The sequence below is a fragment of the Thrips palmi genome, unplaced genomic scaffold, assembly GCF_012932325.1.
Source record: "Thrips palmi isolate BJ-2018 unplaced genomic scaffold, TpBJ-2018v1 HiC_scaffold_17, whole genome shotgun sequence".
NCBI classification, from domain to species: domain Eukaryota; kingdom Metazoa; phylum Arthropoda; class Insecta; order Thysanoptera; family Thripidae; genus Thrips; species Thrips palmi.
The window spans coordinates 13,775,204-13,829,521 of NW_023144626.1; the positions used below are offsets into that span (position 1 = coordinate 13,775,204).

Consider the following 54,318-nt stretch of genomic DNA (forward strand, 5'->3'; position numbering starts at 1 on the left):
AAATTAAACCCCAAAAATTAAGCGCGTGGACCCCAGGCCGAGATGGGGTCTACGTCCACGCGTCGTCCAGGGGGCCCTCCAACTAATCCATACTGCGCTTAGAATGGCCCCAAAAGATAAATCAGTCATAATCTAACACGAAGGGCAACACACCCTTGCAAAAAGGAAAATATATGGAAAATATGTGTCAATATATGACTCCATACACTACACGATCAAATGTGTGCTTAGTGCACAGCTATGGGAGCGTAAGGGAGTATGGGGCGATTTGTAACAGATTTCGGAATTCTCAATACAAAATTAAGAACATTCTGCATATCGGTGTCAAACTTGTGCCGTTGAGCATTTGGCCCTTCATCTAGAGTGTGCAGCTCCATTGGATCTCTGGAGTCCGTAATCTTTGAAATCTAAGACGTTTTCCAAACCCTTGCATGCTGTTACGAATCGCCCCAGCATGGGGTGATTTGTAACAGCCATCGGGCTTTTCATAACATCCTACACATTAAATGAAACATCGTCGGGAATGTTATCTCCTCCACCAGTTGTTCTTCGGGTGTCCTGCAGACGTCTAAAAATCTACATTACAAGCTGCCGTTGACCCCCTCAGCATTAACTGATAGGCTATGTCAATCCTAACCTCACTTTTTAAATTTTTAGAGGAAAGCATAGAAAAACTCGTTTTAAAAATGCATTTCGAGCTGTGTAAATGTATTGGAATAAAACAGCAGATGATTCGAGAAATAATTCAAGCATTTAACAGAAAAAACTATTTAAAATTCTTGTTTTTATACGGGTCTGTTACGAATTCCCCCAAATGCCTGTTCGCAAGAAATCCGTCCCTAACTATCACTGGACAAAGTAAAAGCAACTTATGCCACGTGTTTACATTAAAAAGGGGGTCACGCTTAAAGGGCCCCAACGGTACTTCGATGGTGATTCATACCCGGGGAGCCTCAGAGAGAAATTTCCCTAGAACTCAAAATAAAAGATTCGCCTGTTTGCCGAAATTTCGGTGTACCCTATATTTCAGACGCCCTCCAAAACTATACGTGAGCACCGATCACATCCGCTTCGATTGTTCAAGGACCCTGTACTTGAAGCCAAAGAGGGGCCATACTCAGATTTTCCTCTGGTCCCTCCACTTAAATTAATAAACGCATTTGTTACGAATCGCCCCTGTTACAAATCGCCCCATACTCCCTTAAGCCTATGTTTTCGGCAAACTTTGAATATTGTAAAATTCTTTTCAAAACTTTCGTTTTGAGCCGTATTATCTGTCCGACCTGGAATTGAAGATGTAGTGCCTCTATGGATCGAAAAACGGCAAAACAATTTCAATAAATCAAAAAATCGACTTTAAAATTGAATTAAGTCGAAAAAAAAACATGCTGTGCCGTTTTTTTGTCTTTTAATCTTTGGAGGCACATATCTTTCTTTTCCCACCGTAAACAGGCCGGCCCGGAGAGGTCTCATTTTGTACATAATACTCTAAACTGTGTCGATAAGAGTTGGGCCCCCCAAATTCATATTTAAAGGGAAAATATTAACTCGAACTAGTCCGAAAAAAAGCCGTGTTCCGTAACTTCGTTAAGGTTTAAGCTGCCCCCTTTACCTCACATGTCGTGAAACTTCATTTTTTATCGTTTTATCTGACAAAAACTAGTTTAAGCACAGAAAATTCTTTTTTCGCATTTTTCGGCCTTTTATTGTACTGGGCTGTGCGAGGGTGGGTTAATATGAATTATGTACCATTGTAATGTGTGATCTCTCTTGATGCCCTTCAGTTGCATATTTATATAATGTATACCACAATAAGGGGCACATCCAAACCACCTCTCAGAACGCTGCTTTGGCATGAAAACATGGGTTAGCCCGGGGGGGGGGGGGGGCTTGTGGGTAGGGGCCGTCCGAAGAATTTCCCGCTCGGGCCGTTTGGGACCCAGTCCGCCCCTGCATGAGCCTCTCAATACGATATACTTAGGTGACATTATTCCGACAAAAATTTTGTGAGAACCGGCCAAACCGGCAAATTTGGCGTCTGCTGGTCTGCTTGCTTCCGGTTCAGGATCTACGAAAGTACCCTATTGAGATAGAAAGCTGAATTTTGTTGTGTGGCGAGCCAAGGATATGCCCAACGACCCAGGAAAATCTCAGCAGAATCGGCCGAGCCGTTAAGGAGGAGTAGTGCGGACACACAGACAGACATGAAAAACTTTTCAACCCCACTGGAGTAACAGGCTTCGCTATCGCTCAGCCAATCAAGCATTTCTCCCAATATGGGTGTGTCAAAGCGGGGATTGAGTTTAGGTAGACTCATATTATATCTTTATCATTTGCACAAGTCATCTATCTAGGAAGCCGTGAAAAGCTAAAATCGTGAGAGTTGACGAAGAAGATTTAAGTGATTTACCGGAAGACTAGTACTCCAACTTAAAATCCTCGAACACAGCCTTAAGTTTGTAATGACACAAAAGAACTTTGGCGCAGTCTTACGCTAGCTATCTGTAAAATTCGTGGTTTTTGGCCCTCTCCATTTGCACAGTACTTCTAGAATCACCAACAAGGAATATTATTACTCCACGACTGCAGTACATTGTAACGGTCTGCTGCGTCCTAATAGATAACTTTCGATACACCTGTTTTTCTTGAGGCACGAAGTTGCCGTAAAGTCCTGCCTCCTGATGGGATTTTGTAAGCCCAGCTCGAGAAGCGTAAACACACGCGTAATATTAGGTACACAAACCCCCTGTATTAGGCGTAATATACTTAAACGTAGTGCGCTGCGCGTTATGTTAACATACAAATGTATGTGTATTTTAATGTCATGCCAATAAATAATTATATACAGTATAAGAAATATGTGCCATTGTAATGCGTAATCTCTGTTTATGCCCTTAAAATACACATTTTCATAGGAATTACAAAAAGCAGCCAGGCTTATAGTTTAATTGACCCTCCCAGAACGGAACTTTGTGGAGAAAACGGGGGGAGGGGGGGGGAGCCCGAGGAGGTAGGGGCCGTTCAATGAATCTCCCGCACAGGCCGTTTGGGTCCCAGTCCGCCCCTGAACGTAATACCTTTTTGGGTCAAAAGTGATGTAACGTTAGCAATGCAATACGGAAATGCACGTGCGATATCTCGCAAGGTGATATCACAGGAAAAACGCAGTATATAGAGTACCCTGTACCATGTGGGTCAAAAGAACCCTACTGCTCCGCCCGGCTAGCTCGGCTTTTCTGGTCACAGCGTCTAAACCGTTCAATTTACAGGGGTAAAGTAAGCGAGCCCATTGTTCCTTGCACAGAGACGTACTATCGGCTCGCTTACTATACCCCTCTTCATTCAATGGTTTAGACGATGTGACCAGAAAACCCCGGCCAGAGCCGGCCGGAGCGGTCGAGTAGTCCAAAAAAAATAAATGAAGTTGCTCGGATCGTCCAACGCCGCCCGGATTTCGATTCGACATCGAAAAAAATGAAAATATGTTTGTTCCTTTTTCGAAAAAAAAAGATTTTTTGGACCTCCTCAAAGCCCTCAAAGTTTTAACAGTGCTATTAATAGGAAAAAAATCGTAACTTGGTCATTTTTTGACCGATTTTCAAAAACGAAACGGGGATTTGTTCGTTTTTGAATGCTTATTACGAAAAAAAATATGCCCAACCCTCATTTTGGTTTGCCTAACTTTCAGGGGCAAAAAATGACTAAATTTCCCGGCCCCAAAATTTGGGAAGAGTTTCAGTTTGTAGGCCGCTACAGCCACTCCAAGTCCTTCCTGTCAGCATGGCGGGGTGCCCCACCACTAGGCAAGCCCCATGAACAGAAATGAGATGCCGAGTGCAATTTGCCTACCTCACAGGGGCATCAAATTGTGGATTTTTTCGAAAATCTGTCAATAGTGGTGTCTCTTGGGGCCTCTGGGCACTCAGATGGGCACCCTTTCACCCGGTTCGGTACCCGCACTACGCGATGAGAACAAACAATGGGAATTTACTGTTGAGCACCCTCATGCCTTCCTCTCAGGACCAGAAAAACGTGAAAATTTAGAAAATTCGTTTATTTTGATGGCTTTCCTTGTGGCCTTGCGTGGTTGCGGTTCCTCGCGTCAGCAACGTCCATCCCTATTGTTTGTTCATATCACGTAGTGCGGGTACCGAACTGGGTGAAAGGGTGCCCATCTGAGTGCCCAGAGGCCCCAAGAGACACAACTATTGATATATTTTCGAAAAAATCCACAATTTGATGCCCCTGTGAGGTAGGCAAATTGCACTCGGCATCTCATTTCTGTTCATGGGGCTTGTCTAGTGGTGGGGGCACCCCGCCATGCTGACAGGAAGGACTTGGAGTGGCTGTAGCGGCCTACAAACTGAAACTCTTGCCAATTTGGGCCGAAATTTAGTCATTTTTTGCCCCTGAAAGCTAGGCAAACCAAAATGAGGGTTGGGCATATTTTTTTTCGTAATAAGCATTCAAAAACGAACAAATCCCCGTTTCGGTTTTGAAAATCGGTCAAAAAATGACCAAGTTATGATATTTTCCTATTAATAGCACTGTTAAAAACTTTGAGGGCTTTGAGGAGGTCCTAAAAATCATTTTTTCGAAAAAGGAACAAACATGTATTTCATTTTTTTCGATGTCGAAACGAAATCCGGGCGGCGTTGGACGATCCGAGCAACTTGATTTTTTTTTGGACCACCCTTGGTCGTGTTCTTTTGGCTCACATAGTACACGATCTTTTGAATTGATAAATCCCCCCCTCCCCGGCCTCGGCCCAGCCCCTTGTAGGACATACGTAATATTGATTAGACTAAATGGATACCGTCGAGTCCCCTAAAGTAGGACGATTTTTACGGAAAATCGTCTGTTATTCACAGAATAACGATGACACCGAAAATCGCCGGGGATTTAAGAATCTTCATGTCAAAAAACGTCTTTTACCGAAAACAAATTTTTTTTCAGCCCATGGGGCTCCAGTAGGAGCAGCAATAACCGTGTCCCAATTTAGGAGCCAAAGTCTCCTAAAGTGGGACAAAGTCCCCTAAAGTGGGACACGTTCATTCGTTTTCGCCCAAAAACTGCAGTAGCAAAAAATTTCTTAAAATGTATTGTGTCCTAAATTAAATTTGAAGCAAGATTGGTTCTGAAGTCTTTTTCGATATCTCGACTGGTTAAGCTGATATGAGCCTCTTCAATCAATTAGATTTCCTTAGATATATTTAAATTAGAAACAGCCGTAGCGCCTAAACCAATTGAAATACGGCGAAAACCAATAAAACAAAATGGTCTTAAAATTTAATTTCTGACCAAAACCATTTATGAAATTTTTTGCTCAGGTCATACATATTTTATAAGTTTTGAAATGCACGGCAAGAAATACATGTTGAAATTTTGAAAAATTTAAAAAACCCTTTACCCGGGAACTTTTTTTCTAAAAATTTTTTTTTTAAAATATGATTTTTCGCAAGATTTTTCTTATGGTCGATAACGATATCTTTGTAGGTTAACCCTTTCAGGCACGAACCCTGCAAAATTAAACCCCAAAAATTAAGCGCGTGGACCCCAGGCCGAGATGGGGTCTACGTCCACGCGTCGTCCAGGGGGCCCTCCAACTAATCCATACTGCGCTTAGAATGGCCCCAAAAGATAAATCAGTCATAATCTAACACGAAGGGCAACACACCCTTGCAAAAAGGAAAATATATGGAAAATATGTGTCAATATATGACTCCATACACTACACGATCAAATGTGTGCTTAGTGCACAGCTATGGGAGCGTAAGGGAGTATGGGGCGATTTGTAACAGATTTCGGAATTCTCAATACAAAATTAAGAACATTCTGCATATCGGTGTCAAACTTGTGCCGTTGAGCATTTGGCCCTTCATCTAGAGTGTGCAGCTCCATTGGATCTCTGGAGTCCGTAATCTTTGAAATCTAAGACGTTTTCCAAACCCTTGCATGCTGTTACGAATCGCCCCAGCATGGGGTGATTTGTAACAGCCATCGGGCTTTTCATAACATCCTACACATTAAATGAAACATCGTCGGGAATGTTATCTCCTCCACCAGTTGTTCTTCGGGTGTCCTGCAGACGTCTAAAAATCTACATTACAAGCTGCCGTTGACCCCCTCAGCATTAACTGATAGGCTATGTCAATCCTAACCTCACTTTTTAAATTTTTAGAGGAAAGCATAGAAAAACTCGTTTTAAAAATGCATTTCGAGCTGTGTAAATGTATTGGAATAAAACAGCAGATGATTCGAGAAATAATTCAAGCATTTAACAGAAAAAACTATTTAAAATTCTTGTTTTTATACGGGTCTGTTACGAATTCCCCCAAATGCCTGTTCGCAAGAAATCCGTCCCTAACTATCACTGGACAAAGTAAAAGCAACTTATGCCACGTGTTTACATTAAAAAGGGGGTCACGCTTAAAGGGCCCCAACGGTACTTCGATGGTGATTCATACCCGGGGAGCCTCAGAGAGAAACTTCCTAGAACTCAAAATAAAAGATTCGCCTGTTTGCCGAAATTTCGGTGTACCCTATATTTCAGACGCCCTCCAAAACTATACGTGAGCACCGATCACATCCGCTTCGATTGTTCAAGGACCCTGTACTTGAAGCCAAAGAGGGGCCATACTCAGATTTTCCTCTGGTCCCTCCACTTAAATTAATAAACGCATTTGTTACGAATCGCCCCTGTTACAAATCGCCCCATACTCCCTTAAGCCTATGTTTTCGGCAAACTTTGAATATTGTAAAATTCTTTTCAAAACTTTCGTTTTGAGCCGTATTATCTGTCCGACCTGGAATTGAAGATGTAGTGCCTCTATGGATCGAAAAACGGCAAAACAATTTCAATAAATCAAAAAATCGACTTTAAAATTGAATTAAGTCAAAAAAAAAACATGCTGTGCCTTTTTTTTGTCTTTTAATCTTTGGAGGCACATATCTTTCTTTTCCCACCGTAAACAGGCCGGCCCGGAGAGGTCTCATTTTGTACATAATACTCTAAACTGTGTCGATAAGAGTTGGGCCGCCCAAATTCATATTTGAAGGAAATTAACTCGAACTAGTCCGAAAAAAAGCCGTGTTCCGTAACTTCGTTAAGGTTTAAGCTGCCCCCTTTACCTCACATGTCGTGAAACTTCATTTTTTATCGTTTTATCTGACAAAAACTAGTTTAAGCACAGAAAATTCTTTTTTCGCATTTTTCGGCCTTTTATTGTACTGGGCTGTGCGAGGGTGGGTTAATATGAATTATGTACCATTGTAATGTGTGATCTCTCTTGATGCCCTTCAGTTGCATATTTATATAATGTATACCACAATAAGGGGCACATCCAAACCACCTCTCAGAACGCTGCTTTGGCATGAAAACATGGGTTAGCCCGGGGGGGGGGGGGGGCTTGTGGGTAGGGGCCGTCCGAAGAATTTCCCGCTCGGGCCGTTTGGGACCCAGTCCGCCCCTGCATGAGCCTCTCAATACGATATACTTAGGTGACATTATTCCGACAAAAATTTTGTGAGAACCGGCCAAACCGGCAAATTTGGCGTCTGCTGGTCTGCTTGCTTCCGGTTCAGGATCTACGAAAGTACCCTATTGAGATAGAAAGCTGAATTTTGTTGTGTGGCGAGCCAAGGATATGCCCAACGACCCAGGAAAATCTCAGCAGAATCGGCCGAGCCGTTAAGGAGGAGTAGTGCGGACACACAGACAGACATGAAAAACTTTTCAACCCCACTGGAGTAACAGGCTTCGCTATCGCTCAGCCAATCAAGCATTTCTCCCAATATGGGTGTGTCAAAGCGGGGATTGAGTTTAGGTAGACTCATATTATATCTTTATCATTTGCACAAGTCATCTATCTAGGAAGCCGTGAAAAGCTAAAATCGTGAGAGTTGACGAAGAAGATTTAAGTGATTTACCGGAAGACTAGTACTCCAACTTAAAATCCTCGAACACAGCCTTAAGTTTGTAATGACACAAAAGAACTTTGGCGCAGTCTTACGCTAGCTATCTGTAAAATTCGTGGTTTTTGGCCCCTCCATTTGCACAGTACTTCTAGAATCACCAACAAGGAATATTATTACTCCACGACTGCAGTACATTGTAACGGTCTGCTGCGTCCTAATAGATAACTTTCGATACACCTGTTTTTCTTGAGGCACGAAGTTGCCGTAAAGTCCTGCCTCCTGATGGGATTTTGTAAGCCCAGCTCGAGAAGCGTAAACACACGCGTAATATTAGGTACACAAACCCCCTGTATTAGGCGTAATATACTTAAACGTAGTGCGCTGCGCGTTATGTTAACATACAAATGTATGTGTATTTTAATGTCATGCCAATAAATAATTATATACAGTATAAGAAATATGTGCCATTGTAATGCGTAATCTCTGTTTATGCCCTTAAAATACACATTTTCATAGGAATTACAAAAAGCAGCCAGGCTTATAGTTTAATTGACCCTCCCAGAACGGAACTTTGTGGAGAAAACGGGGGGGGGGGGGGAGCCCGAGGAGGTAGGGGCCGTTCAATGAATCTCCCGCACAGGCCTTTTGGGGTCCCAGTCCGCCCCTGAACGTAATCCCTTTTTGGGTCAAAAGTGATGTAACGTTAGCAATGCAATACGGAAATGCACGTGCGATATCTCGCAAGGTGATATCACAGGAAAAACGCAGTATATAGAGTACCCTGTACCATGTGGGTCAAAAGAACCCTACTGCTCCGCCCGGCTAGCTCGGCTTTTCTGGTCACAGCGTCTAAACCGTTCAATTTACAGGGGTAAAGTAAGCGAGCCCATTGTTCCTTGCACAGAGACGTACTATCGGCTCGCTTACTATACCCCTCTTCATTCAATGGTTTAGACGATGTGACCAAAAAACCCCCGGGCCAGAGCCGGCCGGAGCGGTCGAGTAGCCCAAAAAAAAATAAATGAAGTTGCTCGGATCGTCCAACGCCGCCGGATTTCGATTCGACATCGAAAAAAATGAAAATATGTTTGTTCCTTTTTCGAAAAAAAAAGATTTTTTGGACCTCCTCAAAGCCCTCAAAGTTTTAACAGTGCTATTAATAGGAAAAAAATCGTAACTTGGTCATTTTTTGACCGATTTTCAAAAACGAAACGGGGATTTGTTCGTTTTTGAATGCTTATTACGAAAAAAAATATGCCCAACCCTCATTTTGGTTTGCCTAACTTTCAGGGGCAAAAAATGACTAAATTTCCCGGCCCCAAAATTTGGGAAGAGTTTCAGTTTGTAGGCCGCTACAGCCACTCCAAGTCCTTCCTGTCAGCATGGCGGGGTGCCCCACCACTAGGCAAGCCCCATGAACAGAAATGAGATGCCGAGTGCAATTTGCCTACCTCACAGGGGCATCAAATTGTGGATTTTTTCGAAAATCTGTCAATAGTGGTGTCTCTTGGGGCCTCTGGGCACTCAGATGGGCACCCTTTCACCCGGTTCGGTACCCGCACTACGCGATGAGAACAAACAATGGGAATTGACTGTTGAGCACCTCATGCCTTCCTCTCAGGACCAGAAAAACGTGAAAATTTAGAAAATTCGTTTATTTTGATGGCTTTCCTTGTGGCCTTGCGTGGTTGCGGTTCCTCGCGTCAGCAACGTCCATCCCTATTGTTTGTTCATATCACGTAGTGCGGGTACCGAACTGGGTGAAAGGGTGCCCATCTGAGTGCCCAGAGGCCCCAAGAGACACAACTATTGATATATTTTCGAAAAAATCCACAATTTGATGCCCCTGTGAGGTAGGCAAATTGCACTCGGCATCTCATTTCTGTTCATGGGGCTTGTCTAGTGGTGGGGGCACCCCGCCATGCTGACAGGAAGGACTTGGAGTGGCTGTAGCGGCCTACAAACTGAAACTCTTGCCAATTTGGGCCGAAATTTAGTCATTTTTTGCCCCTGAAAGCTAGGCAAACCAAAATGAGGGTTGGGCATATTTTTTTTCGTAATAAGCATTCAAAAACGAACAAATCCCCGTTTCGGTTTTGAAAATCGGTCAAAAAATGACCAAGTTATGATATTTTCCTATTAATAGCACTGTTAAAAACTTTGAGGGCTTTGAGGAGGTCCTAAAAATCATTTTTTCGAAAAAGGAACAAACATGTATTTCATTTTTTTCGATGTCGAAACGAAATCCGGGCGGCGTTGGACGATCCGAGCAACTTGATTTTTTTTTGGACCACCCTTGGTCGTGTTCTTTTGGCTCACATAGTACACGATCTTTTGAATTGATAAATCCCCCCCTCCCCGGCCTCGGCCCAGCCCCTTGTAGGACATACGTAATATTGATTAGACTAAATGGATACCGTCGAGTCCCCTAAAGTAGGACGATTTTTACGGAAAATCGTCTGTTATTCACAGAATAACGATGACACCGAAAATCGCCGGGGATTTAAGAATCTTCATGTCAAAAAACGTCTTTTACCGAAAACAAATTTTTTTTCAGCCCATGGGGCTCCAGTAGGAGCAGCAATAACCGTGTCCCAATTTAGGAGCCAAAGTCTCCTAAAGTGGGACAAAGTCCCCTAAAGTGGGACACGTTCATTCGTTTTCGCCCAAAAACTGCAGTAGCAAAAAATTTCTTAAAATGTATTGTGTCCTAAATTAAATTTGAAGCAAGATTGGTTCTGAAGTCTTTTTCGATATCTCGACTGGTTAAGCTGATATGAGCCTCTTCAATCAATTAGATTTCCTTAGATATATTTAAATTAGAAACAGCCGTAGCGCCTAAACCAATTGAAATACGGCGAAAACCAATAAAACAAAATGGTCTTAAAATTTAATTTCTGACCAAAACCATTTATGAAATTTTTTGCTCAGGTCATACATATTTTATAAGTTTTGAAATGCACGGCAAGAAATACATGTTGAAATTTTGAAAAATTTAAAAAACCCTTTACCCGGGAACTTTTTTTCTAAAAATTTTTTTGTTTAAAATATGATTTTACGCAAGATTTGTCTTATGGTCGATAACGATATCTTTGTAGGTTAACCCTTTCAGGCACGAACCCTGCAAAGTTGCTCAAAGTTGCATATTTGGCCTTTGGCGACCTAAGGGGTGTCCAAGGATCATTTTGAGCCAAACTGGGATGTTCTACTATGCTTAGTTAAGGAGATATGAACGTGGTATACATACAACATCGTGCCTTTGGGTCACAGGGCAAATATGCAATTTTTGTTGTTATGGGTAGGTATAGTCTGAGCCTGTAAGCTTGGTCGCAGTGGGTTTCCTTGTTATCAAATATACCCAAATATACTGTATGAAGTTGTAAATATGCCTCAAAAACCCCTTTTTTGTCACGAACATTTTAGCTACTTTTGTACATTACACGCTGCTGTGCTAATGTTTCAGTTAAATATGGTGGATACCCGAACGGAAGTCATGCAGGGCACTATAAAGATGAGTATTCCAAGCCCTTATGGTCATTTTTTTCAAGGGGAGGTCCCCCATTACCTCAAAAATCGGGAACGTTGTACACGTACAACTTCGTGCCTTTTGGGGGAGTGTAACTTTGTTCAACCTCTTTTTTCTGTTTTCCTTATAAGATTTGCTCTGTTGGGGGGTTAACTCTTACCGAAAATACCATTGTGAGTAATTATGACACGTGATGCCACCAAATTCAACGCCGTTGAGTCATTTTACTAGAAAAACTTAGTTTGTTGTATGCATACAACATTTGTTGTACGTGTACAACCGTTGTTGTGTGTGTACAACATACAAGTTTTGAAGTTTTTTTTGACGTGTGTTGCGGCGTTTCCCGCTGTTTTGGGCTTCTGTGCATCCGCCCTTGTGGTGAGCTGAGCGCCTGGAACAGCAGGGTAAACTAGCCCGCAACGCACGGGTGTAATGCGCGGCCTGGCTGCCAGGCGCTACGGGCTGTCGGAATCGGAGCCGAAGTAGGCTAAGTGCTGCAATTGGGGCCACACTTCATGGAGTGACAACGTGCAAGCCTCGTTTCCATGGTATGAAATGTGAGTAAATTACAGAATTAATGCCGTTTCGAAGCATGCATATGAAAATGCAAACCTACATTCGCTAAGGTTTGCCTTCGATAAGTACTGGTTTCATGGGTCTCGAGGCTCTACAAAGCGAATCTAAATAGGAAAAATTGCATTTGTGGAGATGCCTCCACAGCGTAGTAAACGACAGGGGGGAGCGTGTGCCCCCTGCCCCAGCCTGCCCTCTTGTCAGCCGGACTACGCCTCTCGCAAAACGCGCACTCTTTACCAGCTTTCCTGCTTGTGTTTGAGTGAAAATCAAAGCTGCTGTGAAACATCGTATTTTTTGCCTTTGCAGGTCGTGCCCAGTTCGAGAACGAAAGGAGTGAAAAATGAAGGAGAACGTGACTTGCGCCCCGCCCGCCCCGCCGCCCCGCTTCACTGGGCGCGCCAGTCCCAACAGTAGCCAGGGAATGCCAGGGAACGGCCCGATACGATGCGACGGGTAGTTTCTGGCATTGTTGAAATCTTTACGAAAATGAAGAAATGCGAGGCCTGGTGTCTGGTATGCAAAACCACTCGGGGGCTGCGGCGCCTCCACCGCCGGCACCGAGTGCCCGCGCCTCAGGTGAGTGACCTTCCAAGACGAGAGAGTAGAAAGAAGAACATGACGCTAGTGCGTGGCAAGCGTTTAGTGAGTGGGCCGAGCTGAGTGTGCACCGTAGAGTCATTGGTTCAGGCATAGTTTGACAGGGTAAAAACTGCTTTCCCTAAAGAGTACTTTCAGCTAATATTTCGCTTGCATTTGCGTCCAGGTTGACCCGGAACCTGCCGTTGCGGCCCCCGCCGGCCCCGCCAGCCCCGCCGGCCCCGCTGCCAACGCCAGCCTCGCCGCCCCCGCCAGCCCCACCGGCCCCGCCGCCCCCGCCAGCACCACCGGCCCCGCCGCCCCCGCAGGCCCCGCCGCCCCCGCAGGCCCCGCCTGCCCCGCTGGCCCCGCCTGCCCCGCTGGCCCCACCGCCCCCGCAGGCCCCGCCTGCCCCGCTGGCCCCGCCGCCCCCGCAGGCCCCGCCGCCCCCGCAGGCCCCGCCTGCCCCGCTGGCCCCACCGCCCCCGCAGGCCCCGCCGGCCCCGCAGGCCCCGCAAGCCCCGCTGGCCCCGCAAGCCCCGCTGGCCCCACCGCCCACGGTAACGTAGGCCCTGCAGTCGTTCAGCATACCTCTCCTTTCCCTGCTTATGTCTTGAAATGCTCGGTGACCGTGATACGCTATAACGAGGCTTATTGCTGAGCTGCCCCAATGTTGTTCCCGGGTTTGAAACAGGCATTTTGATACACTATGTTTGCGATCTTTCTTTTCGCGTTTTTTGCGGCTAAGTCCAAATCGATAAAATTGGAGAAAATTTGGTCCCGCTATAATTTGGTATGTTTTTCCCGGGGGGTTAAAACAAACATTTTGAGCTACCAGAGATGCGAGGTTTTTTTTTTGTATTTTCCGGACCGGAACAAATTTCAAACTACAGACACATAAAATCGATACCTCCTAGCAACAGACACGTACTTCGGGCACGCTTCTCAAAACTCACGTACTTTCGGCAGCTTGTGCAACAAACACGCAGTTTCGCCATTTCTAGTCAAAAAGCACGCAGTTTCCGCATTTTCGTCCTGGCGGGCACGGAAATGCATTTTGGGTATTTTTCATGGTTGGGCTAGTGAGGGACAGTCACTAAGTCACCATTAATAACCTCAAAACGGTTTCAGGAGTGATCTGCATTGAAATATTACAGGATGTTTGGAGGTTAAAGGTGGGCCTATATTTAACGACAGATCGTTCCTGAAACCGTTTCCAGGTTATCAATGGTGACTTAGTGACTGCACCTCACTAGCACAACCATAAAAGTTACCCAAAATGTATTTTCCCTGCCCGCGAGGACGAAAATGCGCAAACTGCGTGCTTTTTGACTAGAAATGGCGAAACTGCGTGTTTGTTGCACAAGCGGCTGAAAGTACGTGAGTTTTGAGAAGCGTCTCCGAAGTACGTGTCTGTTGCTAGGAGGTATCGAAATATTCAAAATTTTCTTCAGTTCTCTTGATATGTTGTTCCTGAGGTCAAGAACGGCATTTTTATATGACTGCCCAAGAATAAAATTTTTCTGGCCGGGAAATTTTTCTGGCCGGAGAACGGCATTTTTATATGACTGCCCAAGAATAAAATTTTTCTGGCCGGGAAATTTTTCTGGCCGGAAAAAGTTTCTAAGTCCAAAGTCACATAATTTTTTAAAAAAATTTGCTTCCGCCATCTTATGATATGTTGTTCCTGAGGTCAAGAACGGCATTTTTATATGACTGCCCAAGAATAAAATTTTTCTGGCCGGGAAATTTTTCTGGCCGGAAAAAGTTTCTAAGTCCAAAGTCACATCCATTTTTTAAAACTTGCTTGCGCCATCTCTTGATATGTTGTTCCTGAGGTCAAGAACGGCATTTTTATATGACTGCCCAAGAATGAAATTTTTCTGGCCGGGAAATTTTTTTGGCCGGAAAATATTTCTAAGTCCAAAGTCACATACATTTTTTTACAATTTGCTTCCGCCATCTCTTGATATGTTGTTCCTGAGGTCAAGAACGGCATTTTTATATGACTGCCCAAGAAAGAAATTTTTCTGGCCGGAAAATATTTCTAAGTCCAAAGTCACATAATTTTTTTTACAATTTGCTTCCGCTATCTCTTGATATGTTGTTCCTGAGGTCAAAAACGGCATCTTTATATGACTGCCCAAGAAAGAAATTTTTCTGGCCGGAAAAAATTTCTAAGTCCAAAGTCACATAATTTTTTTAAAAAAATTTGCTTCCGCCATCTCTTGATATGTTGTTCCTGAGGTCAAGAACGGCATTTTTATATGACTGCCCAAGAATGAAATTTTTCTGGCCGGAAAAAAATTCTAAGTCCAAAGTCACATAATTTTTTAAAAATTTGCTTCCGCCATCTCTTGATATGTTGTTCCCGGGGTTGAAACAAGCATTTTGACACAGTCGCCGAAAAGACGTTTTTTTTCTGGCCAGAAAAATTTTTCTGGCCAAGATTAGTTCCATCGCAGGCCTCGGGTGCAGCCAGTATCAATAGGCGGCACAAGAGGCGCGTTTGGTCGTCTCCTGGGTATATCTTTTGTCTTCTTATCTCCTCAGAAATGATTTTCACTACCAATGAAACCCTCAAATCCAAAGTTTTGCGAGAATCCAGCAATAAGGTTCGTTTTACCCCCCTTCGCACACCTGGCTCCGCCTCTTAGGGTGCCTTTCACGTTCAAATCTCGTCAGAAATGAATTCAGCGACCCCTAAATACACTATACACAAAATTTGGCGAAGAAAATAATTTCATGCGACTTTTTCCGTTTTCGCCCCACTGTGTGCCGCCCTCTCCTCCCTGGCGGCGGCCTGTCGGCGCGTGAGAGCCAGAACGCGGGCATCCCACGCCTGGCGTTTCGCGCACCGACAGACACGCTCCACGAGGATGGCCCCAGGACATCCAGGGGACACCGAGCCGAAGGGGCACCGAAACCGGTGCTCCCAGACATGGTGGACCCCCGCAAGACGCCTGAGGCCGTCCTCGGCCTCTTCAAGGGGCTCATGGAAGTCGGAGATCGACTCCACTGCCACAGGACGCCGAACCGCCGCCAATCGCCGTGCGACATAGTCGGCGCAGTGGGAGCATGACTGATGAAGGACCCGTGTCAGAAACGACCCAAGGCACACGAGGGAACGCCACGAACACTTGGAGACTTACCGTCCAGGAAGCAGCCCCACCAGGCCCGAAACGAACAACCATCCCCACCATACACTTGGGCTTGTCGTCTCGCTCCTCGGAGGACCCGGAAGGAATGGGAGGTGGCAGAGGGGGAGTCATCAGGAAGATCAGGAAGATCCAGAAGCTCAAAAGGCTGGGTAGTAGCAGTGGAGGCACACAACCCAGCCAGGTCGAGCTCTGAACCACCACTGCGCGCTAAACAAACCCGCAGCCAGGCGACCGAGGTTCCCCCTCCATCTGTCCTGTTTCCCCCCCTTCACAACCAGCCTAGATGGTGCCAACCCCAACCACTAAGACCAGTATTTGCGTTGCCAACATTAAAAGTGTGGAAATAAGTGTCCAAGCGCCAAGAAAACAACAAATACAGAGCCAATTGTTTATTACTAAAACTAAAGCCAAAAGTGGAATGAAAATTACGTGAAAGATACGAGAAATAACTGGTAAAATACAGAAAAGATTACTAAGAAGAAACCGCCAAATTTAACTACAAAAAGTACCGTCTTAAGTCCAACTTTATCAAAGAAACTACAATTACAAATAAGGGAAACTACAACATTACAAGAAATTTCTACTGAAGCGTACTGCCACTCAACAAGAATATTTTCAGGGTCGAAATTGTCCAGTTCGCCCTGAAGGAGGTTCACCCGGGCCTGGGCACGGGCAAGGTCGATCTTAGCGTTCTTCAAAGAAGCCTCCAATGCAAGTCGCTCAGCTTCCAGGGCAGGGTTTCCATAGCACTTCCGCTTGGCGCAGTTGCAAATCCAGTCAGACACTGGGCGGGCGATGCAGTCACCCCAGCAGCATCGGGCCAGCTCGCAGTGGAATTCCATCTTGTTGTACTTCTCTTCGCCAATGATTTCTCGGTACAAGGCCTCAGCACCCTCGGAAGGCTCATGGAACTCGACAATGCCTTTCCTTTCCAAGACTTCGTGGATGCCCAAACTAAGCCCGATGTAGTGGGAGGCACAAGACTGGCACAACTGCAACACACACAAAAAAAAATTAATGACCAGTAAATAATACGAACACTCTGCATCAGTCGACTACTTTCTTACCCAACGGAATTCTGGAGAACCCACTGGCCCCACCTTCACGATCTTCCCTTTGAAGCAACGAGGAGGGTGGTAGCTATGGACGAAGGGCCGCAGTTCGAACGGGCCCCACTGACATGAATCTTCCTCCATAGTCATGAATCGGTGGAAGGGACCCCAAGGGCACGGTCGCTGGAACCCCTGCATGGCGGCTCGAAGTGGCGAAGCGGCAAAAGGAAGACGGCTTGGGGTGATGAGACAGCAAAGTAGGGACGACTTGGAGTGGCGAAGCGCAGCTGCAAACAGCAATAGTGGTCCCAGTCAACAAGCCCCCTCCCAGACAACGGCACTTGCGCCCATACCAACCTGGGCAACCCAAAATACCAACCTCCTAACCCCAGTCCAACAAAATATTTTTCCACTCGGGTGGCGACTGAAGGAAAAGCTGCTGGGACTGAGCTCCTCGAACGCCATCGAGAGGGCTCGCCAACGACCAGTCGCTATGTCCCTCAGCAAAGCCGCGAGCATCGCAATCACAGGACACCAGGCGAAGGAATTGACCCTCGCAACCTGGGTTACGCCCCCAGAAAGGGCACTTTCCAAAGGCCTTCCAGTTTGTGTAGCCGGTCTCATGGCGGGCGTACCTTCGCGCCACTTCAGCGTACCGGTGGAACGCGACAGGGATCTGGGGTTCCAAACAAATCTGACCCCCCCAGAACGACTCTTGGTTTTCCACTTGCCACTTGACACACGGCAGACACATCTGAAAATTTATACTGTCAAACCCGCGGGCGAACCAGCCACAAAAACCAAGAAATGAGTGAAGAAAAACCTCACCGAACAGGACTTGGGTTCCCCATCAGGAACGCCCATAGCATCCATCGTCACCATCAGGACGCGCCCAATCTTCCCCACCAAACATTGCCACCCTGACTCCTGGTCCTTGGCCCGATTGCGGACACCCCTATCCAAAACCAGACGCAGAAAAAGGAGACACACAGAGACAAAAAGAAAGAGGGGAAAAGAAGACAGAAAGTTTAAATTTTTTTTTTAAAAAAGAGGGACTTTAGGTCAAGGCAAAGGCAAAGGATCAAGGACACAGAAAAGGCAACGGGTCAAAGGCAAAGGCACAGGATCAGGCGAGTACTGAGAAAGCACTCAACCTAACACTTGGCGACAACACAGGCCTTCCCCAGGCAACCGACACCTGCCAGATTACCAACCAGAAAAGAGAAATTTCCCTCACGTTTAAAAGAGGCTTACCTCACACTGGAGCAGAATACTCGTGAACCAGGAAAAGAGAAGACTCCTCAGCCTTCCTCCGGCGATCACAAGAGCAGTCCCAGAAGTTGAAAAGTCGAGCAGTGGGACACACTGTGCGAAAAAACCACAGTGAATCCCGTTAATTTTTTTGCCGGGATTTACTGTAGTTCAGAACGCAGGATTTACCGTGCCTGGCTACAGTATCTACTGTACCTGGTACAGGATATTCCGTACTCCACCCCTATGGTACAGTAAATCCCGTACAAAGTACAGTAGATCCTGTTAAAAAAGTACAGTAAACCCTGTACTCTGAACTACAGTGACAGCTGTACTAATCACTACAGGATTCACTGTGATTTTTTCCCACAGTGCAGTCAGGAAACTAGGGTGGCCCAACAAAAAATCGAAGGTTTTCCGATTGTCCAATTCCGCTCAAAAATCGATTCTAGACCGAAAAAAAAAAATAACCCTTATTTTTTGCGTTTTGTCCTGAGACGATTTTGAATACCGGCTCAAAAGCAAAAATGGTTTTTAACCCGTTTTAAGCACCAAAATTGTCATAACAATTACAGTTTTTATCGGATTTTCAAAAGCGATACGGCAAAATGTTCGGTTTTAGACGGCAAACAAATTACATTTTCACCAATTTTTTGTCAGACTTCGTCTTCAGTATTCTGCTTGCGATTTTTGCTAAAAAAAACACATATTGTTTCTAGGGCACCAGTCGAACAATAATTAACAAAACAAATTAAATCGTCTCTGAAACGGAAAAAGACTACAAGTGCAAAGTGCAATAATAAATCCTACAAGTGTACGTTAAGAAACAACTTACACTCCAAGCAGCGTGCACGCTACACCCAATGTGTCCATGTCTTCAAACGAATAAGAAAGACAGTATCGAAATTGGTTTTATTCCTTAGACTAGTCAGCAAAAATTGATCAAAAAGGAATAAAAAAAAATTAAGAAATTTTTCCAGAGTCTCAATAGAATTGAAACAAACCAAACCAAGAGAGAAGGTGAAATAATTTAAATTGACGATTAACAACCAAAGAAAATACAACAAAACTATAGTCAAGGAAAATTTTTTTAAAAAAAATCTCATTCAACGAACGTTAATGAAAGCAGATGATACTCGTTTGGTTTTCTTATACGGGGTAGTACGCGGGATCATTCCAAAGATAGTATTTAAAATTGTTGGCTGAGGCCCAATTTGCCTAACTTGTCCTGCAGCAGATATCGGCCATCTGTTAACGCTCCCTGGGGTCCTTCTGCATTGGTTTTGAAGGGTAGGCATCATTTGGAAGTGGATTTTCGAGAATTTCAAATGCTACGAGGTGAAAATTTGGAGGTTGTGTAAGAGGTGTGTATTTGAGAAAATAATAAAAAGATATGACATCATGAAGAAAATACGGAAATTGATTCAGTATTACGGTCATAAGAGTGGTTAAGTGTATGCGTTCCTGTTGTGGCAGCAGTTGGTCCGTCGTGCAGGTCAGCCAACGCAAAAAATTAAAAAACAAAACAAATTAAAAAAAGGACGGGTGATTGGAATACTGTTTCGAAATACGAAGTTGAGCATTAAGTCATTTTAAGCGAATGGGAATGTCAATTACGAATGTATTTTTTAAACTTGAGACGTGCGAATAGTTGATGGAAACGATGGTAGTTGGTAGTACGCGGGGAAACCTGCGCCTTCTTTGAAATGGCACCGAAACGACCGGAAATGAATGTTGGACAAGGGAATCTCGTAATGGCGTCAAATTTAACCTGTGCTGTGTTATGTTGTGTCTATTAAATGAAAAACATTGGAATTTAAGACATTAGAAAAGGAAGATGAGTCTCAGTAAGGCGAGTAGAGTTCATGATGAGCACTCGTATGCCATCAAAACTGTTGAAAGAAAAAGGAGACCAAAGAATGTGTGCTGCGTTGAAGGATGTCTTAACGATGAAGGTAGTCATTCTCTTTTTACATTTCCGTGTTCTACAACATCAATTAATAGGGTTCAACGAGAGTGCAAGGAGAATATTAACAGGTAATAGATATGAGTAAAATAATGTATTTGTGTTAACATATACTGAACAATCTATTTAATTTTCATAAAATGTAATAATTTGCTGACAGATTAAAAATATGGATTGAAAGGTGTGGCAATGCAGAAGTAGCATCACAGAGTGTTGAATTATTACACAAGAAATATTACATTTGTTCCGATCATTTTAGTGACAAAGATTTTACTAGCCAGAATAAGAAACGTTTGAAGAGGGGTGTAAATCCCTCTATTTTTCCAGAATGTGTTCGTACCCTTTGTCTACTGTTCTAACTTTAAAGGTAAATACAGAACAGATTTTGTGAAATGACATTCTTTATCAATTGACAGGGTAAGTCAAATGAAGACAGGAGTGATGGAGAAGTATTGTTGAGAACACCATCTGAAACAAATGTTGATAAATTGGAAATTAAGACAGTGGAAAGTGAAGAGAGTAATGATGTAGAAATATTGTTGAGCACACCATCTGAAGGACATGCTGACGATGCTGATATAACAGTTACAGATGAAAATATGAATGTAAGTAAATAATTCAAACTTTTTGGACACATTCTGTGAATTGTAATTAATGGAAACTTTTTGTCTAGACATCCAGCAGCAGTTTATCTACTGCATGTCCCAAACGCATTTTGCATGATCACAGTTACTATTCAAATCGCGGTGCAAGTGAAGCAAAGAAAAAAAAGATTCAATGCTGTATGAAAAGTTGTACTAATACAAATGATGACCATACGCTGTTTCATTTCCCAAATTTATTTACTTATCGTTATGGAGGAAAAGTAATACAGGAAAGGAACCTGAAACGGTCAGTATGGGAAATGTCGACTGTTTTGTGGTTGAAGAAATAAATCATGAAACTATTTTTTATTGTTTTCAGCTTCAAGATGTGGACTGTCAGGAGTGGACGAGTCGAATTTCTTTTAATGGATCCTTCTACAGTACACTCAAAATATTTAGTATGTGATGCTCATTTTGATGACTTCAGCTTCACTAATCAGACTAGAAATAGGTTAAAACATGATGCCATTCCATCGGAAAATGTACATTGTTATGATATGAAACAATGGAGAACCTAACCTACGCACGGCTTACTTGCAGTCATTCCCTTGTTTTCAACCACTGCCCTAGTGATCCTGGCCAGGACCTCCAACCCTTTCTTCCTTTTGTTCTTCCCCTTAATACCCTGGCCGCTCAATACCATTGGCCATGCACCCCCACTCTCCGCTACTGTTCTTCCTTGTGTTCTTCTGCATCTGTAATATAAGAGCGCGTCGCCAGACGTCCGCTACCATTCTGTACACGGTCACCTACTGATAATACAGAGCCTTCCGTCTCGACGAGACCCCTGACTTCCCTTTTCCCTCCAAGTCCCTTACACTGCTACACTATAACACTGGTGACAGCGGTTAATCGGGCTTTGAGGTTAAGGTCGGTCTATGCCTTCCCTGTTAGGGGGGAGGAGAGTGACTGAATAGCGCGAGAGTTTGAACTTAGCAGTTTTGGAGTCTGTGAGTGTTAGTGTGTGAACTTGAAACTAGTAGAGGCCCACCATAACCTATACTAGTGTGTGAATTGTGATTGAAAAAGCTGCTAACTCAGACTAACGAAAGTGGATACTTGCGAGTGTGATTGAAATCGGACTTGGCTTTTGAGGTTAGGTCCCAACCAGACTTTTGAGGTTAGGTTCCGAGTGTGACTCTGAGTGAGAAAGAGTGTTGGAAACTCGCCGCAAGGTTTGAGTGTGTCCAACAGGAGTACAAGGGAGTGATAGCAATAATTTAAGACACCTGCTACCTGAGTGAAATTACTCACTTATGGAACGGGCCAGCCTGTAGGTACACAAGTGGCGTGAGGATCACCTGCAGTCTGCTGTGTGAAATCGCCTACGCGAGTACTACAGTTAATTATAAGACAGTTTATTACGTGAACAAGTGATGATCACCTGCAGTCTGCTGCGTGAATTCACCTGATCACCTATAAAACATAATCAATCAACACGAGTGTTTAACGAGGATCACCTGCAGTCTGCTGTGTGAAATTGTTACGCACAAGTGCTTGAATGATAAGGAATCAACAGCCTACTACCCATAACGCATGATCACCTGCATTCATTTGCTGCGTGAATTGCTGCATGATCTGTAAAGCTGTACATTCGGTCCTCTCCGCGCATTGATGATCACCTGCACACGCCTGCTGAGTGAATTCGTGCTGTGGTGAGGCTAGTTAAAGGCCTACTCTGCCACTGTGTCAAGGTGACCAGCTGGCATCGAGCTGTGCTAGTTTTAAGGAGTGAGTGAGCTGGTCTTAATTTAGAAATTAGAGGCTTGAAATCAAGTCAAAACTTTATTAAAACCAAGTGTACTGTGTCCCATTCCCATTTGACATCTGAACACCACGCGAAATTCCACACGAAGCAAAGCGCGACGGGAACCTGCAACACAACAAACAGCGATTATTAGCTAACTGTCCTCCACGACAAACGAACGCGAGTGTATATCTAACTACAAAGAAACACACAGCAATTGGCACAAAGGGCCTGCGACACCGCGCTTCAATCTACACAGTTTCTGCCACACCACAAAACAACATGATACCGGGGCGTCGACCCGGACGCAGCCGCACCGCGAGTCCGAGAACGCGGCCGAGGCCGTGCGCGTGGCCGTGCACGCCAAGTGCGTGCCGCCGCTGGGGTTGCACGGGAAGCAGTCCGCCCCCGTCGCGTAGTTAGGCCGATTAGGCGTTATGGGATCGACAACGACGAAGCTGAGGCGGATCGCGCCGGCCCAGAACGTGGCCGAGGGGACAGGGGCCGAGGCCTGCAAGTAGGCGCAGCGGCAGGCTACGTGCGAAACGCGTGCGAAGGGAACAATCACGGCCAACCAGCCCGTGACGTCGAGCAAGTAGAAGGTGGGGACGAACAGGGCGACGAACAGGGCGTACCTGCGGCCCGGGGCCGAGGCCGTGGACGCGAAGCAGCGGGATTTGGAGAGGCAGTTTACCGCCCTCGTCCCGTAATCAGGCCGTTGAGACGCAATGCTTTCAACGAACACGTAGGAGGCCCCGAACGCCAAGCGCAGCAAGGGCAACGACGCGTGAGGGACCACGGCGTGCAAGCCGGCGCGCAGGGGCGCGACAACGAGATGGATCGGGACGGCAATCCCGGGTGATCATGGCGAAGACGATGAGTACCACAGGGCGCCGCGCCGTCGCCACCGCGCACACCCGTACCGCCGCGAAGATAGGCGTGAGCAGCAACAAAACTTCCAGCCGTGGCATTTCTACCGTTTCATGCGCGAAATTCTTAACAGGCCCCCGCCAGTACAGAGCATTCCAGAACCCCAAGCAGATACATTCGCTCCCAACTCAGGCGATGCACCGCCATTCAATGGTAGCACAGGCTACGATGTTTACAGGGCACAGTTTCTGAGTGTCGCAGAACACAAAAACTGGTCAGAACAGGATAGAGGGATTTTCTTACTGCAGGCATTGGAAGGGGAGGCTACCAAGGTCATTAGAACATTAACTACTCAGAATAGGCCATTGACATTTGTCAATTTGGATGCACAGTTGGAGGACACTTTCCATGTCCGGAGAGAGTTATGGGAGAGGACTCGAGCTTACGAGTCACTTAAGCAAGAAGAGGGACAGACTCTGAGAGCTTACGCTCAGAAAGTTAAGGAAGCTGTGGTTGATTACATGCCAAACAGCAATCAAATTGATAGGGACCAAGCCGGAGTTAAGGCTTTCATCAAGGGGCTAACAGATAGGAAAATGGCAGAGCGCATTTGCTATGCATCAGTCAACTCAGTGGAAGATGCACTTACCCACGTTAATAGAGCGCTGTCTTTGACCTCCGAGACACACAGCAAAAAGGTTTGGAAGGTAGAAGTTGAAGGCTCCGACAGTCAAACTAATGTCAACTATGCAGACCAGGAGTCAGCACCTGCAACAAGTATAAAAACGAGTAAAGGCAGGGGTAGAGGTAGAAGTAGCTACACCAGAGGGCAATTTAACAACAACGAACCCCCAGGCCAATGTGAAAGGTCTGCAGGAGTACCGCCAGATTTTTATCAAGCAGCCATGTCATGTTATAAACAGGGCAAAGAGCAGCAACAATATAAACTTAGATAGGCAGGTTGTCACTCAATTGACAACCAAGTAAATATTCCGGTAAGAATTTCTACAGACTCGATAAAAATAGTCTTCTCAAAAAATGCAGTAACATCGTAAAATAAACCCATAAAAAATTGAAAATTTACAAGTCGCCATCGATTAATACTTAAGCTTGCAAACACCAGTCCACATCAATAAGGACAGTGTCGACCCAACTAGTAAGTTAAAGTGTGCAGCTTGATTACCCTGTAAGGAAGGCCTTTTAGTAAATTGCATTGTGGCAAGTTAAGCCAGAGAAGCTACCATTGACACGAGAGCCACCATTACTGTTCCTAAAGGACTCAAAATTGCCAGTTTTAAATTACGTCTTTATGTGTAACTTCATACAAGACATTACTGTGTGGACTGGAGTGGATGGACATTCAGTCTGAAAACCGGACTAACTGATTGGTATAAGCTTCCAATTGACAAAGCTCACGTAACAGAAAATTTATTTAATTGTGATTTTATTGACACATTTGGAGATGTAGTCAACACCAAAACTTAAATGCTGGACCTTGAAAATGACATTCAAGTCTAATGCGAAATAGTAAACTCAGTATATAACGGAAATTTCACAAGTGGAAATTTGTCCTACCCAATGCATGCTCATTAAAGATCTTGCTGGAACCTTTTGTACAGAGGCAGGTTTCCACGAAGTTGGAAACTGACCTGGTGGTTGATGAGTCGGAATAGTCCGACGCGTTGCTTGCCATGACGATTAGTGGGTATAGTCGCCGTCCGGAGCTGGAAAGGAAACTGTCCACTTCTGCTTCACCTCTGGAAACGAAGTGCCTCACAGTAACGTCTCAGGCAAGAGCGGAGGGGGCTGATCATCGCCAGCTTGACAGCCAGACCGGTCATCGCCAGCTTGACGGTCTAGAAACAAAGAACAAAACCATGGTAAAAAAAAGATTGTGAAATGGGTGCGGGCAACGCACATGAAAGTGAACAAACAATGGGAATCCAACCACCCGAAAGAGCAGAAGGCAAGATGCATGTTGTTTTGCTGACATTTAAACATTTAAAGTCAATTATCTGAAAGATGAGTCACACAGATAGGCGTCGTACCGTGTGTGACAGGCATGTATCACCATTAAACCTTGCGGACCATTGTGTCCAAATTCTCAAGTATACAGTAATAGCACATGTCCTACCACTCCACCCCCACAGTGTGATGGCCTTGTTGCAAACCAAGATTACGAAGAGAAGTAAAACAGAAGGGAAGAGAGTAGATAAGAATCTTGTAATAAAATTTAAAAATGTCGGTGCAGAGCAATCCAATAGCCAATGGGACAAACACCTAAATTTAACTGAATATGAGACCCAAAACTTACACGGTGCAAAAGTTGAATTGCAATACAAACCACTAATTCCAATACAAAATGCGATTACCTGTAGACTTGGATGCCAAGATCAAAGCTACTGCTTTGCCACCAGAACAGACGGAGGAGGTAGAAAAGCTCATTCGCAAACATCACGATGTCTTCACATTTGGTCGATATCCATGGATGAGATTTAGGGTGGATATAGGAAATCATCCACTCATCAAACAGAATGCACGTTCAGTACCCCTGCAATTACAATAAAAGGTTTGTCAGACAACGATGAAATACTTAAAAATTAAAGCAACCAGGCCTAGTAAGTCACCCATAGCGGTCAAAAACATTCACACTAGCACAAACATTAACACCGGCACAAAACAATTATTGAGTGACTCATACGGAATTATAAGCTTTGGTAGAATCAGTTAAAGCTTTCAATCATTGCCAAGCAAGACTGCCCTTCCCAATAAAATCAGATCACGCAGCCATGCAGTGGTTCAAAATTTTTAAAAATCCAAAGGGCATACTATAGTAAAATAATTTTTAAAAAATATTATTCTAGTTCAGTTATTATAAATTTACTGTTGTGCATACGAAAGGCACAAACTTAAGGTGCATAAAAGCAGGCGTTCAGAGAGGCCTTGCAGCCCCCAATCCAAAAGGGTGCACTTAAGCAGAAGCTAAAGACGCAACAGCTTACCTCATCAGTTCTACTTCAGGTGAAGATTGACCATTCGAAATGTGTCCACATCAGTTCTAGAAGCTCTAAATAATGGGCCAGTCGTTCATTCAATCTGTCCAAAGAGAAATTCACTTTTCCATTTGCCAGCCAGACTGAAGAATAGTTCCGGGTCCACAAAAGAGTTCCAGTCCAACGTAAACAAAACGTTTCCAGGGTTTTGTCATTACACTGCAAATAACAACAGATTCCACGTTAATAATGCCCACGTTAGTACTGTCACAGTTGCTGAACAAATTGCGTAGAGATGATTACTCCACAGCATCAAAAACAAATTCCAAGTCAGCTTCATCGCTGAAAGCACACACACAGAAACATTCAAAGCCAAGCAAATAACTTCATGTTGTTCTTACCCAATATCCACTGCAGCTTGTCTTCCAATAGGTTGACCCATGATAAAATCTTCATCCAGGGTAAAAGTTTGTTGAACATTCTGGCAAAACAACGTCGACCTCATAACAACTCTGCAACAAAATTAAATGAATAAGTCAAACTTGTCTTACACGTCTCACGTTCATACATTCAAATCGCAACTTACGTACTTTGGTGAAAAGTCAAGGCAGGTAGATAAATAGAGCGGCACACAGACAGGAAGCACCGAAAGTAGTTTGGCAAATGTCCCAGTCTCAGGCCTTCACAGAATGTATTGCTTGCTCATGCTCACAAAATTTATGTAGATCTCCATCCAGTAGTACTCCTAGTCTTCCGCAGGCGACGAGCTCCGTCAGCGCCGCAGTGCAAGAAACCCAAACCTGTTGCAACAAGAACATTGAATAGTTTCCCAGTCCAACATCGAAACCCAGACAAGGGCCCAATCAATCATCGGTGAAAATGTCCCCCCGGATGCAGATTGTACGCACCAGCAGAAAGAGGAAGTCGACACACTTAACTATCAAAGGAAAAATCACAAGAACTTACCGAAAACCTGGCTCCACATCGAACTGCGTATCAAGAAGTTTTCTCGAACGAATTATCACCCAAGAAATACGGACACTGCAACAGAAACATCAAGGTTTTACTCTCTACAAAATAATACATGCGCCCAAACTGTTTCAAAAAGAAGGGAGGAGAGGACTATGCGCTGCAGGAAGAAACTCACTGGAAATGCAAATTTTGAAACAAAAGAAAGAGTCCAGCAGAGAGCAATTTGTACGTGAAAAGCACAAGTCAGAAGACCCAGAAAAGCATTTGAATGAAGGAAGTCATCAAGAAAAGGGTGAAGCAGCGGATTGGAAGAAGTCCTATTATGCACATGTACTGGACTTGTACTTAACAGAGTCAGAACGAGAAGAAATTACAGAAGAAATCACCGACAGAAGCAACCACACGATGGACGAAGCAAAAGTAATTCAAGAAATAGAAGAGCTTCTCACTTCGGAAGAACCTTACTCACCTTCAACCGTAGCACAGGCTCAACAGCATACTTCAGCAGAAACAGCACAGCATGAACTTCCGGTTTGTGAAACCAACCACAAAATCGGCCAGTGTGACGTCCCCATTCTTCAGCATCCAGGCGGAGGCAGCCTTGAATCACAGCATTACCTGCAACAGTCAAACAGACAAGATAACCTTCACGACATGTTTGTCACCACCAATACCAGAACAAGAACAAAAAAGAGGCAAGAAAACTCTGAAAGTTCAAGGTGCAGAAGGTGCCACCAAAACGAATACACAAGATGCAAGATGTTCAAAGTCAGATGTAAGAACTCACCGACAGCAAGAAGCGATCAACAGGACCAAGAGGATGATTTACGACTCTGGATCACAGCGAAACAGAAGCAGCGAAAGGATCTCCGACACTGGCTCTCATTCCAGCGGGCACAGCGACAAATAGACCTGGAGAACACAACACTGATTATACAAGTGAGGACTCGACAAAAGCCATTCATACTTTAAAGAAGATGCCTCCAACAACGAAAAAGCTAGGTTAGCAGCATCGCCCACTAAGCAAACAAGTATGGGGTTAAGTCTGGGTCACAACAATACTACATGCAAAGCATGATCGCGAAAACCGTGAAGAAAATACCTCGACAGCTTCTGCAGCAAGTGTTTATCGAAATGTTACGAAACAAAGCAAACTTTACGCCACGTCACACTTCAAACGCGGGGCCCACGTTAAATGGAAAATCTCCGATCCCAAGAAAGAACAAGAACGAAAGAAACTAGACAACAGCAGAAACCGAACCCAGCCTGGGATAACGTAAAGGGCCCAGAGTACTCACCCACTTCCGCCGACGAGATGTCTTGGTCTTGGTTCAGTCGAAACGCCGCCGGCCTGCCTCTCAGCGCAAGGGGTATCGCCACTGCACTGTTACCCGACGCGAGGAGTATGCACACGCATCGACGCGCAAGAACGACAAATGCGGAACAGAAGCGGCCGACCGGAAACTAACTACTCACGAGCAGAATCTTCGAACACACGACTGTGTTACGAAGGAGGATGCCTCTCAACTACCAGAACGTCTAGAACCAACGTCGCGGAGCCTTTGCCGCCTACTCAGCTGGGACTTCCGGTACGAGAGGCTTGACGCCTACCGACGGGAACGAGGCCCACGACAGCTCCTGGCCGCACTGCATGAGTTAAGTATTTGCACTAACAAACAGTTAGTTAAGCTTTCTTAGATTTCAAGGTGCCTTTAGAATAGGATTAGCTAGATAGTCAGGATGGCATCAGGCAAACCAACCAAACAGAGTAGGGGTTGGACACCTCAAAGCGCAAAACTGTGTAGAGTGTTTTTCTGTTTGTTTCAGTTGGAGCTTCACCAGAATAACGCAAACTTTGGTTGGCCAACAGGCGGAACACCCCTACTTCACGCGGTGTTGCTAACTTTGAGAGGTAATAAGTCCGTTTTGTGCAGATTGTTCCACCTGGGGTCTAAAGATGAAGGCCCAAGTATTGTTTAATTATTTTGAAACAACCGACCGAGGTTAGGACTGGACACCTAAGCCTGGCACCGAAGGTGTAATGGGGGAGCGAGCCTTTGTAGCATCACTTCAAGACAATGAGAGATGCCATATAAAAGGAAGTTCAAGAAAATATAAAATTTGGTAATTTAATAATTGTAAATTTGGTAAATTAAGTGAATTGTAATTAAGACATTTTTAAAAGTTTCAAAACCAGTGCATCAAAATTTAAGTCAGTGCTCAATAGTTTAAAGGGATCACAAGGGTACTATAAAGTTGAAGAAACTTCGTATCTTTGTTCAATGGATGGTGAAAAATGATATGAAACAATGGAGAACCTAACCTACGCACGGCTTACTTGCAGTCATTCCCTTGTTTTATGGATGACAGTGATACAGGCCAGGACCTCCAACCGGTTTTGTTTTTTTTCGCCTTATTCCCTGGTTGATCAATACCATTCCATGCACCCACTCTCTTATTGTTCTTCCTTAAGTTCTTCTGCATGGGTAATTTAAGAGCCGTCGCAACGTCCGCAAACCATTCTTTACATGGCACCTCATTTGATACTACCCTTCCGTCTCGACAGACTAGAATCGTTAAAACTCCAATGCCTTATCTCTCACTATAAAAACATCCTATTATGACAGAGGATTTAATAAAGCAATATTTTGCAAATTTGACAAAATGGAAAGGTAATTAATTATAGAAATGTATGGTAAGATTAAATTGTCTTCGTGTTTGAAACAAATTAATTTATATTCATCTTACAGAGTCATCATTTGACAAAGATCTGTTCTACTCTGAGCAGTCATGCGCATTTGCCTTTGATGAAGATATGGCCACATTAAGATGGAATATTTGTATGCAATGCAAGGAGAAGACTCTTATATCAAACACGCAGAAAAATGTTAAGTGTCACCATGGATCAAAATGCTGGGAATATTCAGTAATCAATAACATGGATCCTGGAGATGTTCCAGAAGAACTACAAAACTTAACATTTATAGAAGAACAGATAATTGCTCGAATTCATCCTCAAATTACAGTATTTAAGGTGAAAGGTCATCAGCATTCATATAAAGGGAATGTAATATCATTTCCACAGGATGTTCAAGAATTAGCAACACAACTTCCACATAAGATAAAAGATTTAAATTCTGTACTATGTATGGAGTACAAAACTAAATCTGGAAAATATCATGAATTTAATGTGAGAAGTGGACGTGTGAGAAGAGCATTAGAGTGGCTTCAAAAGAATAACCCTTACTACAAGAATATTATTATAAGTGAAGAAAATTTAAAAATGTTACCAGAGAATGGAAACGTTATGAATTTGATGAATAATTTGTCAACAAATGATGATAGTGACGCTGAAAATGTTGATAGTGATGAGGATGATGATGAAGAAAATGAAACTGTAAATGAATCAGGAGTAGTGAACATGACTCCTGTGGATCAGAACAAGGCTGTAAAGTCTAAGTTAAAATGGCCTCACATGTCAAGTGAACCTGTGAAAGAACAACAACCAGGATTTTATGCATGTGCATATCCTACTTTGTTTCCACATGGAACTGGTGATCTCTATGATGATAGAATGAAAGAGGTGAAAATGTCAAACTATATCAAACATTTAATAAGCTATCATGATAATCGATTTGCATCACACTTAACATTTCGTTTTTTTGCGTATAATGTCTGGATGAGAAATGTAGCATTGCAAGATGGTAACATATTTGTGAGAAACAATCCAGAATTTCAAAATATGTCAGTGGCTCAATTGAAAGAAAAAATGGCAGAGAATGAAAATGTGATAAAACAAATCATGTTTCAAGGTTCAAATCTAAAGGGATCAAAATCATACTGGCATTTAAGGGCAAAAGAATTAAAAGATATGGTGGAACAACTGGGCTTACCAACAATATTTTTGACTCTGAGTGCAGCTGATGGACACTGGAATGATTTATTTCGCCTTTTGTCCAATAAGGATATATCACTGTTAACAGAAGCAGAAAGAAGAAAATTAGTACAAGAAAACCCCCACATTGTAGATTCCTTTTTTGCACATCGTGTTGAATCATTCATCAAAAATGTAAGTTCATAAAAGTGGTTGTCTCTAACATTAAGATTACAAAAAAATGATAAAACTTCATTTCTTTTTCAAGGTGATGAAAACTCACTTTAAAGTTATTGATTATTGGTATAGAATAGAGTATCAACATCGGTAAGAAAATCATGGTACAAATTTTTCTGTTTGCTTTTTTATCACATGTCCATTACTATAAATATTTCTATGATTTGTTTGCAGTGGAAGTCCTCATTTGCACGGAATATTCTGGATTAAAGATGCACCTGATGTCTCAAATTTAGAAAATGAATCTGAAGAATATATTGATAATGTAATAGACTATTTCGCTAATTTAGTGGAAGCATGGAATCCTAATGTGAATGCTAATGATCCAAATAGCCACCCATGCAGAAAAACGTACAACCAGGTGGAAGACTTCGAGGAAGATCTTGCACAATTGCTCCACAAGGTTCAAAGACATACAAAATGTTCAAATGATTATTGTTTCAAGGTAAATAAAAACACAAAGAGGAGAGAGTGCCGTTTCAAGTTTCCAAGAGACATGCAAGAAGAAGCAGCAATAGAAAAATCTGAAAACAATGAAATGGAATTTAAACCAAGAAGAAATGATCCAAGACTTAATAAGTTTAATAAACTGATTATTCAGCTCTGGAGAGCTAATATAGATATAGCACCAGTGATATCGAAACGTGCTTTACTTGCTTATCTTGCAAAATATATTTCCAAATGTGAGGTCCAATCAGAAACATTCAATGAATGTTTTAGGAATATTGTTAATGGCATAGATGATGAATTAAAATCAAAGAAAGCAATTCATAGGGTTTTGATGAAATCATGTGCTGAAAGAGATGTTTCAGCTCAAGAAGTGTGTCATACATTAATGCGTCAAAAATTATTTTCAGCAGGGGGAAGAAATTTTGTAACCATTAATATGTCTGATAAAAAATGGATTCAAGTTCATGATGATGAAGAGAATAAACAATGTACAAACATATTACAGAAATACCAGAATCGCCCTGATCGTTTAGCAGACCTCTCACTGTGGACGTCTATGAAGAAATATAATGCATACAAATGGACTACAGTGAAAAAGGAAAATATAGTTCAAGTCTTTCCAAGACTGACAAAAAGAGAAGATGACTGCAATGAGGCATATTATCGACAAAATGTGCTGCTACATATGGCATGGAGAAATGAAACTGATGTGAAACAAGATAATGAAACATGGGAACAGGTTTATATTAAAAATAAAATTGAAGAGAGAGTGAAAGAACGTTACAAGATAGTAACAGAAACAGAGAAACGAGAGGAAAGTGATTATGAATCAGATGACAGTGACAGTGATGATGATGATTGTAATAATCTGAATGATGAACTTCTTGCATCTCGATTGGGACCAAAAAGTGACGTTCCACCAATTGATCTTGGTAATCGAGAAAATGATATCAATTACAACTGGCAGGACGTTTATAAGCAATATGAACAGTATGAAACAATAGCAGACTTTGAAAATTTCATTGATAAAATGAAAAAAGAAACAAGTTTAAGATATCAGTCTTTAGGATTACCTAATGTGCAATTCAGCCACGATCAACAGCAGATCATAGATGTTATAAAAGAACAAATCAATATAATTAAAAACATGAATTGCAACAAGAGCAATTATGCATGCTCAAAAAGAATCATTATTCAGGGAAAAGCTGGTAATTGTCTTTCAAACAAGCAATTAAGACTTAATCCATTTATAAACTTTTACTAACTTTGATATTCTTCCATTTCAGGAACTGGAAAAAGTTTCATTATTAAATATCTAACTGCATTGTTAGATGAAGAATTGGGACAAGATTCTTACTTCCTTGCAGCACCAACAGGAGTAGCTGCTATTCTGATTAATGGAAAGACACTGCATTCCATCTTCAAGCTTCCAAGAAGAAGCAGAGATTACAAACCTCTAAAGGGAGAGGCTGCTAGAGATTTAACAAACAAAATGCAAAATGTCAAATACCTTATTCTGGATGAATACTCTCTCATTGGTTGTAAAACTCTTGCAATGATCAACAAGAGATGCAAAGAAGCAAAAGGTATCAATGACGAAGATTTTGGGGGCATCAATGTAATCCTTCTTGGAGATATAAAACAACTGCCACCTGTAAAAGACAATTCATTTGTCTCAAAAACACAGCAATCGGTTTTGGGAATGGAAGGAAAAGCAGTTATCATGAACTTTCAAAAAACATTTGTTCTAACAACATGTCATCGCCAAAAAGATGAAAGATTTCTCAATATCTTGGACGATATAAGTGAAGGAAATATTACATCATTGCAATATGAATTACTAAAAACAAGGTTCAGAACCAATGTAAGTGAACAAGAGAACATGCTGTTTGCAGATGCAATCAGAATTTTTGGAACAAAAGAGCAGGTCAATGAGTACAATCTTGAAAAACTAAGAAGACTAAAGACAACAAATGGGTCACCAGTTCCAGTTGCAAGGATAACAGCAAAACACAATTGTTCAGAAGCCAAAAGAGGAAGTAGTAATTCAGCAGAAGGACTTGAGAGGAAACTTTATCTTGCAAAAGGCAGCAAGATTATGCTTCGGAATAATTTGTGGTTAGATGAAAAATTATGTAATGGATCTATTGGAAAAGTGATTGATATCATTTATGATAAAGACAACAATTTTCCATCAGTCATATTATGTGAATTTGATTCATATCAAGGACCATCGTTAATTCCAGGTATGTTTATGTATGAATAAGTTATTTAAGAAAATCATTCCATCACTTACACACACCTTATCCTCATTCATTGTTTTTTTTTTTTCAAAAACACAGGTAAAAATATTGTGCCAATAAAGCCAATTTTAAGATCATGGACTTCTTCAAATGGTACACAATGCACTCGATTCCAATTCCCAATAGTTTTGTGCTATGCATGTTCTGTTCACAAATCACAAGGCATGACATTAGACAAAGTAAGTTATAATGAAGAAAATGAATGTTTTTCTATAATTATTGGAAATAAGCTTATATTGTAAAATTCGTTTGCTTTTTCAGATTGTCATTGATCTTGACTTAAAGCCTGACTTTGCACTCGGACTATCGTATGTTGCTCTATCACGAGTCAGATCACTGACAGATCTGCTTATACAACCCTTTCCAAGGAAAAGGTTACAAGCAACTCCTAAGCAGAAAGTAAATATTGAAATAAGAAATGATTTCATCAGATTCCTCAAAAGAAAGATGTGACATGCACGGCTTCGAGTTGTCTCATAACCCTCATAACCAACATTTGTTTTTCATTTGTTTTCTTTCTTCTGCTAAATCAGTACCAACCTCTACCGACCTAATCGATTATACGAAAGAGAACAAACATCTTTTCTTAACGTTTTTAATAACACAATTAAATTCAATAAAAAATTCTACATTATTTTATATTACGTTTTGAAAGCTTTTTTGCCAACCCATCTCCTTTCACGGAAAACAGAGAAACACTGAAACACACGAACACATTTTACCAACATCGAATCCACATCTCTGCCCGCTAACGTTCAAACATAGGAACCAAGCACATTGTTGTCAGGGAAGAACTTATTCGCCATCTTTGCAAGAGACGCTATCCTTCCTGAACTTTTACTGCTTCTCTTCATAGTAATATGGAGCAAATAATTAATATCCACGATGATATCGATATGGAAGACGATGAAAATAATTCAAACTACAATGGACTGTATCCAGAACCAACTGAGGAACTGAGCAAACTCTTGAAGACTTATTTACACCTCAAAGGACAGTGCAAGATTGGGGAATATAAGGATCTCTCATCGAAAAGATTGTTCCCTCGACATATTAAAAGAGCTCTTAGGTTGTTTAACAAACACAAGTGCACTGGATGTTCTGGAAGTCACCAACATGTTATTGCGGGTAAGTTCCACTATCATCTTCATTTACATTTTACACGATTATCATACTCTATCTGATGGATCATTAATTTTTCTGAATGTTCCATAGGTGGATACCCTGCATACCTTGCTGATTTGACAACATGTTTCAACGACATAGACATCTATATCCACTGCATCAGACGAGTCGAACAGGACACTCTTCATATTGGCGACTGTAAAATCAAGACTCATCACAATGTTACTTCGATGTTTTATGAATCACATCGCAAACCAAAAGTCCAATTTATACAGGTAAGAAACAATTTTTTCGATCAGGTACCTATTTGACACAACACATGCCATACAATATAATAATGTAACAATATTTCATTACAGGTAAACTTTGAAATTGGCGCAACTAGCCAAGAAATGGATACTGAAGCATTTAAGGACATGATGGCGACATATGTCATGGCTCGCTTTGATCTCCCCATTTGTCGTGTTGCTGCAAGACTCCCCTTAACAAATGAAATCAAGATGGGTTACTTGATTAATGCATCGTCTTTCAACATCTTCAAAACTCCAACTTCTGATGAACGAAAAGAAAAGTACCTAGCAAGAATGAAGCCAAACGTCAAGAAAACACCCCCATCTCTGCAACTTACAACTCTGTTCAACATGATAAACAAATACTGTTAGAAACCATGTTAAGCTACAGTGTTTTTCACTAAATTGTTTACAAACTAATGATTGTTTTGAACAACATTAGCCTTTCTCTTATTCTATATATTCAATTTGCTCAGGTACTTAATTTATTTCCAGTAAATACTTTGCTTACTTCTCATAAGATTGTTATATTGTTTTGTATTCTTAACTATGTTGATTAATTTTTAATTAAATGAACTGACTATATTAATAACATTGATTGAAATGTAATGGAATAAGTATGAAATTTGCTTTTTACCTCTATCAACTTAATTGCATTTGTTAACGTATCGTGACATGTCATTAGTCAATAAATATTGTTTTAACTATAAACTGCGACCCGACTGAGCACTTTACCGATGAATACACACCATTCCCGCAACCTCTCCAGAAGGCCCACCTTTTCGAAAATACACTATACACGACTCCCCCACCATCTCCATGTTCGAGAGGGAATACACATAAAGGATAACCAACATTTGCACAATTACATTTACAAATACTACTTAACCATCTTCTCAGTGAAAATTAAACTCCATTACACGTCTCTTCATCCTCTGCATAACTTCACACACAAAAGAAAACAACGAAATTAATTCCTTTTCAATTTTAAAATATTTTCAAACTCGATACTTAAGATTGATCACCCTGATCAACAAAAGCCAAACAGTTCCCTCCAAATTCCCGACCAGATTAACTACTTCTGTCCTGTCTTCGGATCCATTAAATCCTACGCCCATCCTTCGCCCATTTCTACTCCATCACCACCGTTCATCACCGTTCAGTCGCAAGATTTACCGATCATCATAGTAAGTACCCATTTTCGACTATCCTTATCAACGTACAACACACCACCATAATACGTTTTACAACCCCAATTTCACCGGCACCCAACAATCACACTAAAACGATTCAAATACTTCAAAATTTTCATCAAACACAATCTCACATATTATTTACTATTCCTTTCTACGAAATTCGAACGAATTCCTGCATATAACATAACGCCCACAAAACCTCTACATCACCATAACCAAAAAGACCTTCACATTCACTCTCACTAAACACATCAGCTTCCTCTTTTCAGCTGCTAAAACCAATTTTTTCTCCAACTTTTACAGATGGATCAAGAATTCAGAGTGAGTTTTGGCAACTTGCAGAAAGGACAACTGTATGAAATAATGAAGGTAGAGAAGGTGGAAAACAAATTTTACGGAAAAACAACATCAGGATTGAAGGTCCATCTCCTCGATGAGTCACTCGTCATAACAACTTTCCTACCCAAGAAGGTACGAGATGATACTACAGATGCAGATATAGAACGCATCAACACAGCTGGCAAAACCAATAACAAAGATGCTGTGTGCTTCTATGGCACAATATTCAATGATGAGATAAAAACATTTGTTGGAAAAATTCATCCTCATGGTCAAGGTAGATGTCCCGCCCACAGTATAAATAAATTACAATAATTCATACCAGTTACTAACAATATATTCCTCTATTTTTCAGGTGTTGATAAGAAATTACTGGATCAGATTGCTTTATTTTCAAGCAAATACAGCAAGACTGATGAAGCATCTCCATCGAAAAAAAGAAAAACCACTGATGATGAGTAATTTTTTATTCCTGATGAAGTCAACTTTATTTTGTTTCTTCACAATTTCCATAATATTCCATGTATTCTCCATAGGTGTCAGGTGTGTCATGTTATTCACCTCTTATTTTGTTTCTTCCCACTTTCCATGATGTTTCATGTTTCATATATGTCATGATATTCACCTCTATTTGCTATTGTGTGTATGAATGTTTAAAAGCGCGTCTATGTTTGTTCCCAATTTCCATAATATTCCATGTATTCTCCATATGTGTCAGGTGTGTCATGTTATTCACCTCTTATTTTATTTCTTCCCACTTTCGATGATGTTTCATGTTTCATATATGTCATGATATTCACCTCTTTTTGTGTGTGAATATTTAAGAACGCGGCTTTAGACATTAAAACATTTAAAGAAAAGATCCATCACATTTTAAATCTTTTTATTTTATCACCATAGATCAGATTTCATAACTATCATATATTCTCTCCAATTATTTGCTAATACACACAAACACGAAATCATGGTACACAGAGCACACTCTTCACGTATTATCCACAAACATACTTTTTAATATACAACATTTCCACCGATTTCCATCACTCTTCTACCTTCTGTAACTATTGACTAAACAGCTAGAGAAGAGAAGAGAGAAATGCGACTTTTTTTGCCGCATTAATAGATCCAAATTTGTACTTATCATCTCTCAGCAGGTACAAAAGATTCTTCTACAGATAAACACCACTCATATCAATAAAAAACACAGACTTATCATTCAAATCATATGAAGAGGAACTAGCCATTTTGGTAAAACAAGATTGCCAAGAACTCGTAAAGCAAAGAAACTGACAGAATGCATAAACCTCTTGTCAGCTTTGGACAATTCAATAAGTACCTTCCACTCATCACTTAGCATCATAATACTTCATTTTCAACATAAGTAAACATTATATAAATGCTTAATTTTCTCACTTAGAGCAATTTCACAATCTAATATACCGTAAACCGGGGCTACTTTGCCCACTGGGGTAACTTTGGCCCAGCGGCTAAAAATGTTACCAATGGAATAAGAAGCACTTAAAACGAATTTCTAGCCCATGGGCCAAAGTTACCCCGGTGGGTCAAAGTAGCCCCAGTTTACTCACGTCTTTCCAAGACTGTAGTATTGACATAATGTGTTGCTACATTTAGCATGGAAAAATGAAACTGATGTAAAACAAGATAAGGAAACATAAGAGCACGTTCATTTTAAAAATAAGATTGAACAAAGAATGAGAAAACGTTACAAGATACTAAAAAGAACAAAGAAGGCGAAGGAAAGTGATTATGAATCAGATGACAGTGACAGTGACAATGATGATTTCAATAATATGAATGATCAACTTTTCACATCTTGATTGGGACCAAAAACTGATGGCACGACATTGGACAAAGTAAATTATAATGAAGATAATAAATGATTTTGTTGAGTTTTGGTATAATTATTGAAAATAACCTTACTCTGTAAAACTCATTTCCTTTTTCAAATTGTCATTGATCTGGACTTAAAGCCTGACTTTAACTCGGATTGTCGTATGTTGCTCTATCCAAGCAAAAGGTTACAAGCAACTCCTAAGCAGAAAATAAATATTGAAATAAGAAATAATTTCATCAAGTTCGAGTGATCTCATGACCAATATTTGTCTTTCATTTGTTTTCGTTTTTCTGGTAACTCCATACCAACCTCTAGCGACCTAATCGATTGATACGAAAGAAGAGATACATCTTTTTTTACCGTTTTTAATAACACAATTAATTCCAATTAAAAATGATAAATTATTTCTTATTACGTTTTGGAAGTTTTTATGCCAACCCATCTCCTTTCACGGAAAACAAAAAAACACTGGAACACACGAAAACATCTTACCAACATCGAATCCACATCTCTGCCCGCTAACGTTCAAACCCCGGGTGGAAAGATCTGTAAATTTTTCTGTACTTGTAAAGTGCAACTTAACTCAGTTTAAGACTGCAGGACAACTATTGAACGTCTCGAGATAAAGTGAAGTAAATCTATTCTTTCTAAGTTTAAACCGTTTGCAAAACAATGGTAGTCAGACTGCAGATGGATCAATGCAGTTTCAGTGCAGTTAAACTACAGTAAACTACACTTAGAGTGTAGTTTTTTTTAGTGAAACTACAGTTTGACTGCAGTTTGAATACAGATATTCTGGTAGTATTTTCGAACACTGCAGTTTCGGTTGCAGTTTCGACCCTAATTAAAAGTAGGGTCGCAGGTGTATGCGACAATTATAATGGTAGCTGTAGTTGCGATTATAGTGTTCAAATTTCAATCGCAAAATTAAAAAAAAAAAAAATTTCCTTTTTTGGGAAGCTTTTTTGAACCCCGTCGCCTCTCATTCTGTAGAGAAACTGTTTTTCGATGTTGAAGTTGTTGGACTTGGGCGGTACTCGATCGTCGGTCCTTTGGGTTGCGAGTCAGGTGTGTTATCCACTACGCTGGCAAGCGGGCATGCGAGCTGCTGCATCCGACCTGGACCACATGATAAGGCCTGTTCTCGGGGCACACCGGTCGGATGGTGCAGTTTAACTGCAGTTTCATTGCAGTTTTACAATCGATTATTTGCACTCGATCCTTATCCACATCGTTTTTCTTCGCCATTGACATCCTTTAAGTGACGTCCACTGTGTGCTTTACCGGCAGAAATTTTTCGAAAAAGGGGTTGGTGAAAAATGACAGAGTAGCTAATTTCTGTCTCACTGCGGGGTTGTTGGTTTCCACGGGTAAACAAGACAAAATTGGAAACCCCGTAAGAACCCCCAAAGAACTACTGCAGTCGATTGACGTTCCCATCTAACGTTGAGTCTGCAAATCTTGTACGCAATACGAAACTGTAACCTAAGAATAATATTTTTGCAATTCAATCGAAAAAGCACCTTTCAAGTATACTGGGTATGTGCAAAAACTAATGCAGAGAAGAGCACAGTTGCGACTGAGCTTGGAACGTAGAGATAAAACTGCAGCCAAACCGATAAAATTCTAAAATGAGAACTACTGTATAGCTTCCCGTCCAAACTACGTTTCGGAAATGCAGACAGAAGCAAGTTAAACTTAAAATTGAGTCATCGTTTGGAGTCTAGTGAGGAGTCTAAACGAAACTTCTTGGAAAGTACATCCAAACTGCATTCCTAACTACTTTCCAGACTGCGGTCCAAAATATAAATAAAATCTTTGGTTTTTCTCTATTTTGACTGCTATAAGAATTGCAGTTTGGGCACTACAATCTACGACTACAGTCCAGACTAAGTCAAAACTAAACTTCTTTCCACCCGGGACATAAGAAGCAAGCCCATTGTTGTCAAACAACAACATATTCGCCATTATCATTCCTGACCTTTTACTGCTTCTCTTCACAATAATATGGACCATATAGTTCATATCGACGATAATATGGATAAGGAAAAAGAGGAATATTATTCATACTACAATGGACTGTATCCTCAACCAACTGACGAACTGAGCAAACTCTTGAAGACCTATTTGCAAGTGAAAGAAAAATGCAACATTGGAGAATATAAGGATCTCTCATCTAAAAGATTGTTCCCTCTTCATATTAAAAGAGCTGTTATGTTATTCAACAAACACAAATGCACTGGATGTTCTGCAAGTCACCAACATATTATTGCGGGTAAGTTCCACCATCATTTTCATTTACATTTAACACGATTATCATACTCTTAAGGTGGCCTTACAATGAGTGTCCGCCCATGTCCGTCCTCCAATTATTAGCACTATTTAATCCAAACTACTAATCTTAATCATTTAAAACGATCACATGCAAACTATTGCGACGTCGGATATGGGCAGACAGGCATCCGATGAATCATTACTTGTTTTGAATGTTCCATAGGTGGATACCCTGCATACCTTGCTGATTTGACAACATGTTTCACCGACATAGACATCTATATCCATTGCGTCAAACGAGTGGAACAAAACACTCTTCATATTGGCGACTGTAAAATCAAGACTCATCACAATGTTACTTCGATGTTTTATGAATCAGATCGCAAACCAAAAGTACAATTTATACAGGTAAGATACAGTTTTTCTGGTCAGGTACCTTTTTGAGGCAACACATCCCATACAATATAATAATGTAACAATATTTCATTACAGGTAAACTTTGAAATTGGTGCAACTACCAATGAAATGAATTCTCAAAAATTTAAGGACATGATGGCGATATATGTCATGGCTCGCTTTGATCTCCCCATTTGTCGTGTCGCTGCAAGACTTCCCTTGACAAATGAAATCAAGATGGGTTACTTGATTAATGCATCGTGTTTCAACATCTTCAAAACTCCAACTTCTGATGAACGAAAAGAAAAGTACCTAGCAAGAATGAAGCCTAACGTCAAGAAAACGCCACCATCTCTGCAACTTACAACTCTGTTCAACATGATAAACAAATACTGTTAGAAACCATGTTAAGCTACAGTGTTTTTCGCTTAGTTGTTTACAAAATAATGATAGTTTGAACAACATTACCCTTTCTCTTATTCTATCTATTCAATTTGCTCAGATACTTGATTTATCTCCAACTATGTTGATTAATTTTTAATTAAATGAACTGACTATATTAATAAGATTCATTGAAATGTAATGAAATAGGGATGAGATTTGCATGTTATTCACCTCTTATTTTGTTTCTTCCCAATCTCCATGATGTTCCATGTATTTTTCATATGTGTCATGTATGTCATGATATTCACCTCTTTTTGCTATTTTGTGTATGAATATTTAAAGGCATGTTTTTAAACATTAAAACATTTAAAGAAAAGATCCATCACATTTTATATCTTTTTATTTTATCATCATGGATCACAGATTTCAAGACTATGATGTATTCTCTCCAATTATTTGCTAATACACACAAACAATAAATAATGCTACACAGAGGACACTCTTCACATATTATCCACAGACATACTTTTTAATTTGATCACTCTTCTACATTCTCTAAACATTGACTAACCAGCAACAATATACACAAACAGAAATGAAATAGTACATTATCTTATTAACTCAACATGTACAAGAAATTCTTCCACAGATGAAAACCACTTATATCAATAATATACACACACTCATCACTCAAATCATTTCCGATATGAAGAAAAACTCACCATTGTGGTAGAACAAAAATTCGTAAAGCATAGAAATCGACACAATCTATAAAGCTCTTGTCAGCTTTTGACAATTAAAATCATACTTGCCACTTAGCATCACAATATTTCATTTTCAAGATTATAATAGTTCATTGTCTAAAGTAATAAGCATTACATAAATGCTTTTTTTCCTCACTCATCATATTTCCCACAACAAGTTTCCACAACCCAATACAACACTTGGTCGCACTGACACATAGGGAAAGCCATTACATACTTCTTAATTTTTCATACATAAAAATAGAAGTCTTCTCCTTGCAAGTCCAATAATAAAAACAAACAACACTTTTCCCCTGAACGTTTTTTATTAGCATATTTCACAACATGCAATACAAATTCCACGACAAACTATACCATTTCATATATAAATAATAAAACAAAACACAGAGCGCCCTTTACAAACCACTTCAACATTCATATACTTCTTCTTTCCTTTTAATACTGCTCAACAACTCCAACTCTCTTCCATAACCAAGCCACTCCAATAAGTTATACAAAGATTATAATTAAACAAGAAATGATCAAAGCAGCATTACACATCATGTTTGCTATCAACAAAGAAACCAACAGCATTGATAAGGTACTAATAACATACTCAAGGAAATGTTTCAAAACGACTTGACATACAATCATGTTTTAACTACTCTTCCAGCTATGTGTTAATTGTTACACATACATAGGGACTCCACACATCACATTTTATGAAGTCATCCCAGAGCACATCCAAACAAGATCAATTATTAAATGTGGTATGATGACATTACAAACTTATTACAACCTAAGATGCAAACTCTGCAACGACCATTTAGCAGTAAGACCTCTTTTATTTAATTTGTCACATTACAAACCCGGTCCAATGTGTATGATTTTCACAACACAATTATCCCATTTCAGACACCACTTCAAGAAGCACCTGAGGAAAGTTTCATCGAAAACCCAGAAATTTAACATTTTCATTCATATAAATTATAACATGTAATTTTTTCAAATAAATGAAACAATCCTTTCCCAATGTATATTTTTCAATTTCCCACGATAAACATCATTTTGTCACACAAAAACCAAACAGTTTCTCGCCCACGAAACCATAACCTCAACGACACACATGATCATAAACATACACATTCACATTCCCAAACACACTATTCACACTCAACACAGAGGCGCCATTTTTCAAAACAAAGAGTGCATTCCCTTCTATTACACATCGTTTCAACTCTTCCACAAGATACCAGAGAAATAATGGGTTTCAAAGTTTTAATTTACTTCGCTTATGCAGTCAACAAAAATACCACACAACAAGACAAGGTTAGTATATTACAAATTTAACTAACATCATCCTAGGCCCTTTAACCAACAACTGTGTCCAAACAAAAATACGAATTTCTTCGTTTTTCACAAAGCTGTGCATAAATTGCTACTCCTACATTGGAACAACAAGAATGCTTAATTACAATCCTCTTCCCCCTGAACAACACGACGAAAGAATTTACAAAAGGTTCACGACGATGAACAACCTCAACCGATACAACAAACTCAAATGCGATTTCTGCAACACTTCATTGGTGGTAATTTCAATAATATTAATTATTCCTTACATTCTTTGATATCAACCAAAATATAAATTTCCATTTCTTTTAATTTTTAGATCCCAATTGACGACATTCCAGAACAACCAATTTGCTCAAACCCAGAACAATGAGATAAATGATTTGCAACAAATATTTAAGACTTAGACCTTCAACAGAATTAAACATTTTTAAAACTTCCCTCCAATCGTTCATTATTACATTTCATCCCACTACCAACACTACACAACGATACACAAGATAAACAAACAAACAAAAGACGAACACCGAAGCCAATCCTATAAGGGATTACCTTTGGCTAGTGTATGAAACAAAATACACAGACCCGAGTGAGCTGGCCGGTGTTGGTACTAGCCGTGCCGAGCTGTGGCTTGCACCGCACGCCGCCGAGCCCCAGCGAGCGCCCCAGGCCGGGCCGAATCGGGAGGCATTGTTGCGCGATACTCCGCGCCGTGGCAGGCGGGGAGGGATTGTCAATGCGAGGAGGAGGTGCCATTGTTGACGCCCGGTGCCGCTGGCGCTGTACCGCGGAGGGATTGTCGAATTCCGCGCAGGCTGCGCCTCATTGCCAGCCAGCCAGCCAGCCACACGCACCAGCCCGCCCCGGCCGCCAGCCCCTATTATATTGTTAGGATACGCGCTTGGTTTCTGGACTCGAGAGTAAAAGCACGCTGACACCTTCATTTGTGTATAGTAGTTTTAAGTATGTTTCAAGTGTGAAGGTATCATCTGCTAAAAAAATGACAAACCAAGGAGAAGAAGAAGGAAGACACAATTGAATTTTAAATCTTACGAAAATAGCATTATACATCAAAATCAAGGGTTATAATTCTACACTGAAAGCTAACGCTGCTGCGACGGCCCGCGCTGCCGCCCTCTCCTCCCTGGCGGCGGCCTGTCGGCGCGTGAGAGCCAGAACGCGGGCATCCCACGCCTGGCGTTTCGCGCACCGACAGGCACGCTCCACGAGGATGGCCCCAGGACATCCAGGGGACACCGAGCCGAAGGGGCACCGAAACCGGTGCTCCCAGACATGGTGGACCCCCGCAAGACGCCTGAGGCCGTCCTCGGCCTCTTCAAGGGGCTCATGGAAGTCGGAGATCGACTCCACTGCCACAGGACGCCGAACCGCCGCCAATCGCCGTGCGACATAGTCGGCGCAGTGGGAGCATGACTGATGAAGGACCCGTGTCAGAAACGACCCAAGGCACACGAGGGAACGCCACGAACACTTGGAGACTTACCGTCCAGGAAGCAGCCCCACCAGGCCCGAAACGAACAACCATCCCCACCATACACTTGGGCTTGTCGTCTCGCTCCTCGGAGGACCCGGAAGGAATGGGAGGTGGCAGAGGGGGAGTCATCAGGAAGATCAGGAAGATCCAGAAGCTCAAAAGGCTGGGTAGTAGCAGTGGAGGCACACAACCCAGCCAGGTCGAGCTCTGAACCACCACTGCGCGCTAAACAAACCCGCAGCCAGGCGACCGAGGTTCCCCCTCCATCTGTCCTGTTTCCCCCACCTTCACAACCAGCCTAGATGGTGCCAACCCCCAACCACTAAGACCAGTATTTGCGTTGCCAACATTAAAAGTGTGGAAATAAGTGTCCAAGCGCCAAGAAAACAACAAATACAGAGCCAATTGTTTATTACTAAAACTAAAGCCAAAAGTGGAATGAAAATTACGTGAAAGATACGAGAAATAACTGGTAAAATACAGAAAAGATTACTAAGAAGAAACCGCCAAATTTAACTACAAAAAGTACCGTCTAAAGTCCAACTTTATCAAAGAAACTACAATTACAAATAAGGGAAACTACAACATTACAAGAAATTTCTACTGAAGCGTACTGCCACTCGGGCAAGAAGGTTACTCAACAAGAATATTTTCAGGGTCGAAATTGTCCAGTTCGCCCTGAAGGAGGTTCACCCGGGCCTGGGCACGGGCAAGGTCGATCTTAGCGTTCTTCAACACTGTAAAAAATTATTGTGAATTTACGAAATTTTATTTTACAAATTCCTTGTAAAGTAACAACATTTCGTTATTTTATGAAATTTATTTGTAAAGGCCGATTTATGGATTATTCATCACAGAAATCTTCTTAATTTTGTGAAATTTGTTTGTGAACATCGCTTTATGAAATGGTACGAACAAAATACATCTCAAAAGTGACGATAATACTACAGTGAGGTCACAGAAATATGAAATGTTTCCTAAAATTACAACAAATCCATGGGTAATTTCGTTGCACAAATCGCTTGTAAAATTACGAAATAGGGTGATGCCTTCGTCATTTTACAAGATGTCTCATAGAACTAGAAGATGTTTCATAGAACAAAAAAAAATGCACTGATACAAGTTTATCTTCATTTAATCAGCGTGACAATGTTGAACAAAAGTGATCCATGTAAATTGGAACTTGTAAAAAGTTTGTGATTTTACAAACTACTGCGTGAAGAAAAATTCATAAATTGATAAAAAACATAAAAACGTTGTATATTTACAAATAATTCGTGCAACGAAATTACCCCTAATTTGTTCGTAAATTTACGAACAAATTTTTGACAGTGAAAGAAGCCTCCAATGCAAGTCGCTCAGCTTCCAGGGCAGGGTTTCCATAGCACTTCCGCTTGGCGCAGTTGCAAATCCAGTCAGACACTGGGCGGGCGATGCAGTCACCCCAGCAGCATCGGGCCAGCTCGCAGTGGAATTCCATCTTGTTGTACTTCTCTTCGCCAATGATTTCTCGGTACAAGGCCTCAGCACCCTCGGAAGGCTCATGGAACTCGACAATGCCTTTCCTTTCCAAGACTTCGTGGATGCCCAAACTAAGCCCGATGTAGTGGGAGGCACAAGACTGGCACAACTGCAACACACACAAAAAAAAATTAATGACCAGTAAATAATACGAACACTCTGCATCAGTCGACTACTTTCTTACCCAACGGAATTCTGGAGAACCCACTGGTCCCACCTTCACGATCTTCCCTTTGAAGCAACGAGGAGGGTGGTAGCTATGGACGAAGGGCCGCAGTTCGAACGGGCCCCACTGACATGAATCTTCCTCCATAGTCATGAATCGGTGGAAGGGACCCCAAGGGCACGGTCGCTGGAACCCCTGCATGGCGGCTCGAAGTGGCGAAGCGGCAAAAGGAAGACGGCTTGGGGTGATGAGACAGCAAAGTAGGGACGACTTGGAGTGGCGAAGCGCAGCTGCAAACAGCAATAGTGGTCCCAGTCAACAAGCCGCCTCCCAGACAACGGCACTTGCGCCCATACCAACCTGGGCAACCCAAAATACCAACCTCCTAATCCCAGTCCAACAAAATATTTTTCCACTCGGGTGGCGACTGAAGGAAAAGCTGCTGGGACTGAGCTCCTCGAACGCCATCGAGAGGGCTCGCCAACGACCAGTCGCTATGTCCCTCAGCAAAGCCGCGAGCATCGCAATCACAGGACACCAGGCGAAGGAATTGACCCTCGCAACCTGGGTTACGCCCCCAGAAAGGGCACTTTCCAAAGGCCTTCCAGTTTGTGTAGCCGGTCTCATGGCGGGCGTACCTTCGCGCCACTTCAGCGTACCGGTGGAACGCGACAGGGATCTGGGGTTCCAAACAAATCTGACCCCCCCAGAACGACTCTTGGTTTTCCACTTGCCACTTGACACACGGCAGACACATCTGAAAATTTATACTGTCAAACCCGCGGGCGAACCAGCCACAAAAACCAAGAAATGAGTGAAGAAAACCTCACCGAACAGGACTTGGGTTCCCCATCAGGAACGCCCATAGCATCCATCGTCACCATCAGGACGCGCCCAATCTTCCCCACCAAACATTGCCACCCTGACTCCTGGTCCTTGGCCCGATTGCGGACACCCATATCCAAAACCAGACGCAGAAAAAGGAGACACACAGAGACAAAAAGAAAGAGGGGAAAGGAAGACAGAAAGTTTAATTTTTTTTATAAAAAAAGAGGGACTTTAGGTCAAGGCAAAGGCAAAGGATCAAGGACACAGGAAAAGGATCAAGGACACAGAAAAGGCAACGGGTCAAAGGCAAAGGCACAGGATCAGGCGAGTACTGAGAAAGCACTCAACCTAACACTTGGCGACAACACAGGCCTTCCCCAGGCAACCGACACCTGCCAGATTACCAACCCAGAAAAGAGAAATTTCCCTCACGTTTAAAAGAGGCTTACCTCACACTGGAGCAGAATACTCGTGAACCAGGAAAAGAGAAGACTCCTCAGCCTTCCTCCGGCGATCACAAGAGCAGTCCCAGAAGTTGAAAAGTCGAGCAGTGGGACATCACTGTGCGAAAAAACCACAGTGAATCCCGTTAATTTTTTTGCCGGGATTTACTGTAGTTCAGAACACAGGATTTACCGTGCCTGGCTACAGTATCTACTGTACCTGGTACAGGATATTCCGTACTCCACCCCTATGGTACAGTAAATCCCGTACAAAGTACAGTAGATCCTGTTAAAAAAGTACAGTAAATCCTGTACTCTGAACTACAGTGACAGCTGTACTAATCACTACAGGATTCACTGTGATTTTTTTCCCACAGTGCAGTCAGGACACTAGGGTGGCCCAACAAAAAATCGAAGGTTTTCCGATTGTCCAATTCCGCTCAAAAATCGATTCTAGACCGAAAAAAAAAATAACCCTTATTTTTTGCGTTTTGTCCTGAGACGATTTTGAATACCGGCTCAAAAGCAAAAATGGTTTTTAACCCGTTTTAAGCACCAAAATTGTCATAACAATTACAGTTTTTATCGGATTTTCAAAAGCGATACGGCAAAATGTTCGGTTTTAGACGGCAAACAAATTACATTTTCACCAATTTTTTGTCAGACTTCGTCTTCAGTATTCTGCTTGTGATTTTTGCTCAAAAAACACATATTGTTCACTATTTGGAGTTAATTTTTTTGTTTCGGACTGCCGAGATGGGTCCCTATCCGCTTTTTTATCTTACCCTATCCCAAAACAAACCGACCACGTGAAATATAGCCGTGCAAATCAATGTGCCTACCAACTAGGGGCAAGCATTTAGTTGTTTTCAGTATAAAGAAAAGTCCGTTGAGCTCTGAGGCCGCAATTTTCCTCCGATTCTCAAACCTGAGATGTCATTTTGTTCAGTTTTTTAAGACAAACAAGAATGAACCTGGTCATTTTTTTGTCAGACTGCGTTTTAAGGTCCGTTTCTGCTTGTAACGTGCAAAAATCGCCCAAATTCGAATTTTTTGCCCACTTTTGGACCGTTTTTCTTGCCCAAACCTGTCACTACTTCTCCATACCGGTCAGAACTGGACAAAATCTGTTGCAACACTCCCATTTTTGCTGAACTATTCACACGACCCCGAAACCGTCCGGGCTGGCCTTATTAACCCTCTTTTGAAAAAAAATTCTAACCGACCCGCCGATCCTGCCTGGACCTGTTCCTTCGTCTAGGACCAGGCTCTTCTTAATTCCAGCCATTTCAGAAAGGCCAGGGAAGGTGAAAGAGTCATCATCGGCTGGTCAAGTGGATCGCTGACGAGAAAAACGGTCCAAAAGTGTGCAAAAAATTCGAATTTGGGCGATTTTTGCACGTTACAAGCAGAAACGGACCTTAAAACGCAGTCTGACAAAATAATGACCAGGTTCATTCTTGTTTGTCTTCAAAAACTGAACAAAATGGCATCTCAGGTTTGAGGATCGGAGGAAAATTGCGGCCTCAGAGCTTAACAGACTTTTCTTTATACTGAAAACAACTAAATGCTTGCCCTAGAAACAATATGTGTTTTTTTGAGCAAAAATCGCAAGCAGAATACTAAAGACGAAGTCTGACAAAAAATTGGTGAAAATGTAATTTGTTTGCCGTCTAAAACCGAACATTTTGCCGTATCGCTTTTGAAAATCCGATAAAAACTGTCATTGTTATGACAATTTTGGTGCTTAAAACGGGTTAAAAACCATTTTTGCTTTTGAGCCGGTATTCAAAATCGTCTCAGGACAAAACGCAAAAAATAGGGGTTATTTTTTTTTCGGTCAAGAATTGATTATTGAGCGGAATTGGACAATCGGAAAACCTTCGATTTTTTTTGGGCCACCCTACGGACCCCTCAATAAACCTGTGAATCCCTACTCTCTCTCGTCACTTATCCGTCCTAATCACTTATAGTGCCCTACACTACAAGTTGTCAATTACTCTATGAGCAGTTGCCAAAATTCGGGGCACTTTTGAAGGTCATAGAACCGCAAGAAAAAAATGTGGAAAAGTCGGCTTTTTTCTCGGCCAATTCATTCAGTGATGTCCCACGACTTATATCTGAACGCAGTCGAGCTCCCGGTGCAATATTGCAGAAAGACCAAAAGCCCCTATCAAAAGTATAGGGGAAAGACACGGAACGTTACAGAAAACAGCGGGATACGGAACGTTACATTGTCATTCAAACAGGCCTAGTAACTCTCTTGCTATGAATTAAAACACGCCATTTGGTGTGAGCTCCTGTTTTAAGATTCCTCAACACGTCCCGATAGATTCATATCTCTGTTTGGTCTAGAACTTGCCCGGGGAACAGAAAAGCATTTTAAAATCATGGTCGGACACTACCGAAACATAACCTATAAAACAAGATTCTGAGCTTTCTATTAACTTCTCAGAGTTCCCGTTTGCACCATTCGACGGCAAAAATTCTACAGATTAATCTGACGACAAGGGCGAGAACTATCAGTGGAGTACAACGCGAGAAACCGTGATAATTCACATGTAACGTTCCGCAAAGTCAACCACGGAGGACATTTTGCGTTTACAGATTGCACCCAAATCGAGCTCGTAAAAACGAGTTCAGTAACATGTGTCTGATAGATAAAATAATTAAGTTTCCGAATATCTTCTCAGAATCGTTCTACGTTCCATATTAGCTGAAATATAAGCATCGAAACTTTGAATTTATGGACGGGGGACATGCCGGAACGTTACAAAATGACCCTTTGGAGCACTTTATCGACATCTTCTGAATTGAAAAAGTGGTGACTTTAGATGGATAAGAGTGGGCGACGTCGAGCCCAACACAACGCACCAAACCGCATCCCAATACGTTGAAAAATCAAGAACCTATAAAGCCCCAATCCGACTGACTCACTGACTCACTGACTCATAGAAATGTTTGGGGTGAAGGAGTGGTCGTAGAGACTTGCGGTTTTTTCCATTCGATTCCAAATTTTATAGGAAAATTGGGAAAAATCCCAAAAGTCGAAAATTCCTTACCGTTTCCGAGAAAACCTACTTTATCTACAAAAAAGGGGAACAAATTTCTCACCGTTTCCGAGCAAACCTACTCAATCTTCAAAAAAGGGGACCGACCGACTAAAAATTTTTATTCGCCCCATCGGTAGGTCTGGTCGAGACATTTCCGAATCTGTGCCGCAATCCGGTCTCCGTCACTGGCTACATCCTCAAAAAACGATTAAATAGGCCTAAATTCAACAAAATCCACTCAATCTTCAAAAAAGGGGACTGACCGACTAAAAATTTTTATTCGCCCCATCGGTAGGTCTGGTCGAGACATTTCCGAAACTGTGCCGCAATCGTGTCCCCGTCACCGGCAACATCCTCAAAAAACGATTTAATAGGCCTAAATTCAACAAAATCCACTCAATCTTCAAAAAAGGGGACCGACCGACTAAAAATTTTTATTCGCCCCATCGGTAGGTCTGGTCGAGACATTTCCGAAACTGTGCCGCAATCGGGTCCCCGTCACCGGCAACATCCTCAAAAACGATTAAATAGGCCTAAATTTAACAAAGTCCACTCAATCTTCAAAAAAGGGGACCGACCGACTAATAATTTTCATTCGCCCCATCGGTAGGTCTGGTCGAGACATTTCCGAAACTGTGCCGCAATCGGGTTCCTGTCACCGGCAACATCCTCAAAAACGATTAAATAGGCCTAAATTTAACAAGGTAGGTTTACGCCAGACCGCGTCTTGTCGTAACAGGCTTCGCGATGTCTCGCGGCCTGTTCCTCCAATCCGCGCCTGCCGTACCTACCTTGGCCTGCGGCGCTAGCCTGCCTTCGGCAGGCATTGGCTTGTCCATCGTCGGTGACTTCTAACTTGCATACTGGGGGGCTGCCCCCCTTTATTCTAGATAGAGTTGTTTCATCAACAGATATCACAATCTTGATCCTTGTAACTTTTTAACTTGTCCTGGCCGGGGGCCCCGCCCCCCAGACCCCCCTTCCTTCAACACAGAAGTGATCTGCCTGCAGAAGACTCGATTTTTCGCCGTTTTTTAAGTGTTTTTCGGCTATAAAAACTGAACCACGTGAGCTAGGATAGTGAAATTTCGCGTGTGCCGAGCCAAGAATATACCAAATAAGCCTGCAAAATCTCACCGAGATCGGCCGAGCCGTTCAGGAGGAGTAGTGTACACACACAGACACACAGACAGACAGACAGACAGACAGACAGACAGACAGAAAAAACTTTTCAACCCCACTGGAGTAACAGGCTTCGCTATCGCTCAGCCAACAAAGTCCACTCAATCTTCAAAAAAGGGGACCGACCGACTAAAAATTTTTATTAGCCCAATCGGTAGATCAAGTCGAGACATTTCAGAAACTGTGCCACAATCGGGTCCCCGTCACCGGCAACATACTCAAAATCAATCATCAATTGTCATCAAGAACCTATAAAGCCCCAAAATCCGACTGACTGACTCCCTCACTCATCAATCATCAAGAACCCATATAGCCCCAATCCGACTGACTGACTCACTCACTCATAGAAATGTTGGGGGTCAAGGAGTGGTCGTAGAGACCTGCGGGTTTTTCCATTCGATTCCAAATTTAATGGAAAAATTGGGAAAAATCTCAAAAGTTGAAAATTTCTCACTGTTTCCGAGCAAAGCTACTCAATCTTCCAAAAAGGGGACCGAATGACTAAAAAATTTTATTCTCCCCATCGGTAGGTCTGGTCGAGAATTTCCGAAACTGTGCCGTAATCGGGACCCCGCCACCGGCAATTGGGCAATCATCTTCAAGAATCTATATAGCCCCAATCCGACTGACTGACTGACTCACTCACTTACTCACCCAAAGAAATGTTTTGGGTCGAGGAGTGGTCGTAGAGACTTAAGGTTTTTTTCCTTTCACCTCTATCCTTGTCAAAGCAGTCTTCAATATTTTCCGGACCTTGTATGCACCCATTGACTGCCACAGTAGCCAATGCAATACAAGCTATCTATTTGGGCAGTAAAAGTAGCCTTATTATATGGTCAAAAGCGGTTAAATAGAGCTTTCAAAGAAGCAGGACATTTACTTCCTTAGAAAATTTGCCTTTGCTCACCACGGACTTACTGAAAATACTTCGGCACGCGCTCCACACATGCGGGGGTCTAGGGGCGGAGCCCCCAGCGAGCAGCACGAGTAACGATTATAGAGCCAAACGACACGAAAGATACCCTTATTTTGGCTACTGCTCCTATAAATTTTTTGGCTGAGCGATAGCGAAGCCCTTGCCGTGTTTGGGCGCGCTGAAAAGTGACTGACTGGTAGTGCGTCTGTCTGTCTGTGAGTCTGTTTGTACTCACCAACGATTCTCAGCAACTACAGTGGCTATAGTTTCAAGATTTCGTATTTAACGTCGCCTTAGCACCCCCCAACACGATTTTGTTTCAAATCGTTGTTTAGTATCGTTTGAAATATTCAAAACATATTTTTGAATCAGGTCATTGGCGTGGTTAGGTTGGCAGCGCGGCACCGCTTACCAATTTCTCATACCTGCGGGTCCGCGGCTCCAAAATACGGGACATACACCCAGAAAAATGGTTTCTTGAATCAAGTTTAGTAAAAGACTTGATTTTTTTGACTTGAAATTTAGGCTTGATTCAAGTCACTCCATCTTGTTTCAAGACTGGTCGAAAACAAGTCCGCGCCAGACTTGAACCGAAATTCTTGCTGACGACCCCCAAAACGTGACCATCATGTCACTACAGGACCGAT

General features: G+C 42.1%; 1 long non-coding RNA gene across 2 annotated transcripts; it reads right to left on the bottom strand.

The window, feature by feature from the left end:
* Positions 1–22,440: 22,440 nt before the first annotated feature.
* LOC117643638 lies at positions 22,441–29,065 on the bottom strand. Of its 2 annotated transcripts, XR_004587634.1 has the most exons (11): positions 28,550–29,065; positions 28,039–28,163; positions 27,721–27,869; positions 27,246–27,320; positions 26,870–27,079; positions 26,681–26,791; positions 26,289–26,498; positions 25,659–25,837; positions 24,936–25,142; positions 23,936–24,054; positions 22,441–22,542 (listed from the first exon to the last, which is right to left on the bottom strand). It is a non-coding gene; the product is annotated as an uncharacterized LOC117643638 (long non-coding RNA). The 2 variants fall into 2 exon arrangements; XR_004587633.1 differs by lacking the exon at positions 28,550–29,065 and having other exon boundaries at positions 28,039–28,246.
* Positions 29,066–54,318: the final 25,253 nt, after the last annotated feature.